General features: G+C 45.3%; 2 protein-coding genes across 4 annotated transcripts in view; both read left to right on the forward strand.

Moving 5' to 3' along the window:
- LOC128343884 (vomeronasal type-2 receptor 26-like) overlaps positions 1 to 4,266 on the forward strand; it is a 6,504-nt gene extending 2,238 nt beyond the window's left edge. The window contains exons 2-3 of the mRNA XM_053293319.1: positions 373 to 499; positions 3,356 to 4,266. Coding sequence (XP_053149294.1) covers positions 373 to 499; positions 3,356 to 4,266 — 1,038 coding nt within the window. The remainder of the gene's footprint in view (positions 1 to 372; positions 500 to 3,355) is intronic.
- Positions 4,267 to 11,133: 6,867 nt separating this feature from the next.
- LOC128342573 (vomeronasal type-2 receptor 26-like) lies at positions 11,134 to 35,934 on the forward strand. Of its 3 annotated transcripts, none has more exons than XM_053289987.1 (6): positions 11,134 to 11,270; positions 17,404 to 17,643; positions 23,249 to 24,046; positions 25,133 to 25,360; positions 28,109 to 28,235; positions 34,681 to 35,934. In XM_053289987.1, exons 2-6 carry the CDS (start codon positions 17,497 to 17,499, stop codon positions 35,589 to 35,591), a joined length of 2,211 nt encoding a protein of 736 aa, XP_053145962.1. In that variant the 5' UTR covers positions 11,134 to 11,270; positions 17,404 to 17,496; the 3' UTR covers positions 35,592 to 35,934. The 3 variants fall into 3 exon arrangements, with proteins under 3 accessions (XP_053145962.1, XP_053145964.1, XP_053145963.1); XM_053289989.1 differs by lacking the exon at positions 34,681 to 35,934 and adding an exon at positions 28,744 to 28,876; XM_053289988.1 differs by lacking the exon at positions 11,134 to 11,270 and adding an exon at positions 11,922 to 11,978.
- The last annotated feature ends 35,805 nt before the right edge of the window (positions 35,935 to 71,739 follow it).

Here is a 71,739-nt window from a genome sequence, read left to right on the forward strand (position 1 = left end):
GGTTCCTTTCAAATTACTGACGTACTGCAAAAGAGTATGTCAAGCTAATAAGATTGCATATGCAGTTTTCAACAAGCTACACAAGTACAACATTTGCACAAAATGCATTATGCAAGAGTACGTCCATTATCTCCAGGGAGCTTATGCTTGTGTAACACTATTTGTGCAAATGCAATATTACTAGGCTGATGTACTCTTCCACAGTATGCCAGCCACTGTATGTACCAGCCCTTTCTCCAAATATACTGCCTGGAGTCACTTAGTAGTTAAGCCAGGCCTGGAGCTGCAAAACCCCATTTCCAACACAATGACCCACTTCTATAAATAAATGACCCCCAATATATTATACTTGATGGTCCTTCTCTTTATTAGACCCTGCCTCATTCCAGGTGCACTGAAAGCTGTCGCCCTGGAAATGCCAAGGAGATACAGGAAGGAAAACCAATTTGCTGCTATTCTTGTAAGGAATGCACAGAAGGGACAATCACCACCCAGGAAGGTAGGACACTTCTCCTGACTGTAAGAGTTGTTAATTCTGTCTGCCTTTTGAGGTGGTAGGCTCTCCATCACTAGAAGTTTCCAAACAGGGATGGAGCCCTTTCTCACGATTGGTGAGAAAGGGGTCGAGGGAGAGCAGAGAGGAAGGCTGCTTGTGTTTACCTCCCTGCAAACGATCCCTCTTCTTTCCCTGGGCGGGCGGATTGCCTGCCCACATGATTGCCAGCAGCCGCCAGCAGCATAGATGGTCAGGGGCTGGGATGCTTCATCCCAGCCCCCAGAACTAGCATTATGCACCATGCGAACTCCCATAACGCTCCCATAATCCATCACCCCATCACCATCCAGAAGCCTTGCAGTCTCCCAGCCAGTGACCCAGCCCTGGCTACAAGCAGCCGGGGATGGCAGACAACAACAAAAATGGAACTAAGAGAGCAGGAGTTCTCTTAACCCTTTTTAAGAGGGTGGCTGGCTTGGGGGGTTTTGGCGCCAAGGTACTGCTGGGATCGGGTGTGATCCCAGTGGTTCTCACACACATGCAAGACTGGGCTTGGCTTCATTAGCGCCGTTTTGCCTGCGCGTGAGAACAGCCTCATCATTTGCCAAGGATGCTGTAGCAGATTTTGAGGTCATTCACACAATTGAAAACTGTGTAGGACCAGTGTCCTACCCAGGTTTGGGAGCTGTGTATGCTCCCAATTTTTGGTTGTGTGGGAGCAAACAACTAGGTAGGAGGAGGGAGAAGTGATTGTGTGGAATGAAGGTAGGAGGGAAATCTGGGTAGGACGGGACCCAATATTTGACTGAGTGAATGACCTCTTCATCTCCTGAATCAATTTTGGAAAGTGAGAATCAGGAGAAGATTACCCAGATGAACCTAACTGATTGAAGGGAATATTTTGGATGGGCAAGGCCCAGTCTATTTGAATTATTCCTGATATGTAATTAGTTAAAAAACCTTTTTGATTACCTAATCTTGAACCCTAACTGTATGGCTTCTGATAGGGAACTGGATGACTCTTTGAACTAGAAACTGTGCTGATGGAGGAGGTTGGTCACTGGTTATTGCCTGGGGGAAATGGGAGTCTGAATTAACCACTCATTGATGGGGTTGTGCACACAACCAGACAGTGACACTTGAGGGTATGCAGGTGGGGGTGGAAGGCTCTTACCTGCCTACTTCCAAACAACCAGTGGCTGCTTATCACTCTGCCAATCACACACTCTCATGAGCAGCATAGGGGTGATTGGAAGAGCTGGGAGCTGGAGTTTTCTCTGCTTCAGGGGGCCCTAGCCAGTGGTGAGAATGACCTCAATGAGATTTCTACTGGATGACTTTTGGACAGCCTAACTCCACAGGGTTATTATGAGGCTGATGTGGGATTGCCACATGTACACCACCACGTGACTCTTGCAAGAAGCATATTAGGGGTGTGCCTGGAACTGATTCTGGAAGTTTGGTCTGAATTTGAGCCAAATTCAAACGTGACCACTGATCTGCAAGCCAGTTCAAGTCAAACTGCCCCCCAGTATTGTTCGATGATTGATTCGAAATGGACTGGTAAGGAACAGGTTCGATTCAGTTTGAGGGGTGTGCGTGTGCTTGTAAAAGGGAATCAGGGGAGGATTCCCCTTTACAGTCAAAGTGGAACACCCTGCTCATGTAAACCTCAGACAGGGTCCGGTGCTCCCAGCAGCACAGCCCAGTTACGGCCTCTGTGCATGCGCAGAGGCTAGAACCAGGCCACACTGCTGGGAGCACTGGACCTGGCCTGGAATTTAGAGGAGTCTCCGCCGCCGCCGCCACCACTGCTGCTGCCAGCAGTGGTAAGATGCCCTCGCCACCCCCCCGGCTGACATTAGAAATATTTTAAAGGCAGGGTTTCCCCCTTTGCTTGTAAAGGGGAATCCTCACTGGATTCCCCTTTACAAGCATCCCCCTCGAACTGCTGAACCGATTCAGAGCAAGTTCCATTTGAATAAGGGTCAGTTCAGTCTGAACTTGGACTGGCATCCCTTTTTTGGGGGGTGGGCGGTCCGGTGCGAGTTTGAACCAGTCAAACCGGATTCAAATTGAATCGGTTTCGCACATCCCTTATTCAAATGTATACAAATAGGGGCTAACATCCAGACTGCATCAGATAGATGGCCTTCCTGCCCTTGATAATGAAGTCTCTTTGCATGCCCTCTTGCCAAAAAGGGTTTGCCTGTCCCCACCGCATATTGTGGGTTTATAATCCATCTGCTATGATGACCTTCAAGTTTTTGTTATAAGCATTCTTGCATGTATTTTATTGAAATTAATAGAACACAAATACATTAGTGCTTTGCAGGTTGGACAATTGGATTTCTGATACTGGATACCCCTGCCCCCATCACAAGAAGGTGGCAGAAAATGGGGCCGTTGCCTTTGGTAGTGTGGTGGTGGTGGTGTGGTCTTTTAGTTTCCACCCCAGCAGTAATCAGTACATCTCCAAAGAGAGAAGCACAGAGTGGAACTACAATCCCCAGGCGCCCGTGCTTCCTCCCAGCCACCACATGCCTTCCCAGGCTGCCCTGCATTTCTCTCTGCCCACCGCAAAGCTCCTGAGAATCATTGCAGCTACCCAGACGCCCCTGTACCAGTGCTAGGGCAGCAATTTAAGGGCCCCATCACCACCGCACTACTTCCTGACATTCTGCTACCACCTCATGGCATTCTGCCGCCATCGGGCCACGCTGCTGCCACTTCCTGACATTCTGCTGCCACCTCATGGTGGAGGCCAGGATTTTTAATATCAGAAATCTAATTGTCTGACCTGTGCAACCCTAAAATACATACAGAGATGTGTCTTGAACTAGCTCTTGTTCTTTTCAGATGCAGACCGTTGCAAGAAGTGTCCAGATGACCAGCATCCAAACAGGAACCACAATCAGTGTATCCGCAAGGATGTAACCTTCCTGTCCTATAATGAATCTTTGGGGATCACACTAGCTTCATTGGCCTTGTTTCTGACACTAAACACAGCTTTTGTGTTAGGAATCTTCATTAAATACCATGAAACTCCAATAGTCAAAGCCAACAACCAGGACCTCACCTACATTCTCCTCATCTCCCTCCTCTTTTCCTTTTTGTCTTCTTTTCTGTTCATTGGTTGGCCAGGAAAAGTGACCTGCCTTCTACGACAAACTGCCTTCAGCATCATCTTCTCAGTTGCTGTCTCTTCTGTGTTGGCAAAAACCATCACTGTGGTGGTGGCATTCATGGCCACCAAGCCAGGGAACAGGATGAGGAGGTGGCTGGGGAAGGGTTTGGCCAACTCCATCATCATTTTTTGTACTGGTGTTCAAGTTGGAATCTGCACTCTCTGGTTGGGAATCTCTCCACCCTTCCCAGATTCCGAGATGTACTCCCAGCCTGGACAGATCATCCTGAAGTGCAACGAAGGGTCTGTCACCATGTTTTGTAGTGCCCTTGGCTACTTGGGCTTTCTGGCTGCTGTCTGTTTCACAGTGGCTTTCCTAGCCAGGAAGCTTCCTGGGGCCTTCAATGAAGCCAAGCTAATCACCTTCAGCATGATGGTCTTTTGCAGTGTTTGGGTGTCCTTTGTGCCTGCCTATATGAGCACGAAGGGGAAACACATGGTAGCTGTGCAGGTCTTCTCTATCTTAGCCTCCAGTGCTGGCTTACTGGGTTGCATCTTTATTCCCAAATGTTACATTATTGTACTGAGACCAGATTTGAATACAAAGGATCATCTCATGGCAAAAACAAAAGATGGCATCTGATTCTCAGTGTATAATTTTTGGTTTTGGAACTCAAGCATAGTAGTAACATACCTGTCTTAACAGGAGTGTAGACCTGTAGATGTTTGTTAGCAATAGCAATAGCACTTACATTTATATACCGCTCTATAGCTGGAAGCTCTCTAAGCGGTTTACAATGATTTAGCATATTGCCCCCCAACATTCTGGGTACTCATTTTACCGACCTCAGAAGAATGGAAGGCTGAGTCAACCTTGAGCCCCTGGTCAGGATCGAACTTGTAACCTTCTGGTTACAGGGCGGCAGTTTTACCACTGCGCCACCAGGGGCTCTCCACCTCTCTTTCACCCAGTGTTAGAAGTTGGGAGGAATCAACAATGTCAGTGGTTGATATGCAGTGCAGTGCATTGGCTATGGAGGAGGGACATGCATAAGCAGGCTCCATGCAAGTTGAGATTCCATCCTTGCTGTGAACAGTGGCAGAAGTTGTTGCAATCACTGCTATGCGGCTTCTGCCTTTATTCCCAATGGCAGTAGTGGCACAGCAGTGATTACACACACCTTGGTGTGCATACAACAGCTCACACCACTGGTCACAGGGTTTTTGCAGCTCCACCTGCTGGCCAGTTTGAGGAGAAGCCACTCCCCACCCTGCATTCCACAGAGAAGTGGTAATGAGAACGGATGGGCAGAGAGAGCTGGGCAGCAGGTGGCACTGCAAAAGTTGAGCAAAGGCACTGCTTGGTGAGTGTACAGAGGGTAAGACTGTGCTAGGATCCCTGCTATCAGTTTAAAGTAAAATGGAATCCCTAAAATATAGGATAATTACAGGTGAAACTCGGAAAATTAGAATATCGTGCAAAAGTCCATTAATTTCAGTAATGCAAATTAAAAGGTGAAACTGATATATGAGACAGACGCATTACATGCAAAGCGAGATAAGTCAAGCCTTAGTTTGTTATAATTGTGATGATCATGGCGTACAGCTCATGAAAACCCCAAATCCACAATCCCCAAAAATTAGAATATTACATGGAACCAAGAAGACAAGGATTGTAGAATAGAACAATATCGGACCTCTGAAAAGTATAAGCATGCATATGTATTCAGTACTTGGTTTGGGCCCCTTTTGCAGCAATTACTGCCTCAATGCGGCGTGGCATGGATGCTATCAGCCTGTGGCACTGATGAGGTGTTATGGAAGACCAGGATGCTTCATTAGCGGCCTTCAGCTCTTCTGCATTGTTTGGTCTCATGTCTCTCATCCTTCTCTTGGCAATGCCCCATAGATTCTCTATGGGGTCAGGTCAGGCGAGTTTGCTGGCCAATCAAGCACAGTACACTGTATACTTTTCAGAGTCCGATATTGTTCTATTCTACAATCTTTGTCTTCTTGGTTCCATGTAATATTCTAATTTTCTGGGATTGTGGATTTGGGGTTTTCATGAGCTGTACACCATGATCATCACAATTATAACAAATTAAGGCTTGACTTATCTCGCTTTGCATGTAATGCGTCTGTCTCATATATCAGTTTCACCTTTTAATTTGCATTACTGAAATTAATGGACTTTTGCACGATATTCTAAATTTCTGAGTTTCACCTGTATATCTGCATATGCAGGAATGCTCAGTTATGCAGATATGCAGATGATAACAACAACAACGACAATCCTGTAGTCGAGAAGAAAGAAAAACAAGTCAGAATAATCGATATAGCAATACCAGGGGATAGCAGAAATAGAAATAGAAAAAGAAATAGAAAAAATCACAAAATACAAAGATCTACAAATTGAAATTGAAAGGCTGTGGCAGAAGAAGACCAAAATAATCCCAGTAGTAACTGGCGCCCTAGGTGCAATTCCAAAACACCTTGAAGAGCACCTCCACACCATAGGGGCCATAGAAATCACCATCAGCCAATTACAAAAAGTAACTTTACTGGGAACAGTCTGTATTCTGCGATGATATCTATAATAACAGCAACAACATTGACAATAAAATTCAGCCATCCCAGGTCCTTGGGAAGGACTCTATGTCTGGATAAAACAAACCAGTCAATAACACCTGTCTGACTGTGTCAACAACAACAATAATAACTGAGGAATACTTATGTGTTGAGGGTGTCTGTTGAGAAAAGGAAGGAGACAATGGTAGGGGTGTGCACGGAACTGGCTGGTCCAGTCCGGTTCGAGTCCAGACTGGACCCAAACTGAGCTGGGCCAGTTCGGCCTAGCACCCCCCTTGAACCCGGCCCCCCAGTTTGGTCGGCGGGGGGTCCATGAACATTTAATAATAATAATTTTTTTACTTACCCCCTCCGGGGGATTAGTTGGAGGCAGCATGGGAGGGGGTCCGCAGAACTTCCCCCTCCCCCACTGGTCTCCCTTGATGTCCATACTGGCCATCCAGCTGGCTTTACAGCCCATTCGGGTCTTCCTCCTCCATTGCTGCTGCCATTTTGGAGGCCATCACGCCTGCGCAATTGGCCTCTGCATGGCCTGGGTCACGCCAACTTTCCTTTCACTATGGCCCAGGTCATGCCAACAACTCGGTAAATAATTTTTTTAAAAAAATGTCCGCGAATCCCCTGAACAGTTGGGGGTGTGTAAGTGTTCGGTCTGGAGTCGGACCAAACGGAACGGTTCAGTTCGACCCCCAACGGTTGAACTGAACCCAACGTTTGACATTGAACCTGTTTGCATATCCCTAGAAAATGGTGGGAGGAGGGAGAGAAGGAATTGGCTGGCTTGAGTCCAGTCATGCTCCCGACCTTAAGAGGAAGAAGGTTGGGGCTGATAGACAATGAAAAAATATGTGTGCACTGAGGTTAATTTGTAAGCAAGAATAGTATGTAAATCTGCAGAGACTGTTTGTCCTTAAAGGATCTCAGAAGTTAAGGCATGTGTCTTCCTTTACAATTGCCATGTTTTCCAGCTCTTCTCTAACGCCAAGGTTTTAGGATTGTAGAAACAGTAACAAAATGCTCAAATATTGCTATCCAAGCACATGTGAAGGTTTCTGTGTCCACTGCCATCAGAAGATTTTACAGACATGCCTGTTACTCTGAATCTCCTCCAGAAGAGAGTGTGTGTGTCCACACACCAGCCAAACATACTCTGAAGCCCATTCGAGATCCTTGGAAGCACTCTACACACAAATCGGGCTTTGTCTTCCAAATTCTAACTTATCTTGATGTATTTCTGGGTTTTTAAAATGCTGGTTTTAAGTGAGTTTTTCTGAAAAACGCCAGAGCAAATAGGGAGAGGCACTGACATAGTCATTAACATGATACGAGGGATACACTCTTTAGGAATGCAGATATAGCTCTTTAGAAAGGCAAACTGAGCTGGTTTGCCTAGCTACAGGAAGCAAACTCTTTAAGTTCTAGTTACAAAAGTAAAACATCTGTGTTTGCTCAAGCTGACTTTTTTGAATATTAGTCTGCTTGCTTAAGGCTGCTGGTTAAAACACCATGCATGTGTTGGAAAAAAGGGAAGAAATCTGTTAGTGTATACAAATACTCCCAGTCTAGGACACAAGGTTTGTAAGGCAATATTGTGTTCCTACCCAAAGAGCGCTCTCTCACTCTCTCTCTCCCCATTGGCTAGAAGGAAAACATGGAGGCATGCAATGTGAACCTGCACCAAAAGAAAACCCGAGAGCAGAGGGGAGGAGCTGCTTCCTTCATGCCACGAGTGTAATTCAAAGTGGCTTCGCTCAACATAGAATACATCCCGACCTGTTAGATCATTTCAGATGGCCCTTTTTCGAGAGGTTCGGAGTTCTAGGACCCGCGAAAGGGCTTTTTCGGTTGCTGCCCCACTTCTTTGGAATTCTCTTCCCCTTCAGATTCCTCTAGCCCCCTCTTTACCAGTCTTTAAATCCTTATTGAAGACCTTTCTTTCCCACCAGGCATTTGCCCTGTAGTTTATTTCTTTTCCACTATATATTTTAGTTTGCAATTTTTAATGTAATTTTGATTGTAATTTTTAATGCTACCTTATTTACATGTCATTGTACACGGCCCGGAGGAGTGGGCGGTATATTAAATGTTTCAAACAAACAAACAAACAAACAAACAAACAAACAAACATTTACCCCCAGCATAAAGCCATGTGTGAATAACTCCCAGGTCTCTTCAATATTCCTCTCTTCTGATAGCTACTGCCCTTTATAGTATGTGTGTGTGTGGGGGGGGGCGTGTTTTAGGCATGGGCTGTCATTCCAATAGAGTAAATCCAAATATTTTAAAGATACAGAGGATTATTGTTTCACAAAGAAAAAACAAAACCAAATGAAACAAAAGTTGGCCCTTCCCAAGAAACACACAGTTCAAAGCCCAACCAGATGCAGAGGTCATTCTCACGACCAAACCTAGGGCCAGATTACCAGAGTCTGATCAGGGTTCTGCCACCCACATGCCCACCTAAGCAGTGTGGTGGCAATCCCAGTGGCAATCAAGAGGAGGTGAAGCCAGATATTCCTGGCAGGGACGGGGGGCGGGGCGGGAAGGCAGTTATGCCAGCGCCTCCAGGTATCCCACAATGCACAGTGCGATGCATTGGGAAAGCTCCATGCTGCCTGGCTGTCCTTTCCCCCAGTTCTATCATCAGCTGCTCGTAGTACGGTGATCCAGATGAGTAGAGTTAGGAGGTGCATGTTTGTCCATGCTTTAAGCCTGGGCCGTGGATCCTGGTGCTGTAGGTGAGACGACCAGCCCTACCTCTGCTTGTCCTGTCCTACCCAAGTAGGGCTGGTCATGAGAATGACCTCACAGTTTACTATCTTAGTCCCGATAACTCCAATAAACGGATTATTTTCCCTGGTGCGATCAGCCAATAAAATCACCAGAAACGGAGATGAGTTCAAAGCTTTATTTTACTCTGCAGAGCAAAAGCAACCCTGAGGGATAGCTTCACAACAGGCAGCAGCCTAAAGAATGGCTACCCTGGACTTTTATACAATGATTGATACATTTCAAGCATGGTCATCATTCACAACAAGCTAGCTAGGTAGTCAGGAAGTACAGGGCCATATTAGGCCAATAGGATAACAACACTGCCATTGTTAAGGTTTTTCTGTGCAGCCCCTAGTAGGCAGTTTTGTTATCAGCATCGTTCCCTCTCTGACTAGTAGACCAGAACAGGAAAAGCATAGTGATTAAACAATATGTTGCAAGTTGACAAGGCTAGCAAGGAAGAAAGGATGGGAACCAAGCAAACTAAGCAAATCCCCCCCCCCCAAATGATATACAGGGGGGAACAAAAAATGGAGGAGACTCTTGCTCTGTTCAGCTAGAATCAAAAATGGCGTAACTATGGCTAAGTCCAGAGGCATATCTAGGGAAAATAGTGCCTAGGGCAAGAACTGAAATAGCGCCCCTGTCCAAACATCCGAAACCCATCTTTCAGATATCTTTACCATAATATCAGCTCAAAAATACAAGTCCAGACACTTTCAGGAGAAACAGGTTGTAAGCAACACACACATGCATACACACACACACACGCGCGCGCACACACAACCACAACCACACATGTGGCACATATGTGCCAGTCGCCTTCCCAAGGAAACACAGCACATCCATGTGCTGGGCATGCCTCCATAGAGCTAAGCAGTGAAAGCTCTCTTTAGCAAATGCTCTGCTACCTCAGCACACCTCACTACAGGTTGCTGCCTCCAAGAAATTCAGGGATGGGTTTTTTCTGTCCAATCAGCTTTTGCCTTAAAGGGAGATGGTTGCAATGGGAAATCCTAGGGGCCCCAAACAATCTGAAATTATCCAGCAGCTTACAATAGGCTTGGATCCAGCTACCTGATCAGGAAGAAGGTGGAAGTTGCAACTAGCCACAGAACAGCAAAACAGTGTTGATGTGTTTTAGAAAACCAAAGTAACTCCATTTTACTTAGAAAACCTCAGTCTGACTTAAAGTAACCCCAGCCCAGCTCAGGGCCATCACGGCCTCTCATGATCAACGTCGTTATCTCTCTCCACTAAATTGTATCTAAGGAAACTTGGTTCTCACAGGATTCTCACTGTTCTTTGCTGACAGTTTAAGAAAACAGGATGTAACCAAATAAGGAGTAATCACCAGATGAACAATGAATCATTCGCATGCGTACTAGATACTTAGTCCACCATTTTATTGCCACGTATACTATGTCTAGGGTGTCAGCATCATTCAGATTGTCTGTATAAATGTAAGATGCACCTATAACCAATTTGTATTCAATGCAGAGCGATAGCCCATTGCATACCTTGCTAATCTGCAGTAGCAATAAAATGCCTCTAAGGAATTCCCACTGAGTCTGATTGGCTAAAAGGCGGACCCAGGGACAAACCGAATTCACATCAGTGTGATATTCAGGTTTTTTTTTTTTTTTAAGCACCACACAAGTTAAAGGCAGGCACTTTCCAAGTCTGAAATCCTGCAAACCTTATAATCAGATTGCTTGAAAAAATATGCAGATAAAGATAGAGCTCTGTATACAGAATTAAACAGTATGCAAGTGAATATTTCTATTTATTCCTTGCCTCTCCCACCCACCCTTCAGTTTTGCCAGCTTACAAGGTATTAATCCAACATTGTCTTTTAAAGGGATGTTTTGTCCACTTACTTTTGTGCCGTTTATATCTGTTTTTTAAATGCTCAGGTCACTTGCCAACAACTTTGCATTCTTCTGACTCCCTAGATCGGGGGGGGGGGGGATCTAGACTTAGGTCTTACAGAGGCCATTTGAGCATGTGCGGTGGCTATTTTTGTTTTCAGCAGCCCTTTTTTATTTTTAAAAAAATGGCCACCGCACATGGTCAAATGGTCCCTGCGAGGTCCTTTGCCTTGCCAGGCCTCACAGAGGCCTTTTGAGCAAGTGCAGCAACCTCCAAAATGGCCACCGCACTCATCTTTGTAGGCCCAAGCAGGCTTGAAAATTAGCCCGAGACAGGCTGCGGCAGTGATCTAAGGAGGGGGAACCTTTGCAGACCCCCCTGTGGCCCTTAGGAAGCCCCCCAAAGGGGCCACAGGTAAATTATTATTATTATTTTTTTAAAAATCCGTGAATTGGGGAGGGGGTGGGGGGCAGTATGGTACTGGCGCCCCCCCAGTGGCACCTAGGGCATGTGCCCTGGCTGCCCCCCCCCTAGTTTTGCCTACGGCTAAGTCACAGGTAACAGTCCCTTTCAGCCAGCCTTTTCTTGGCAGTTAACTCCCAACTGACTCTCCTTCCTAAGTTCTGAGATCTATGGAATTCTCCCCTTCAGTCCTAGCAACAGTTGCCATGCTCACCTCACTAAATCCTAGACTATGAACACACAAAAACATATGAAAACATATGAACACACAAACAATAGTCAACCAGTGAGTTCTTCCCAGGCCACACCCAAACCTAAAGTCTTTAGCACAGTGCTGCGAGGGAAGGTTTCAGAAGAGTGGAAAACACAAAAAGTGACCTTCTCTCTTCCCCTCTCTCTTGAAACCTCCCCATCTCCTACAAGTTTATAAGCTCCGAAGAGTACAACGAGATTCCTCTTCCAGGCTAACAGGAGGCAGAGCCCTGAGCAGAAGCACTCCTGTTTGGGGTTCCAGATGCACTGCAATCCTTTTTTAATGTATATTTTTATTTTATTTTATTTTTTTATTTTTATTTTTACATTTATATCCCGCTCTTCCTCCAAGGAGCCCAGAGCGGTGTTCTATATACTTGAGTTTCTCTTTCACAACAACCCTGTGAAGTAGGTTAGGCTGAGAGGTGTGTGACTGGCCCAGAGTCACCCAGCTAGTTTCATGGCTGAATGGGGATTTGAACTCGGGTCTCCCCGGTCCTAGTCCAGCACTCTAACCACTACACCACACTGGCTCTTATACCCACTTGTTCCTGTTTGTATGAAACTTGGACAGCTTTAGCCTTCCAGGGCAAGCCAAAAGTCAAGTCCTTTTGCTTCAGAGGGCTGAATTTTGCTTCAGAGGGCTGAACCATCTGCAGTAAGATGCACATTAGTGGTGTGCACGAATCGAGGTTCGAGCACATTCGAGACTGGTTCAGTGCTGAATTGGTTCGGTCAAGGAATGAACTGGTTTGGTGTTGCAGGGAGGAGAGCGGGGAGTGGGGAGCAGGGAGTTGGGAGTGAGGAGCGGGGAGTGGGGAGCGGGGAGCTGGGAGTTGGGAGAGGAGCGGGAAGTAGGGAGTGGGGACCTGGGAGTGGGAGCTTTAAGAAAGAAGAGATCAGGTCCTTACCTGCTTGCTGCCACCCCATGCAGCTTCCTGCTGGGGCAGTGCTCGGCCCAAGTACCGCCGTGAGGCACTAGCATGCACATGGCATCCACACAGAGGTACTTTGGCCAAGCGCCGCCTCATCAGGAAGCTGCATGGGGTGGTGGAGAGCAGGTAAGGAGGGTGTGAGCTTGCTGCTTCTGCATCAGCCAAGAACTCATCCATGCAGCTTCCATAGGAAGAGGCTGCTCTGTGCCTCCAAAGCTGTGCATCATCACTGCTGCATGGCTGCAACTATTATTCCCAATGGCCGTAATGGTGCAGCAGCCATGGCACACAGCTTTGGAGGCAAGGAGAAGCCTCTTCCCTCGGAAGCTGTATGGAGAGGCTCTCAGCTGGCGCAGAAGCAGTGAGTCTACACCCCTCTTTGATGTGTGTCTCACTGCAGAGTATGTAAGCCAGTAGATTCCCCAGGTGTGCAGTTGTGTGCTCAAGTGTTCTTCTGGTCAATGTTGCCACATCTAAGACGAAACCACATGTCACTTTAAACACATGGTTTGATTCTGTATCCCCCCATCTTTTGTTTGTAAATGGCACATGCAGGGTGTGCAAACCAGATTGGCGCTGTGGCGGGGAGATGTGTTGGCTTTAACCCATCCCCATCTCTGCGGATCTGATCCAGTTCACATACAACCAGGCATGTTCCCCCTTTTTTTTAAAAATGGGAAACTGCAGGGTCAAATCATGCATTGTGTGATTTGACCCTTCCCTGCCCCCTTGCTGCCCCATGTTTTTCTCTAGATCTGCACCTGTGCCTCCCACCACACAGCAAATCCTCAGTGTTGCAGAGGTGATGCTTCCCTTCATAATTATGGAAAATCATAATGAGTTATTTTTCTTCTAAGCAATACTCAAGGGGGTTCTCCAAAGATCAGACCTACAGCTTGAACACCAGAATCAATAACAACATTAGGTAACGTCTTGCAACCATGTCTGCAAGTCCATAAATATCTCCTCTACCACTGAGAGTCTGAGCTCACACTCACGGTAGGCAGGCTCTCTGCGGGTGTGACACTGTCATCCCTTTCGGTGCTGAAGCCCATACTGGACTCCATTTGTGTTAGTAAAGGTACTGGAGCCTGGGTTTTTCCAGAAGGGTTCACACCTTCCAGTTTAGCTGGATATGGAACTGCAATCAGTCCCAAGGGAGATGACTGTGGCAGGCGTCCTCCAAATCCTCCTCCTGCTGCTGCTGCCCCAGGCAACCAGCAGGAAGCTGAAGGCACAATGTCCATGGATTTTGAGGCGGGAAGATACAGAGCCATTTAGTTATTACCGGCCAGGAAACCACCTCATTGGTGGGGTGATATTGGCCACAACTGCTTTGTTAAGTCCATACTTCATCTTCTCCCAGCCTCCTTCTTCCAGGCTCCAGATGTAAGTAATTATGTGGTGATGTCTGCAGTTTTACTCCTGCTGCCAGTGGCGGCTTAAAAGCCCCGAGCCTCGTTTCTGCACATCTCCTCCCCCGTTTTACTTTTTCTGCATGAAGACATCTTGTTAGGAGGAGAGCCGGTCTTGTGGCAGCAAGTGTGACTTGTCCCCTTTGCTAAGCAGGGTCTGCCCTGACTGCATTTGAATGGGAGATGTGTGAGCACTGGAAGATATTCCCCTTAGGGGATGGGGCCGCTCTGGGAGGAGCATTTGCATGCTTACAGGGAGAAAGTTCCCAGTTCCCTCCCTGGCAGCATCTCCATGATAGGGCTGAGAGAGAGATTCCTGCCTGCAAGCTTGGAGAAGCCACTGCCAGTCTGGGTAGACAATACTGAGCTAAATGGACCAATGGTCTCGCTCAGTATAAGGCAGCTTCCTATGTCCTTATGTTCCTTGCTGCCTCACTGGCAACCCAGTAATCTGCTGCCTGAGGTCACTGCCTCCACTCGCCTCACCTCAGCTCCCTACCTGCCTCTCCTGATTTCATAAACTCAAACTATCCCTAATTAACATAAGAACATAAGAACAGCCCTGTTGGATTACCAGGGCCTTTCCTCCTTCTCTTGTAGCTGTCTCTCTTTCCCTCCTATTCGGCCTTTGGCAAGTTATTTTGAAGGTGCATCATCATCATCACTTAGGTGCCATCAAACACCGCCCCCCCCTTCACACACTGCAGCAAAGATCTCAAACTGTGCCCCCCCACAGATGTTGACACTTCACTCCCAAAATTCTTGGCTACTGGCATTTCTGATTGGGGATGATGGGAGTTGTAGTCCAAAAACAACTTAAGGACCTCCATTTCAGACCACTACACTACAAGCAGTGAGATTCATTTTGAACTGTATTAGTAAATAATGAAATATGCACTATATGGAACCATAAAGTTTTCCTATCTTGACCACATTGAACAAATATCCATTTTTCTTTTAACCAAGGCATGTGGTTCTTTCTTGGTTTGACCAGGTTTGCCATAAGCTGCTGTCTCATGATTACCCTCCCTCCATCTGAGGGAATAACAAGAACAGAGTGCACTGTATGCCTAGTAAACCTCTTCAATTATTGGGCAAAGCAGGAAGATTATAATAAAAGCAGGGTCAATATGGGAATATGATCACAATAAAACTAGACTGGGTTACGGGGGTGACACAAAGATTATGGGGACACAGCAGGAAAGCAACCTGCCTAGAGAGCAGGAGGCTGTTGGTTCAAATCCCCACCAGTGTATTTCTCAGACTATGGGAAACTCCTATATCGGGCAGCTGTGATATAAGAAGGTGCTGAAAGGCATTATCTCAAACTGCACGGGAGAAGGCAATGGTAAACCATCCCTGTATTCTACCAAGAAAACCACATGACTCTGTGGTTGCCAGGAGTCGACATCAACTTGATGGCACAACCAACCAACCAACCAAATGCCTTAAGCCAGTATAAATGTTAAATATTATTACAGTAAAATTAAGCTTTGCCCCTCTGCTCCAGTAGTGGCCAGTGTGGGCACTGCTGGGTGGGGGGTGGGGATGGAGAGAGGCACCTTTAAGCACAAATTAGAAGGGGCTTATCTCTGTTCCGGCACGTAATTGTGTAGGCAAGCAAGTATATTTTTGTCTTATCAGAATGATGATGTCTGTGTGATTGGGATGGGTGGGTGGGTTGTGTTTGGTGTGCGAGTTAATATTTCTTTGTTGTTTAAACCTTTGGTTATTTCCTTGGTTCCATAGCCACCAACTATGGTTCAAAGCATGGAGTAGCTCTTCCATTATCTTCTGGACTAGTAATGTAGTTGTATAGGTGTTGGGAGGCTAACAGAGCTACTCAGAGTGACTGCCCAGAAATCCCTGTGGCAGGATTGGCTCCGCTACTCATAGGAACATAGGAAGCATAGGAAACTGCCATATACTGAGTCAGACCATTGGTCTATCTAGCTCAGTATTGTCTTCAGAGACCGGCAGCAGCTTCTCCAAGGTTGCAGGCAGGAATCTCTCTCAGCCCTATCCTGGAGAAGCCAGGGAGGGAACTTGAAACCTTCTGCTCTTCCCAGAGCGGCTTCATCCCGAGGGGAATATCTTGCAGTGCTCACACATCAAGTCTCCCATTCAGATGCAACCAGGGCAGACCCTGCTTAGCTATGGAGACAAGTCATGCTTGCTACCACAAGACCAGCTCTCCTCTCACCCAGCTTCAATGGAGCCTATTCCCTGCTGGCGGCCAGGTGAGCGGTGGAGCTGATCCCCTGCTGCAGGGAGTGTTGGGCAGGGCACTGCTGCTTGCAGGTGCTGCCAGAGTGGAGGTAAGCATCTTCTAATTCATGCTTAAAGATGCCTCTCACTACCCCCACCCCCGGCGGTGCCCACACCGGCCGCTACTGCTCTGCTGCCTCATAAGAGGATGTTTCTGTTTATCTCTGCTGCATGATAAGAGGGCTCATGAGACAGAAAGGTCATTCTTATGACTGGTAGTCAGACGGGGAGGGTGGGGGCAGGCAGGGTTGAAAATACCTCCCCCCTCCAGATGATCAGTTGTCTCCTCTTTGGCATGCCAGTGTGTGCCCACACGATCCACACTGTTCCTGGCAGTGTGGATTTCTGGAGACCAGGAAAATGAGCCTCCAGAATGTACAGAACTCTTTCTCCTAATCAAAGGGTGCAGTAGACATCTGAGTTGGTTACATGGATGGTTTCCAGATAGCGAGCCTTACAACGCAAAAAGTGGTGTAAACTGCAACGTTTTTGTGTGCCGAATTCAAACCGCAGTTGAAATCTGTTGTAAGCTACAACGGGGAAATACAGCTGTTTTTCTGTGAGGCATATGTGACGTTATAGGGCTACAATGCAGCAACAAAATCAGGAAGAAAGCATCGGAAATGTAAACAGCATCTTGCTTACAGTACAAGGACAGTGCAGGCAGTGCGGAAGCACACTTAAAGGACATGTTTTGACACTGAGCTAGTGTTCAATATGGAATGCACACCCAGGTCTGGTGTTATGTGGTATTAAGACAGGTTTGTTGTTGGTTAGCAGAAGCTTCAGATTAGGTGGTTGTCTCTGTTGTAACGGCATGCCTCCTATAGATTTTTTGAGACATGAGTTAGTTTGTTGGTCTCCAAATGGAACCTATCTTCTACAAGTACTTTGTAAGATTTGACTAATGTGGCAAATCAAATATAAGAGCAACAAATAGAAAATAGTTACCATCTTTGCAGCCTGGTTAACTTTCCCAACATTCCCAAACCATTCTGAGGGCATCAGCTGTACTGCTTTTAGCATGAGTACAATCTAGCATGAGTAGAGTTCTAAAAAAAATAAATCCAAATAGATTCATATTCGCTGGCAAGAGCCATAGAGTTAAAAGAAGTTGGAAGCATTGAATGGAGGATAACATGGACACATGGATGTTGTTGCAGGGCACTTGCCACAAAGTATTGGTACATCCTGTCTTTCATGATTGCCATTCAGGAGATCAATCAGAATCCCAGGCTCTTACTCAACGTCACCCTGGGCTACAACATCTATGACAACTATTATGACATAAGAAGGACTTCTGATGCCATGGCAGACCTGCTGTCTTCTGGGCAGGTGAATGTTCCAAACTACAGCTGTGGAAGACTGAACAACCTGCTGGCTCTTCTTGAAGGGTCTGACTCTGACACCTCCATCCGGATTTCAAGGATGTTGAACACCTACAAAATCCCACAGGTATGAAGGAGTGGGTGGGTACAGGCTCTGTCTAAGCCCACTTGTAATCATTCCAAAGAAGAGGGCAGTACTGGAAAATTAAATGTGAGAGCTGAGAAACTCATGATTTTAACAGGGTGCTTTCCAGATTGTTTTTATTTATTTATGTATTTAACATATTTTTATACCACCCAAAACTTAGGTCTCTGGGCGGTTTGCAACAAAATAAAAACAGAAAAAGTAAAACATTAGTTAAAACAAAAGCACAAAGTTTGAAACATTACAACAGTTTTACATTCTTTTAAACAATATATTAAAACAGCATTAAAACCATTAAAACAATATTAATTAAAAGCCTGGGTGAACAGATGTGTCTTTAAAGACCTTTTAAAAGCTGTCATAGATGGGGAGGCTCTTATTTCACTACAGAGCACATTCCAAAGCCTCGGGGCAGCAGCGGAGAAGGCCTGTCCCTGAGTGGCCACCAGACGAGCCGGTGGCAACTGCAGACGGACCTCTCCTGATGATCTCAATGGGTGGTGGGGTTCATGACGAAGAAGATGTTCTCTTAAATATCAAGGGCCCAAGCTGTTTAGGGCCTTATAGGTTATAACCAACACCTTGTATTTTGCCTGGAAACATATCGGCGGCCAGTGTAACTCCTTCAATATGGGAGTAATATGGTCTCTCCGAGATGACCCAGAGACCAGCCTGGCTGCCACATTCTGGACCAACTGTAGTTTCTTGACTACATACAAGGGCAGACCCACATAGAGCGCATTGCAGTAATCCAGTCTGGAGGTCACCAGCAGATGTACCACTGTTTTGAGGCCACTCATCTCAAGAAACGGACGCAGCTAGCATATCAGCCGAAGCTGATAGAAGGCACTTCTGGCCACTGCCTCAACCTGGGATACCAGGGAAAGGCTTGGATCCAGAAGCACTCCTCTAGACTGCGTACCTGTTCCTTCTGGGGAAATGTGACCCCATCCAGTACAGGCAGATCAAAATCGTCTCTCGAGTTTCGACCCCGCAAAATGAGTACCTCCGTCTTATCTGGATTCAGTCTTAGTTTGTTATCCCTAATCCAGCCCATCACTGACTCCAAGCAGGCATTTAGGGAGGTTATACACTCTCCCGATGATGCTGACATGGAGAAATAGATTTGGGTGTCATCATACTGAAAGCACCCTGCACCAAATCTCCTGATGATCTCTCCCAGTGGTTTCATGTAGATGTTAAACAACATCGGAGACAATATGGAGCCTTGAGGGACACCACTGCAAAGCAGTGCCTCCCACTCCCAACCCCCTCAGACGCTCCAGGATACTACAGTTTTGAACGGCACCCTGCTGTCAGCATAGGGTATGTGGTGTCACAAGACAGGAAGTGTGGAAGCACACTTCCGAGATCCGCTGTGACCCCATTGCAGGGTGTAATCTGGAAAGCGCCCAGGTTTTTTTAAAAAGAGGTTTGTGAGTCTCACTGCATCAACACAGCTTTATTGTTTTAAGAGAAATTATTGTTTTCAGATAACTGAACCTATTTGAAACTGATTTCCTTTCCCTTCATGTGTAGACAAATGTGTCTTTTCTCTACTCTGCCCCCCACACATCCCCACAGTTTTAAAAATAATTAAAGAAAATTGGTTGAAGGGAGGGAGAGGGAGATGAGTGGTATAGAACAGGGAATCTCAATGTTGGGTGCCCAGATGTTATTGGACTTCAACTCCCATAATCCCCAACCAGAGGCTACTGGGTCTGGGGATTATGGGAGTTGGAGTCCAATAACATCTGGGGACCCAACGTTGAGAATCCCTGGTATAGAATGACATCTTCAATCAGATTTCAGCCATATTGGGCACCTAGTTTACATGAGTTGGAAGCTTTTCTTCTTCCAGTGAGTCTGGGAACATTTTCATGTCTCTGTTGGGAATGTGAGAAAGTATAGTAATCCTTGGTTGTATAAAGAAAATAATAGTTTATGATGATATTACATTTAATCCATAAAATGTACTACTAGGTTGTTTTGTTAAGTGGATTAAATCCAAAAAGAAACAATTAGTGGGGAAAAGGTTTCTGAGTGACTAGGCTTCTTTCTTTTTATATTAGAACAATGTAATGCCAGAGAGAATATGATGGAGGTAATAACATGCCCCCTTTAAAGGGAATGAATGAATGAATCAATGAATCAATGAATCAATCAATCAATCAATCAACCAATCAACCAATCAATCACATCAACCCTTTGTGATCTGTTTAAGTGCCTGCACGTGTTGGCACCAGGCCAACACAGATGCAGTGAAAGCTCCATGAATTCAACTTGTGTTTTGGAGCATAATGCTGCTAAAGCACATTCAAGTCTTTGGCCATCTGGGTCATGAAGTCCAAACTGGTCATGTGGGACAGAGGGTGTTCACTAAGGTAGATCAGAAGGAGATCTGGTGGGTTCCTCCAAGAAAGAGGAGTCTCTATGGTCAGGAGGAGACCACTCCAACACATTTCCCCCAGTAAGCCCCGATGATGTTTCTCTTTGGGCCAAAAACCACACAGCACATCAAAGTGCCCTGTGGAATCTTGTGGCCAACGATCCAAATCGCAGTGGAATCCTGTTTTATATGAGCATCTAGAAAAAAAGAGAGACGGGGAAATTAGTATAATTCAAGCCTGCGACAAAACCACTGACACGGTGTGGCGCACTGATTGCAGTGTGTGTACTGCATCTCAGGATCAAAACCTTCAGAACTGGGAAAACCAGGAATTGTCGCCCGAGGACCTTAATAAATGACAAACAGGGAAAAAAAAGAAAAAAAAGGAAAAGTAGGAGGGGGGCAATCCAGAAGTTCTGCACCTGATAACGACCAAAACTAAAGCTGAAACAAGGCTGAACCATGGCAAGGGTGTTCTCCATTGAAACAATGTGCTTTGACCTCCCCATCAAATTGGCCATCTGTAAAAGAACAAGCATTGAGGCTCACATTGACCCCTGTGAAGAAAGATCTGAAGGAGGGGGGAAATGACTCCTTTGGAGCCATGTTCTGAAGAACTTTGAAACCTGGCCTGCTGGATAAACACACAACACTAAATGGGACTGAGTAGCTAAGGCCAGCTGTGGATTTCAGCAAGCATCCCAGCAATCATCAAGACAGGCCACCAAATCAAAACCAGCCACATCTTCATCACTATAAAAAGGGGAGAAGCATACGCCGACCTGGGAAAGCCGCAGGCCAGGTGCAATGGAGCACAGGCAGCAAGTGCCTGGAAAAAAAAGGTCACCTGCAAGAAGCTTGGGGGTACTACTGGACCCGGCTCTGCTTTTGGAAGCTCAGGTGGAGGCGGTGGCCAGGGGTCCCTTTGCACGGCTTCGGCTGGTGCGCCAGCTGCGTCCCTTTCTCGAGAAGGCAGATCTGGCCACGGTTACCCACGCCTTAGTCACGTCGCGGCTGGATTACTGTAACGCGCTCTACGTGGGGCTGCCCTTGAAGAATATCCGGAAACTGCAGCTAGTGCAAAACGCGGCAGCTAGGGTTTTATCCGGAGCTGCCCGTTGGGAACATATCACCCCCATTTTGAAAGAGCTGCACTGGCTGCCGGTTCGTTTCCGGGTCCAATTCAAGGTGCTGGTTTTGACCTTTAAAGCCCTAAACGGTTTGGGCCCGGGGTATCTGAGGGACCGCCTGCTCCCACGGGTTGCTGCCCGCTTGACAAGGACATCTGAGGGGGCCCTGCTCCAGGTGCCGACAATGAGGGAGGCCCGGCTGTCGTGCACTCGGGACAGGGCCTTCTCTGTTGCTGCCCCCAGACTCTGGAATGCTCTCCCAGTGGCCATTCGTTCCTCGGACTCCATCACGGCTTTTAGAAAGCTTTTAAAGACTTGGCTTTTTACCCAGGCTTTTACATGATCGTTTTCTACTGCAGCTTCTTTGTGTTTTTATTTGTTGTATTGTTTTTATGCCTGTTTTTATGTTTTTATATTTTTAACATGATATTTTTATTGTCTTTTTATTGTATGTTTTTAACTTTTGTAAACCGCCTTGGGGTTATCTTTTTAACGAAAGGCGGTATATAAATGCAAAAATAAAATAAATAAAAATAAAAATAAAGCAATCCATGGCAGCATGTGTGGTGTTTTTGGTTAACCCATTCCTTGATCTAGGCCAGCTCTTGAATGGGGCTTTAGATACTTGTATTCCAGTCCTGGACTAGAGGTGGGGCTAACAAACAGCCAGCAGCAAGAGCAAGGACAAGCAGTTGGCACTTGCCTCTCTGTACATTATTTATATTTCATTAAACTATTAATATTCCTGATTCCACTCCATTGCCTTGTCCTTGCATAGCCCAATTCTTTCTCTTGGATTCTACAGCATGCCTAAAGCCACGACTCAACAACAGCATCCAAGGAAGTTGCTTCAACTTCCACAAGATGCAGAAGTTGCGCAAGACAGACCTTAACTGGGACAACAAGCCGGAGACCATGCTCTCCCAGTCCAAATGGCTACAGGGAAAGCACACTGGAGAAACAAGCTTAGGGTAGGGCAGAGGGGAAGGAAGCTCCTGCCCCACTACCAACTCCCACAAGCACCACCCAATGGGCAGCAGCTGTAGATTCTAGCGGGGGACCAGCCTGAATGTTATCTCGAAACAACCCCTAGAACTGCCCAAATTCATCCCCACCCCCAGACCTACCTGTCTAGAGGAACCCAGGCCAAAATGGATGGGAAGGGATAGCTGGCAGAGAATTACCTAAGCGCAGGGGCTCTCCATCATTTCAAATGGCAGCCCCCAATGCTACACTCGCTCACAAGGGTGAGCCAAGATCCCAGATAGTTCCTTCAAACTAGACGCCACTGCTGGACTTGGCTGCTCAGCTGTGCATTCAACAGAATCAGGCAGGGAGCTGGGAAGGGGCTTGCCACATTCCAGCAGCCTTCTATTACCATGCTGAATTACAGGACCAAGGTGGACTCGGGCAAGGTGCCCAGAGAGGGTGTGCCATATGGGCACAGTTGCTTGGATGCTAAACTTTGGCTGACTACGTTCTTCCATAGAAAGCAGTTGGTTGGTTCAGGGGTGTTTGGGTGTGCAGAAAACCAAACATGTCCAGTCCTGTTTGAGTCCAGTTCGGACTCGAACCTCACCGGGGATACTGGTTTTGTGCACACCCCTAGAGAGAGAAGCAAAACAATCACATCTCCATCTGCTCACACTAGGCTATGAAAGAAAGATATGCTGCAGGTTTCCAACCCCGCAGGGCTAATTCTGTTATTGGAGCACTGCAGGGAATATCAGCTGGAGGTTTTTCACACCCAGCTTTTAGTTTGCATTTCCTCCAGAATGAAGGGTGTGCATTCACATATAGGCCAAATTTCCCTCCAAGTCCCTGCGAGCTATCAGGGAATACTTCACACACAATTTAGGTTTTCCATTTGGGTGGGGGGGAAATCCACTTTTCCCATCGTTTTTTTTTGCGGGGGGGGGCAACTTTGAACTCGCAGTATAACCTCGTAGTAAACCCATGGTAAAGCCTGCTGTCTGGAAAGCTCCAGGTATCATTATAGTTATTATTAAGGTTAGCCAATAGCTTTGTCCTGGGGAAAAAATCACCCATCTCTTTCTTTCCTCTCTAGGTCAGTTATGCTTTTGTTTCTCATGTTCTCAATGATGAAACTCACTTCCCATTTTTCTACCGGATGCTCCCCAAAGAAGAAATCCAATATCTGGGGATTGTCAAACTGCTCCTTCACTTCAGATGGACATGGATTGGTTTGATTGCTACAGAGAACGAAAATGGAGAAAGGTTCATCAGGACCTTTACACATCTGCTCACCGAAAGCGGCATTTGTATTGCCTTCTCAGAAAGCATCCCTGAAATAGGATCAGACATTGCTTCGTTGCACATTCAAAGACAAGCCGAGGTATATGTTTACTATGCAGAGATCCGTTCCTTCTCCGACAGAGTATTGATTATACAAAAATTTGAAAAATCTGTTAATCATATTGTGGGAAAAGTTTGGATCACAACCGCCCTGTGGGACATCACTTTGGAGCTGATGTCCAACCCGTCACTTTTCCAAGACATCCATGGCTTTTTTTCCTTCTCGATCCAGACTGCCAAAAGGACAACATATGATAATTTTCTACCATTGTTTTTTGCTATGCGTCAGACTGTGGACAAAGGATTTCAGTGTTTTTACTCAAAGCACATGTTTTCTGTGAAAGGCTGGACAAGATGCAAACAGACGGACAACTTGGAGACCCTGCCTCAAGATATGCTTGAAGAAACCCTGTCTCTAGATAGCTACAGTATTTACAACAGTGTCCAGGCTGTAGCACATGCCTTGAATGCTGCCTATTCATCCAGATCCAAGTGGATCATAAAGATGGGTGGAGATAGGTTGGGACATCAAAAGCTACAATCATGGCAGGTACAGTATGTCTTTCCGCTCAGTTATGAACATTACATACTGAAACTTACAGCCAGTTGTAGCGTTCCAGAAGAATCACTGGCTTACAGTGTAATGTGCGTGGTGCCAGATCCACCTGTACCACTGCTGAGCACTAAAAAAGACAGCAGTGCTGTTGTGCAAGAGGATAGTACCAGGCCTACTGACTCTTGCAGGCACATCATGCACAATTTCCATACTTCCCAATGGGAGTTATGCACAATGTGCCATCACACAAGTGTCAGCAGACCTGGTGCTGTCTTCTTGTGCAGCCATGTTGCGGCATGTTTAAGAGTCCTGCAGTGGCATGAGTGTTGCACTGTGGGATGCTTAAACCATTGTTTTTGAATCGGACAGTGCTGACATTTCAAAGGTAGTTATGAAGGGAAACAGTGCGAGGGGTGTGCATGGAACTGGTTTCCACAGTTCGGTTCGAATTAAGATAGAACTCAAACCAGGCCTCAGTTCCGCAGACTGGTTCAATTGAACTGACCAGGCAGGCCAGTCCATTTGGCTGAACCGGGTTGAACTGATTTGGCGGGCTGGTAAAGAGGAATCCAGTGAGGAGGAAAAGGCTTTCTGAAGGCCTCCCCTTTACTTGTAAAGGGGAATCCTCACCGGATTCTCCATTACAAGCCCGCCAAACCACTGAACCAGTTTGCCAAGAACTGGGCTCGGTTCAGTCCGATCATGAACCGGTTGGCCTTCTTGAAGGCTGGTTCAGTTCTTGATCAGACTGGTCAAACCGACCCGATTCGTGGCAAACCAGTTTGGCCCAAACTAGTTCGTGTACAACCCTAAATGGTGCACCTTTCTGAGACAACCCATTTGTGAATCTTTGTCATGCAGGACTCTCTTTGTGCCCTTTGTACTGGCCCCTGTGCTAATAGCCCTCCGATGCAACTCTTCTGTGCCAACTGCCCATTCCCCATGCTCTACCACACCATGACTTTGAGTTTGGAAGACAACTGTCCTGAGTTATCGGAGATTCAGTTTCCATATGCACATACTGAAATGTCCAACATGATTTCCTGCTGCCTAAACAATACTGCTTCTCTCTTGCTCTAGATCCACTCTTCCCTGAGAAACTTGCAGTTTTACAATACTTCCATGGTTGGAGTGTATTTTGATGAGAATGGGGAACTGGTAGCAAACTTTGACATTGGGAACTGGGTATTGTTTCCTAACAAATCTGTTCTTAGAGTGAAATTTGGAAGTCTAGAGAAACCGGCATCTCCAGACCTCAAGTTCACCATTGATCAAGAAGCCATTGTGTGGCCTAAATGGCTCAACCAGGTAGGGGAAAATATTGGTTTCATCTTTTTCTGATGGGCTGCTGTTCATGGTGTACTGATAGAACCAATTATATTCATTCTATGCTTTAAAATGTTGGTTTCTTTTAATTTAACCTTTTTGATTGAAATTTTATTTGTTTGGGGTTTTGTAATCTGTTTTCACCACTGTGAAGTATGTTATGATCCCATTCTGTGAATAAAAGGCAAGTTAAAAAGAATTGGCCTTGTGGTAGCAAGCATGAATTGTGCCTGTGCCTAAGCAGGATCCACCCTGGTTTGCATTTGAATGGGAGACTTTGAGGTGAGTTTCACGATCAATGAGACTCACCAGATGGGGTTAGGTGGAGATAGCGGGCTTAGCCTGAGCTGCACCATGGCAATTCACGACTGGAAAACCCGGGTTAACAGAGCACTCACTACGCTAACCTGGGCTAAGGGGAGAGGTATTTAAATGGGTCACCTGCTTTGGGGAAACCGGGCTCGCCTGCGAGCCCAGTGGTTCCCACGGTCCATGGAAAGCAGGCTATACTCCCTTAGCCCAATTTCCACTGATTGTAAGAATTGCTTCAATATTGAGCTAGCTAGACCAATGGTCTGACTCAGTATATGGCAGCTTCCTATGTTCCTAGCCAAGGTTAAGGGCGCAAATGTGCCCTTAAACCAGCTCTCGGGATCGTGAGTTACCATGGGCTAGAGCGCCCATCCCCTGGTGGGAATTCCCCAGTGCACTGCACTAAATGTACAGGGTACTGTGGGATACCTGGAGGTTTGGACGAGTCCCGGCTTCAGAGCGATCCATCCTGCTCTGCAATGTACAGGGCAATGGGGGTCATGTGGGAGCACACTCCACACTCTTACCAAGCAAGGAATTATTGTCTGGGTGGAAGACAAGGTTTGTGAAGCTTTCCCCCTGCCCGCTCGCTCACCCGCCCGCCCAGTAGGTTGTCTGAATGGCCCTGCTGTCTCACATCCTGCATCCATACAGTCAATACAGACTCATTCAACTCTCCCTCCCTGCTTTGAGTACATAACTGTCCATTTATTAAGACGGTATAAGGGCAATGAAATACACATTTCCACACTGCAAAGCTTTTTCAATGACCTTCTTTAAGAAGGTCATTGAAAAAGCTATCCCTTTATTTCCAACCTGCAGTATTAAGGTTTCTCATCCTACCTGAGCTCCTTGCCCCACCATTGTGAAGCAGCAAAACCCTATACAACAAAAAGGTGTGCCTTGTATGTGGGTGTGCATAGAAGTAATAGCACACATGATGTGCAGCATTATGGAACCATCGCACTGTGTTCTGGGACTGCTGTGGACTTCAAAGGCAATCCCAACACTGATTTGAAGCAGCAATTGTGGAAGCAGCATTTCTGGAGGTTTCCCCATTCTTGGAAACACGTACAAAGACTGCTTCTACAAACACTGCTTAAAACAGCATCTGGGTTCTTTAAAGTCAAATACATAAGAACATAAGAACAGCCCTGCTGGATCAGGCCCAAGGCCCATCTAGTCCAGCATCCCGTTTCACACAGTGGCCCACCAGATGCCTCTGGGGAGCCCACAGGCAAGAGGTATGTGCATGCCCTCTCTCCTGCTGTTGCTCCCCTGCGACTGGTATTGAGAGGCATCGTGCTTCTGAAGCTGGAGATGGCCCACAGCAACCAGACTAGTATCCATTGATAGACCTGCCCACCATGAATCTGTCTAAGCCCCCTTTAAATCCATCCAAGCTGGTGGCCATCGGCACATCCCATGGCAAAGAATTCCATAGATTAATTATGTGCTGTGTGAAAAAGTACTTCCTCTTGTCAGTCCTAAATTGCAGCTCTGGGGAGCGGCATAACAGTTCCATAAAACTGCACACCATGACAGCCAATGCCTTTGAAAATACCAGTTGAAATACTATGCAAAGTTGCATCACCCTAGAAACATTGCATGTGAGCAGTTACATGTTTGCAATTTGCAAAAATGGGGAAATTACACAATGGGAGCAGGGCAAGAGTAAGGCAATTATTTCCTATTGGATTACTCTTGTGCAACTTCTGCTGTGCAATTTTTGCAAATTGGAATCATGCAATGTAATTAGGCTGATGTAATACTGCTAAACCAGCCCTGTGAACAGAGGTACCACTGGGCCCTTATCAACTCAGCATCATTTGCACTGGTAGATTACCACTGACACATTTTTGTTAGCCTACATTCCTTAAGGAAAGTAAGCTAATGAGATCACCCAGTTAGCTAGCCAGCTAGCATCTCCGCGCCTTACTCTCTCTATCAACTCTGCAATGCCTAGATCAATTTGAGCCAAATATCTTACTGTTGTAAGGACATTTCAACAGTGTAGTTTGTGATAATGTCATCCACTCAATTCAAGATGGTGGATGTGTGACCATTTGAGGCGCAAGTGGAACAGATTTGAACTCAATTTGGTACAGTTGTGGGCACATGTAGGAACATGTGACATCATTTGTGATGATGTCATCCACCCCAATTCAAGATGACAGATGTGGACATTTGAGGTGCAAGTGGGAACCTTTTTGGACCAAATGTAGTACAGCTGTAGGGACACATAGGGACACCTCAACAGCGTAGTTTGTGATGATGTCATCCACCCCAATTCAAGATGGTGGATGTGTGAATGTTTGAGGTGGGAGTTGATCATTATCATTTAAGATTATGGTGAAAGAAAGTAGGCAGATTAATTCTTACCAGAACTTCTTGTTTATTGTGCCTTTTATCTGTTAGACGCTGCCTCATGCCAGGTGCACTGAAAGCTGTCACCCTGGGTACGCCAAAGTGATTCGGGAAGGAATGCCAAGTTGCTGCTATGATTGTGCTCCATGCAAGGAAGGTACAGTCTCCACTCAAGAAGGTAGGTGACTCCAGAGGAGAGGGGAGCCATTGGAGAATATGCCAAAGATTCACTCAGAGCCTTTCTAAATGGCAATTTGAATCAGCTTCATTGGTGATTTCAATGGAGGATGTTGCTGCCCCTATAAATGACATATGTGGCACTCTATTTTTCTGCCACAAATGGCCCCCAAATCTCTGCTTAAACAGGAGAGGAAAAGCACCACTTTTTGTCAGTGTTGAATGCACAAGGATGCTTTGTGCACACTACATTGTACTGTGTAAACAGTTTTGATGGCGTGTGTAAATGGTTTTGACAGGGTTTCTGCAGGAAGCGTGGGCGGGATGATACCCCTTCTGAGAAGGGTGGGGGAGGGAAGAGGAGGAGCTATTCCCACCTCCCACCATTGTACACACTTTTCTATCCTCTTGGTTGCCAACTCCTCCAGTCACCAGCAACATGTTCCATCCATCCTTTGGATATCCCCCTGCCTTTTCTTTGAGGGGTGCTTCAACGCTTCTCTTTCCAGGCTTTGCAAAACACCTCAGCGTTCAACCACGGTCCAGCTGCAGGTCTTCTCCACAACAATTGACCAATCATTTCTCTATTACGTCTGTTGAATGTTGAAGCACATTCAGCTACCAACACAGCAGTCATTGGAGGTGCTCCAGTCTAGTGGGGAGAAACTTGCATGTTTACACAGCCCACAGTCACTTTGGATAAAATTAAGTGAAATGATAAAGTGGTGATGATATAGGCATTCTCCTACTCCAGACAAGATTTTAAAGCCTCTTGTAATGCGTAAATAAGACAAATAAAAACAAAGATCTTAAAAACTTGAGCAAGTGTGTTTCAATGTTAAAACATCATTGTCAATGCTCTGTTTGAGATAGAGCATTGACAATGATCTTTTAACACTGAAAAGAATTTGCTCAAGTTTGTAAGATCTTTGGTTTTATTTGTTTTATCTATGCATTAAAAGAGGTCTTAAAATCTTGTCTAAAGTTGTGTGCAAACCCACTGATCCTATAGCAACAAACCCTCTCATTTAGAAAAGCTCTCAGACAATTTCTGTGAGTGTTCTTTTTTTAATACATTTCTCAACTTGTATTCTTTCTTATTCCACCTCTTTGTAAGATCCATAAATGATTTCACAAAGTACTTCAAAAGCAATTATCATGGGGGATAGGAAGTTGAGGAGAAGAGACTCTGGATGGAATCAGGATTCAGCACCACCAGCTGACGTGCATCTGTTTGTTTGTTTATTTATTTAACGTATTTTTATACCGCCCAAAACTTATGTCTCTGGGCAGTTTACAACAAAATAAAAACAGAAAGTAAAACATTAGTTAAAACAAAAAGAAAAAGTTTGAAACATTACAATTTAAAAATTTTAAAATAATATTTTAAAATAGCATTAAAACCATTAAAACAATATTAATTAATTTGTGCTTTAGATTAGTTATACATCCTCTGTTGGCCTTACATATAGGTGGGCAAGACCTTCCTTAAGAAAGGATACCATGAAGCATGGCTTGGCTCTTATTTCAGAGTGGAGAATGGGGAGATTGAACAGGCCTAACTAGAACCCTGCACAAAGCAAGCAGGCCCTCTAAAAAGATGTGAGAGAATCCTCTGCGTTGTTCTGGGATTCTGCAGCATACATGCAGGGATTCCTTGGCAGAGCAAAATACATGAAGAGGACTAGTTCAAAATTGAAACTTGGGAAGCCCAGGCTGGCCGCCAAATGATCTCTGCCTTACTATGAATCAGAAGATCTCCCTGACCTACTGGGAATCTCTGATTCCTTTATTGTCATTCAGCAAAGAATCTCCTGAACCAGGCAGTACAATAAGGTTGGTAGGATTCATGCAGAAATTAGTGCTTCTGAAAAGGAAATGGAATGTCATGGCCCATTTAGGGTGGCCACTTATATGCTGACCAAAAAAGAGAGAGAGAGTGAGCACATACATCACCCTCAGCCAAAAGAGGATACAAATTTACATACAATTTGCATGTGCCGATTTTTATACAGTATATGGATCCAGATTTAGAAATAATTAGTATTAGTTGACCTGGCACAGAGCATCTGCACCTCCCACCTCGGAGCCACTCGAGGAGGTGGGATTGCAAAAGGAAACTCACGCAATGCAAGCCAGGAGAGCGCCACAACTGAGGGAAAGTCTTTGCAGCAGCTTAATCCAGTGTGCATAATCCTCTGATGAGTTTTAGCTACAAGAAGCCAGACAATGTTTTTTCAGGAGATGAAGCTTTTTGGCTCTTAAAAATCAATAAAAGTGGTTACATAATTCTTGCTTCTACTGTACAGAATACTGCCTCTATTTGGACTTGTGTTGCTAGCACAATGCATTCCACAAGTGTCCTTTTTAGCAGCCTGCGCCCCCATTTGGTTTGTTGCAAAAGCAAGTTCCAAATTTCTTTTTAAATTAAATAAAATTAAAGTAGAGATTTTGCCCATTGACAGTCTCCCTAAAATGTTATACACCCACTAGGTTATACTTGAATATACTTTTAAAGAACTCATTGCCATGGCAACCATTTCCTAGTGCACATGTTGTTGTGAGACAATATGGACAACTCTTTTGAAGAATATGGTATTTGGCAAACAGCACAGTTACAATATGCCTGTGCTCACCTTAAGAGATAACTGTGCATTTATAACTGTTAAGTATTTGAATTCTTTCCCTTAGCCCACAGATAGATCCATTCTTCTTCTTAGAATGGTTGTAATATTTTTTGGAACCAAATAATTAATATCTTTGTACCAGTAATATAAAATAGACAACCATATAGGAATCTTTTTGAAAACTGAAATATTCCATATTATTAAAATACTAGTATCTTTCAGCCTGTTGAAATAACGGGCGCTAGTAGCCTTCTCCGCCCTCCTCCGCCACCTCCTCCCGCCCGGGTCTTCCGCCTCCCGTGGTGGTTTTGGGTGGGTGGGGGCCCGCACTTCTTCTCGGATGGAGAGATTGGGGACGGCAGGCAGGCAGGCAGAATGGGAGGCAGCGCTTGTCAAGTAAGCGGATGGCCGCTGGCGTCAAGGAAGCGGCGCGGCGGTGGCGGGGCAATGGAAAGAGAGAGAGAAGCGAAGCAGCTCAGAGATGGGGAAGGAAGAGGAGGAGAAGCCGGCCAGGGCTTTGAGGGAAGGGAAAAGGCAATGGCAATCAGAACGTCAAGCCCCGCGGCTGCTTCCACGCCCACCAGCCAACGGCTCTAATGGCTGTCAGCCTCCCCGGGAGAACCTGGCTGGAGCATGTGGAGCTCACTTGGGTCCGGCACAGCGCGGAGAGAGGCTGCTGCTGTCAGGCGCAGAGAGTGAACTCCAGCAAAGGGAGCCAAGTCCGCTGCTCAGACGCAGCTTCCTTCCTTCCTCCTCCCGCTCCCTCCGTCTCTGGCGGGGGCGAGTGCGGCCGCGGCCGCCAGCGGGGCCGGGCCCACTGTGGCCGCCAGCGGGCCGGGCCCAGTCCTCTCGCCGCCGCCGCCATCGGCCCCAGTCGCCCCGCCACGGCCACCGCCGCCAGCGGGCCCAGTCTCCCCGCCGCGGCCACTCGGCCATACTGTGTCCTCTGGCCGAGGCCGCGGCTCCGCCGCCGCCGCCTCAGCCAGCTTCCCCCTCCTCCTCCTCCTCCTCCTCCTCCTCCTCCTCCTCCTCCTCCTCCTCCTCCCGCCTGGCTTCGGCGGCAGCCGCTTCTCCTCCAACCGCCCAACATGGCCGCCTGGTGCCTGCGGTCGTGTCTCCCTCGGCTGTTCTGGGCATGCGTGACACCAGAGACACAGGCGCACATTCAAGGGCTTTATTATATAGGATATCTAACCTGAGATGTGTGTCAGTCAGATGTATGTTGGGGGGGCGGGGGGGGGGGCGGCGCAATTTCAGTGCTTGCCCTAGGCGCCATTTTCCCTAGATATGCCTCTGGGCTTCATAGCAGGAGGTAGGCCACGGGTTGCACAAACGATCTGTTGGACCGGTGCAACACTAGTCTAAAACAGAAGCTCTCACTTTAGCAGAACTAGATAGTACAACCAGAGGCGTATCTAGGGAAAATAGCGCCTATGGCAAGCACTGAAATTGCGCCCCCTGTCCAAGCATCTGACACCCATCTTTCAGATAACTTTACCATAATATCAGCTGAAAGATACAAGTCAAGCTCGTTAATCGTTTAATATTTCAAAAACTATTTAGCAGTGGACTTAGACAGACCAAAAATGCTGGAAAACTACAAATTTCAGTATGTGGGGGCTCATGAAATACCCAAATACTATGTGGAGATGTACTTGGAAAACTAAACAGAAGTGCCTGTCTAATTCTCTACAATGCATTGTAGCATCACCATTACATAAGTTTCAAAAATCAATGGAGAATTTGACTTTTCCCAGATACTCTGTAAATAATTAAAGGATATGCAGAGTAAACTGTGTCACTGCTTGGAATATATTCTAGTCTTTCAGAAAGACAGTTAAAATGAGAGAAAGAGAGCAAGAAACTCCCAGTGGGCCTTAATATTAAGGGTTTCACACTGATTCAAAGACAAACTCACCATTAATAGCCATATTAGCAAGACATCACATTTAACTCACTTATCACAAGAAGCAAAGTAAGAGCAAATGAATACAATCCTAGCTCTTAAGCGTCAGCTCAGTATTCATAAGCCCTGATTCTCTGTACATAGTGCCAATCTGAATATGTGTACAGTGTCTTATATTATATTTTTATTATTATTATTTTTACCCGTAGCCCCTTTGGGTTGTTTTTTTTTGCAAAGATTCCCCCTCACCCCGCTGGCCTCTAGGGCCTCGCAGGGACCATTTGAGCATGTGCAGTGGCCGTTTTTAAAAATAATCTTTTCTTTTTTAAAAAAGGCCACTGAAAACAAAATGGCCACCGTGCATGCTCAAATGGCCTCTGCAAAGCCTGGCATGACCTAGAGCCTCACAGAGTCCATTTGAGCTTGCACAGTGGCCATTTTGGTTTTGGCAGCCATTTTTTTAAAAAAATTAATTTTACAAAATGGCGCCCCCCTTCAAGTGGTGCCCGGGGCACGTGCCCTGCCTGCCCTACCCCTAGATACGCCCCTGAGTACAACATCTTGGCAGCACTAGTGTAACATGTTTGCACAAATGCAGTGTTAGTTTGGATGTCAGCCCTAGCCTAATCTCACCTGCCCTAATAGACAATCTGGGAATCAATTTAATGACATCATTCACAGAATCAGAAACTGTGTTGTGCCCGGGTTTGGGACCTGTGTGTGCTCCCAATTTTTGGTTGTGTGGATTGAAGGTAGGAGGAAAACCTGGGTAGCTTTTCCTCTTGCCTTGCTTCCACACAATCATTTCTACCCAGGTTCCCCTCCTACCTTGCTTCCACACAACCAGAAATTTGGAGCACACACAGCTCCCAAACCTAGGTACAACACAGTACCCAGATTTTTGATTTTGTGAAAGATCTCACTGGCTATTCTGCTACTTAGTCAACTGATAAACATACTGTAAATATACTTATACTCATAAGAACATAAGAATAGCCCTGCTGGAACAGGCCCATGGCCAATCCAGGCCCATGGCCTATCCATGATGCCTATCCAGTCTAGCATCCTGGTTCACACAGTGGCCCACCAGATGCCTCTGAGAAGCCCACTGGCAAGAGGTGCAGGCATGCCCTCTCAGACAGATGGCAGGCTTGCTAATCAAACCTGTCCATCCTGACTGGCAGTGATTCTTCATCACCTAAAGCAGAGTCTTTCCACTCTTGCTATTTAAGAGCCTTTTCTGTGAAGATACCAAGGACTGAATCGGAGGTTTCCTATTAACCCATCATATTCTCCACTAACAGTAGCCATAATTGCTTTTAAGCATCCCTCCTGACCTGCTTCAAAAATGACCTCTGAGGAGGTCCGTCTCCAGTTACCACCAGTACGTCTGGTGGTGACTCATAGGCGGGCCTTCTCAGTGGTTGCTCCTGGGCTGTGGAATGCATTCCCTGCAGAAATCTGTAATTTGATTACGTTATTGGCCTTTAAGAGACCCCTCAAAACCTATCTGTTTGGCCTGGCCTTCCAGGGTTTTAAATTTGTTGTAAATGTTTTTAACTTGCTTTAAGCTGATTTTCCAGGGTTTTGAACCTATTTTGAATTTTTTAACTGTTAATTGTTTTATGGTGTTTTATAGTCTCTGTTTTTATTTGTTAATTGATTTTAATTGTTTTGTTTTATTATAAACCACCCTGAGCCATTTTTGGAAGGGCGGTATAGAAATTGAATAAATAAATAAACATAAATAGATAAATTTCCCTATCACTATTACTAGTTGTCATTGGCTTTTCTCACTTTAAAAGTATGCCTGCTCTCCCCACCTCACTCTGCCCCCAATATATCTTTCATGGAGTGTACCATGAATATAATATAAATGTGAGTGATACTGAGGCATTGATTATTCTTTTCAGATGCAGACCACTGCAATAAGTGTCCAGATGATCAGCATCCAAAGAAAGACCGAGATCAATGTATCCCCAAGATTATAACCTTCCTATCAGTTGAAGAAAGTCTGGGGATCTGCCTAATTTCATTTACCCTATTCTTGGCCCTAATCACAACCTTTGTGTTAGGAATCTTCATTAAATACCTTGACACTCCAGTAGTCAAGGCCAACAACCGGGACCTCTCCTACATCCTCCTCGTCTCCCTCCTACTTTCCTTTTTGTCCTCCTTTCTATTCATTGGCCAGCCTGGGAGGGTGACCTGCCTTCTCCGACAAACTGCCTTCAGCATCATCTTCTCAACTGCTGTCTCTTCTGTCTTGGCAAAAACCATCACTGTGGTGATCGCGTTTGTGGCCACAAAACCAGGGAGCAGGATGAAGAGATGGCTGGGGAAGGGTTTGGCCAAATACATTGTCATTTTTTGTTCAAGTGTTCAAGCTGGCATCTCTGCCATATGGCTGGGAATCTCCCCACCCTTCCCAGACTCTGACATGAACTCCCAGCCCGGCCAGATAATCTTGCAGTGCAATGAAGGGTCTGTCACCATGTTTTACAGTGTCCTTGGCTACATGGGCTTCCTGGCTGCCATCTCTTTCTTGGTGGCATTCCTAGCTAGGATGCTGCCAGGGGCCTTCAATGAAGCCAAGTTGATCACCTTCAGCATGTTGGTCTTTTGCAGTGTTTGGGTCTCCTTTGTGCCTGCCTATCTGAGCACCAAGGGGAAATACATGGTGGCTGTTCAGGTCTTCTCTATCTTGGCCTCCAGTGCTGGGTTGCTGGGCTGCATCTTTCTTCCCAAATGCTACGTTATTGTATGGAGGCCTGATCTGAACAGAAAGGAACATCTGATGACAAAAACTAAAGATTGCATCTGATTCTTATCATATTGTTTTCAGTTGTGGCAACTGATGTGCAAAAATGAAATCAGCATACTTGTCTTGGTAAGGCAGTCCTCAAAGGCAGGATGCCTCTGAGTACCAGTTGCAGGGGAGTAATAGCAGGAGAGAGACCATGCCCTCAACTCCTGCTGTAGGCTTCCAGGCTGGACTAAATGGGCCTTTGGCCTGATCCAGTAGGGCTGTTCTTATGTTCTTATGCTATTGTAACTGACCTCATTTCCCTCCATCTTGGGGGAAAAAAAGTAGCAATAAACAGTAAACATGAATTCAGTAAGGCCACAACCTTTCTTTTTTGAATAGTTTACCTTTATCACAGACTGATTGCAATATTATTCTTGTTACATATTTGTATCTGAATCTCCTTCCTTGTTTGGGACTGCATCTTGGTGTTGCATCTCTAGGTCACATACCGGTAATATTGTATTTGTGTCTGTATGAGAACCACCATTGCTTTGTTTAAGAAACAGAAACGTGTAATAAAGACCCTTGTATAAATAAATTTAAAAAGTGTCTATACTGGTTTTTATACAACTCATGCAGATCTGTTGTCACCTGGACCTGTTGATTTGATTTGATTTTTTCAGGAAATAATCTGCAGGTGAGGCATGCAGAAAGCTTCAAAATCTACTAATTTCAAAATTAGTAGCTCCCAAATGGCTGGTCAGAAGGCTTCACAATGTCAGTAGTAATACTAGCATTAAGTGTATAGGCTTTCAAAGTGATCAGTGCATTCACTGATTCTTAATCTATATTTCAATAATGTTTAAAATCGTATTAAAAGTGCCACAGCTGCTTTGTTTAATGGCAAAAACTTACAAAAAGTTCAGGAATTGAAACATCGATGCTAGCCATTGGCTGTTAGGGATGTGCACGAAACCACGGCGGGGCAGTTCAAAGGTGGCGGGGGTCTCCCTTTAAGAGTGGGGTTAGGGTGCATTTACCCCTCCTGCTGCTTTCCCCCCACTGGCATCAGTTTTTTAAAAAGCCCATCAGGGTGGCAGTGTACTTCCCTGCTGCCCCAATGCCCTCATCTTCCAGAGACCCCTGCCGCCTTCTAACTGGCGGAACTGCTGGTTCTTTGAACTGGTTCTGTGCACATCCCTCTTGGCTATGTGTTATTTGGAGAAAATACCTCCTTGTTTTCATATAAAAGGCATCGTATGTCCCTTTTGGTGCCCCATCCAAAAACCGTTGGTTTAAGATAAGAGTTAAGAAGCTTTACATCTTCATTCCTGCTCTAAAAAAAGAATGGAAATTGCAAATTAAGGTGCCCATCTTAACTTCTGCACTATACACAGTCTCATAAACCATTCTGGCTTTACAACTGAGAGTCCATCCATCCACACTTTGCCTTGGTATTTCAGATGTACATTGGGGAGTGGAGGGCTGCATCTAGGCAGATATTCAACAGGTGAAGCTTCTCCACTCACTTGCTAAGGATGCCCCTGATGAATTTCTGCCTGTTGCATATCTACATAGCACAGTTCTTTCTTCAAATGTGATATACTATAGAGAATGACTAGCTAGATATTCAAGAAATGTAACAATTTTACATATAATTCCTATAGGAGGTGTTTCTCTCTCATCTCACAAGAAGCAATTTCTGCCAAATAGGGCATAATTGATGGTCAGGCAATGGGGCTCCAATTCCTCCACTTTCTGTAACTTTCTGCCATGAAACAAAGCAGTTATGGCACTTTTTAAAAGTATAAAAAACTTTTTAAAAAAACATTAAAAATGTCTGCTTCAGCATCTACAGACTTAATAATATCATCATGTACAACCACCATGTCAGATTTCAGAGCTTTCTGCCCAGCCATTCAGGAGGCTTAACCCTCCCCCCCATTATCTCTATGGGACATCGATTTAAGATGAAAAACTTTGAATGAAATTCCAACACAGTCCAACCATCTGACTATTTAAACAGTTTTTAAAAAGGCTTTGCTTCCAAACATTTTAACATCATATTGGAATAGGTCAGATACGAGCTATGGCCATTTTGGAGGCTGCCGTGCATGCTTAACATGTCTCTGCATGACCTGAGATTACCTGGCCATGCAGGGTCCAATTGCACATGCGCAGCGGCCTCCAAAATGGCAGCCATGACAGCGGAAAGGCCTGGAATGGGCCGAAGAACTCCTGAACCGGGCATTTTTTTTTTAGCAAAACAGAGGCCAGCAGGGGGAGGGGAACCTTGAGGATCCCCCTCCGTGGCCTTAAAGAAACCCCCCGGAGGGGCTAAGTACTTAAAAAATACATATATATATATTTTTGAAAAGTGCTTGCGAACCCTCTGAACGGCTGGCGGGGGGTTGGTCCGGGGTCAAGCCAAACTGGGGTGGTTCAGCTCAACCCCAAACTGTCAGGCCAGTTCGACATCAAACCGGTTTGCACATCCCTATCAGTGAGTTCTCCCAGATGTGTTTTTTCCGGTTCTGGAATTGTACCTGGAGCCACACAAAGATGCTAAGATGTTGCAGAGGTGATGCTTTCCTTTATAATTTTCAATAAACATAGTGATTTAGGGTTGCAGGGAGAGAACGAGGCAGCCAGGCAAGTTGTTTGGGAAAAGGCCAAAGGGCAATTATTAAGAAGACAATTATCGTAAACACAGGTATCTGATTCCCCAAAGGAAGCTGGAGAGCAGAAGTTCAATAACTTAATGTAGGTGTCACTCCTACCCAGCAGTGCCACTGACTGTGTAAGGAATATAAGCAATGCTTGTTCCTAGCCCAATACCCTGAAGGCCCAGGCCATGATTAATAACTGAATTATCCCCCTCCTTTTAAATAAAGCAGTATAAACCCATACAGTGTGAAGATGGTGACCAGAATTTGGAAAACAGTTATCTTTCAAAATCCAGACCCCTTCATCTGCTCCCCAGCATCCATCGCCACAGTTAGGAGAAAGTCATATATCCCGTGGGAGACATCTAGGTCCCAAAACTGATACAAGACATTCACCAAATCGCCAGAAAACATTGGTGCTACTTGGTTGGGCCGGTTGGGCCCCCAAGCAGAACCAAGCTGAAGGGAGAGCTGAGATCCTTCTCAGAGATCCAAAGGAAACAGAGAGAATTGGCAACCTGAAAATCATCCTTACCCTCCCAGACTGGCAATATTGACATGGGGGTGGACAGCTGCTGGGAAATGCTGACCGGGCTCTGCTTGTCTATGTTGGACCATCTTATTTCTGTATTATTTATTTTTCTATGTAAACTGTTTTGAGAACTTTGGTTGAAGAGTGGTATATAAATATTTGTAGTATGGTAGTAGTAGCAGCAGCAGCAGTTCTATCTATCTATCTTTCCATCCAAACCGGATCAAGAGTGCTGTAACAATAAGGTGGGATCTGGAGCATCTTGAACAGCCATCGGAACATCATTAGCAGAAGCTTGGTGTGAGCAAAACAGGGCACAAAAGGAGGATCGAAAAGTGAGATGCTGTCCCAGGTGCAGACAAATATCCAGTTCCCACATCCCACAATGCCATGCAAGAAGCTGGGGGCATGAAGCTTCTGGCTTCTCCCTGCTTCATGCAACTATACCCCCCCAGTTGCATTCATATCGGTGGGGTGCAATTTGTCTGGCCAGTGGTCAAGGGACTTTTCCAAAGAGGAAAAATACAAACAAGAGCAACATCAGGTAACCTTACAACAATACCTGCAAGTCTATAAGTAGTTCTTGTGCAAGTCAGAGCCTGAAGTGGAATTTAGGGCACGCACGGACTCTGCTAGTCTGGGAGAGACTATCATCCCCTTCACATCTTAATTCCTGAATGGAGCATATCTGGGCCAGAAGCCAGACTGGAAAGGAACTAAATAGATGCATCTAGGGTTAGCTGGAGCTTGGATGCCACCACACACTCTAACACATTGCCCAGAAATGGGAGGTTGGAAACTGATCAAAAGTTATTTAAATCACCTGGGTCCAGTGTTGACTTTTTAAGAAGCTTAATGACAACCTCCTTTACCTGATGGGAGCATCACCCTGATTAAAGGAGGCATTTCCCACTCCTAGGAGTTACATAGGAACAGAGGAGGCTGCCATATATATTGTTTTACGTTTCTCTATATGTTTTAACTTGTTTTATGCTATTGTTACCCACCCAGAGATGAAAGTTTGGGGCAGTGTACAAATTTGATAAATAAATACATACATACACACATACAATATGCTGAGTCAGACCATTGGTCCATCTAGCTCAGTATTGTCTTCACAGACTGGCAGCGGCTTCTCCAAGGTTGCAGACAGGACTTAGGGGTGTGCACGGAACTGTCTGGCCCAGTTCGGTTCGAGGCTGGACATGCCTCAAATGGAACCAGGCCAGTTCGGTCCGGCCCCCTGTCACCCCCCACCCACCGCCGGTCCTGGACTGGTCCGCAAATTTTTTGTTTTTTGTTTTTAAATTAAATTAGATAAGTACCTTTAGCCCCTTCGGGGGGCTTGCTGAGGCCGTGGGGTGGGGGGTGTCCACACAGGTTCCCTCTCCCCCCGCTGGCCTTCCTGATCACCACCACCAGGTAACTTGAGCATTTTTGGCCCTTTTGGGCCTCCGTAAGAGCGCGTGGCCGCCATTTTGGTGGCCGCTGCGCATGCGCCAATGCCCTCTGCACATCCCTAGCAGGAATCTCTCTCAGCCCTATCTTGGAGAAGCCAGGGAGCGAACGTGGAAGCTTCAGTTCTTCCCAGAGCGTCTCCATCCCCTGAGGGGAATATCTTACAGTGCTCACACTTCTAGTCTCCCACTGATATGCAACCAGGGTGGACCCTGCTTAGCTAAGGGGACAAGTCATGCTTGCCACCACAAAACCAGCTCTCCGCTCACTCATGGCTTCATGGTGTGGGGTAAGTGTTGACCGAAGCCACTTCGAATTACACTTGTGGCATTTGCGGCAAGCAGCCCCTCCCCTCTGCTCTTAGGTTTTCTTTTGATGCAGGTTCGCATTGCATGCCTCCATGTTTTCCTTCTAGCCAACGGGGAGCGTGTGCGAGAGAGAGTGCTCCTTGGGTATGAACACAATGTTGCCTCCCTCCTACCATCTTAATGGCTCTATGTCAGTGCCTCTCCCTATTTGCTCTGCCATTTTCAGTAAAACTATCTTAAAACCAGCATTTTAAAAACCCGAGATAAGCAAGAATTCGGAAGGCAAAGCCCGATTTGTGTGTGGAGTGCTTGCAAAGATCTCAAATGGACTTCAGGGTAAGTTTCGCTGGTATGTGAATGCACACACTCTCTTCCGGGGGAGATTCGGGGTAACAGCCCTGGCTGTAAAAGCTCCCACCACCCAGTCCCTCCCTGGCCACCTTCATCCGCCACGAAGAGCAAGGGTCAAGCGCACACATGTGATAGGCCTCAGACTTCTAAGCTGCCTGTCAATTAGGCCCGTGCACTAAAAAAATATTGCATCAGATTTAACATGATAAACTTGACATTAAAAATGTTAGAATCTGAATTGGCACCCATTTTTAAACGGTGCACACTCAGATTGTGTCGGAATTCCAGCCAGATATTCCAGTTTATATCAGATCCCCCCACCCCAGGATCAATGGGAAACTAAGAAACAAAATAACTAAATTTCACACAGTGGTAGTACATCATGACAGCAGTATGCGTGTTCATAATGAAGGTGATCAGTCCATCTGTTGATTTTTTAAAAAATTTCAAAAGGTTTTTAAAACTTTGTAAAAAGTGCTGTCAGCTACTTCTTTTGTGGCAGAAAGTTACAAAAAGTGCAGGAACTGAAGGTCCCACTCTGGCCATCACTCAGGTCTGCTTTGGAGGAAACTGCCTCTTGCCTTCATATAAAAAGGAGTAATATCTCCTTTTTTGCACCCCATGTTATAACTCTGGAGAAGATGGGGAGAAAGTTCTCAAAAATCATATGATGTAGCACATGATGGTTGCATTAAATGTGTGGAATTCCAGTTCACCCACTGATGTTTACGATTAAAAAAAAAAAGGTTTTAAAACCTTTTATTAAGAAATACAATAAGAGAATCCCACTCTTTGCTTCTTGACAGAAACAGTCTGACCATCAAGGCTTGGGCTTTCTTTCTCAGCCCAGACAGGGTTACCCCTCCCCCCTTATTTTTTTAATAGTTTGCAAGGGTGTATTTGTGCACATCTGTTAGTACAAAATGAGAGTTGTTTATTCTATCTATCTCTATCTCTCTCCTTTTTTTGCAAATTCAATTTTTATTGATTTTAACAATAACAATATTATCATTCATTAAAAATACACACAAAAAGGGAGGACTTCCCGCTCACATTTCTTCGTGAATCAACAACTATAAAATTTACCCTTGCTATGATAATAAATCAAAACATAAGTTCAAACCCTTACAAACATAATTAATCTAACCAACCTGCGATTTATACTAAATTTCAAACCCTGCTGTCAAGTCTATAGTAGGAAAGTAATTCTTTAAATACAACAAAAATGGTTTCCAATCTTCTTTAAAACATTCCAAGTTTTGATCTCTCAATAGTGCTGTAAGTTTTGCCATCTCCGCATATTCCAAAATTTTTATCAGCCAGTCTTCTTTTGAAGGCAGTTCACTAGACTTCCATTTCTGTGCATATATAATTCTAGCTGCCGTGGAGGCATACATAAAAAATGTTAAATTGGTTGTAGAAATTGCACCTTGTGTTATTCCCAGGAGGAAGGATTCTGGCTTCTTAGGAAATGTCATTTTAAATATTTTCTTTAATTCATTATATATCATATCCCATTAGGCTTTAGCCTTCCCACAGGTCCACCACATATGAAAAAATGTGCCTTCAAAATGTCCACACTTCCAACATTTGTTTGAAACATTTTTATACATTAATGCCAGTTTTTTTGGTGTCAGATACCATCTATACATCATTTTATAATAATTTTCTTTGATAGCATAACATGCAGTAAATTTTAAGTCATTTTTCCATAACTTTTCCCAGGCTGCCATTTCTATATTACACCCCGCATCTTGAGCCATTTTATCATAGTTGTTTTAACCACTTCCTCTCTTGTCTCCTCCAAAAGCAACAGTTTATACATTTTAGATACTAATTTTTCATCGTTTTGACATAATTCCTTCTTGAAATTTGAAGTCTGGTCCTCAAATCCGACATTAAGGTCCTTCTTATACTATCTATCTCTATCTCTGTCCCTATCTCTATCCCTATCTCTATCCCTATCCCTCTGTCTCTATCTCTATCCCTCAATCTCTATCTCTATCCCTCGATCTCTATCTCTATCCCTCGATCTCTATCTCTATCCCTCCGTCTCCATCTCCATCTCCGTCTCCATCTCCGTCCCTATCCCTATCCCTATCCCTATCCCTATAGACAGGGCTGCAGAAATCCACTAGCCTACTAGTTTGTGACAAGTGAAAAATGTTGCCTGATGAGTGGAAAATGTCCTGTTGAGCAATGTACCAGCATAGTTTGGCGAATAAAATATGTTGTCTGGCTAATACACTGAGCCAACATTTCTTCACCCCTGGATAGAGATATAGGGTGTGTGTGTGTGTGTGTGTGTGTGTGTGTGTGTGTGTGTGTGTGTGTGTGATTTTACCCACAAAATGTAACACAAATTGGTTGCAGCAAGCTGATGGAAGTTCAGTTAGATGGCCTTTTGGGGCCTTGGCCATCGCTGAAGAGAGCCCAAACCACTCAAGAAACTCTATTGGACAACACTGAGTGGATGCAATGGTAGTGAAGTAAGATTTCTTTGCTGCCGTCACCATCACAGAGCAGACCTTACTATAGACGCTACCCTGTGCTCAGCCATCTGCATTCTGAGTTTTCCAGCAGTGACACTCAAGCCATCTACCAGCCCATGTCATTGCCCGCAGCTCTCTTGTATACAGGCAGGTCGCTTTGCCATGTGATATTAAGGTATTATGAAATAGCTTAATCTTGGCTCTGATGAATGCATCTCTTCTATAAAGTTTGATAACTGCTGCCAGAGTCTAGAGCTGCCACTGTGAGTTCTTGTAAACATGTTTCCCCAGCCAAGCACCTGCACGTGAGGCACAAGGAGAGTCTACAAACACACAGAGGCGATTCCTCTCCCTGTAATTATCAAAATCATTGTCATTTAGTCCTCTCACCAAACTTGGAGGGATTTCCCCAAATATCACCTTTTGAAATGGAAAACATCGAGAGCAACCTGAGGTAACCTCTTGCAGCTGTGCCTAAGAGGTCTGACGTCTGATCCATAAATACCTCCTGTGCCACTGAGAGCTTCGGCTGAGATATAGGGCAGGCAGGAACTCCGTGCTGGTGTGAGGTTTACTACTGTGAGATCTGAAGTCTTGCCTAGACTCCATCTGTCTTAGTACGAGCACTGCAGCCCAGGGCTGGCAAGAGATTTTTGCCCCCTTCCAGCTTAGCTGAGGATGGACTTGAGAGCAGTCACAAGGGAGGTGGTTGTCACAGGCATACCTAGAATAATCCCGTTGCTGCTGATGCTTTTCTGCCAGGCAGTCCATGGGAGCCTGAAGGCAAAATGCCCACGGACTCCAATAAACGAGCAGGCAAGTTTTTTTAATTATTACCGACCGGGAGACCATCTCATCAGTGGGGTCATACCCACGAGACATGCTTATTTTAAACACCACATCTTTGAGAAACCTCCCTCATCCAGACTTGAGTGGTAAGCAATTGTGCAGTGATCAATTTACTGCTATTCCACCTGTTTCTGATTTCATCATAACTTCAAATTGTTCCTCATTACCAGAGTCTGTCTTTATGGTCTGGTATCCCTGCTAGCAAAACTGGTACCAATATATTTTGCCTCATTTTGCCTGTATGTATGTATGTATGTATGTATGTATGTATGTACATTTCTACAACAGCCCATGATGATCAATATGATCTCTTTGGGTAGCCCCAGAGACCAACTTCGCTGCTCCATTCTGTACCAGCATTACAGCAGTCAAGTATGCACCACTGTTCAAAGTTGTTTATCTCCAGAAATTGATGTAGCTGGCATATCAGCCAAAGCTGATAGAAAGCCCTCCTGGCCACAGCATAAACCTGAGAAACCAGGGAGAGGTTTGGGTCCAGAAGTACACCCAAATATGTACCTGGGAGCTTTCCAGACAGAAGGCTTTACCATGGATTTTCTGCAAGGCTTTACTGCAAGTTCAAAGTTGCCTCCTCAAAATGACACAAAAAATGGATTTTTTTAAACCCTGGATATAAACTGGGCCACACTCTTAACGCACAATGAAAAACCCAAATTGTGTATGAAGTGCTCCCCGATAGCTCTCAGGGATTTCAGGGTAAATTTGGCTGATATAGGAATGCATACCTCCATTCCAGAGGAGATGTGAACTAAACACCAGGTGTGAAAAACTTCCTGCTTTTTCTGGGAGATGGTAACTTCATCTACAACACATAGTTCTAACCACTTCCTAAGTTCCAACCTTCCGCAATGAGTACCTCCATCTTGTTTGGATTCAGTCTCAAATTGTTCTCCATCCCTCATCCAGCTCATTACTGCCTCCAGGTAGGCATTTAGGGGGTTAGGCCATTTCCTGATGGAGTTAACATGAAGGTGTGTTTAGAGTAAGAGTTTTCCAGAAGCATCAGCACAACAACACTTTCTAACACGACCCTGGCATTGCACACGCTGCAGCCAGTGAGGATCAATTTGCTTATAAATCCTGATACTATCACTTTGGGTGTTCTTCGAACACAAGAATGTAAGAACATAAGAACAGCCCTGCTGGATCAGGCCCAAGGCCCATCTAGTCCAGCATCCTGTTTCTCACAGTGGCCCACCAGATGACACTGGGAGCCTACAGGCAGGAGTTGAGGGCATGCCCTCTCTTCTGTTGCTGCTCCCCTGCAAATGGTACTCAGAGGCATCCTGCCTCTGAGGCTGGAGGTGGCCTATAGCCCTCTGACTAGTAGTCATTGATAGACCTCTCCTCCATGAAGTTATCCAAACCCCTCTTAAAGCCATCCAAGTTGTTGGCTGTCACCGAATCTTGTGGCAGAGAATTCTACAAGTTGAATATGGGTTGTGTGAAAAAGTACTTCAGTTTCTTGGTCCTAGATTTCCTGGCAGTCAATTTCATGGGATGACCCCTGGTTCTAGTGTTATGGGAGAGGGAGAAGAATTTCTTTCTCTCCACTTTCTCCACACCATGCATGATTTTATAGAGCTCTTTCATGTCTCCTCACAGTCATCTTTTTTTCTCAACTAAATAGCCCCAGGTGTTGTAGCCCTGCCTCATAAGAAAGGTGCTCTAGGCCCTTGATCATCTTGGTTGCCCTCTCCTGCACCTTTCCCAGTTCTACAATGTCCTATTTTCAAGGTGGATTTGATTTAAATCAAATCAATTTAAATCACTAGTCAGTAAGACTAGATTTAAATCATGGTTTTATTACATAAAGACTCATTCTTGCTGGTAAAATCATAATATTTACAACCAGATGAAGGTTTCATTTTTGGTCCTCTTCTAGATAGAAAAAATGTTCAAAATAATCTTACAAAAACCTCCAGAAGAGCATGACATTGTGAATGGATTAATGGAATTTATTTACCAAAAAATTTAAACATTGCATATATACAGCCTGATGCTACATAATTAAAAACTAATCCTTATTTCATGATGAATAACCTTTGGACTATAATATATCTTAAACAGAAAACTATCTTTAGATAGTTTTCCCCCTCAAAAAGCATTTTATTTTTAAAAATCTGATTTAAATAAAAAAATCCAATTCAAATAAAAAAGTTTGATTTTTAAAATGTAAACAACAACAACAATTGATTTATATCCACCCTGCCTATTTTAGGTGTGGTGACCAGAATTGCACACAGTACTCCAGGTGTGGCTGCACCATAGTTTTGTATAAGGGCATTATAATATTAGCAGTTTTATTTTCAATCCCCTTCCTAATGATCCCTACACGGAATTGGCCTTTTTCACAGCTGCCGCACATTGAGTCAACAAGCTGTCCACCATGATCCCAAGATCCCTCTCCTAGTCACTCACCGACAGCTCAGATCCTATCAACATATACTTGAAGTTGGGGTTTTTCATCCCAGTGTGCATCACTTTACACTTGCCAACACTGGCAACAATGGCAAAATGGCATTTGCCATTTTGTCACCCACTTCCCCAGTTTGGAGAGATCCTTTGGGAGCTCCTCACAATCTGTTTTGTATTTAACTACCCGAAAGAGTTTGGTATCATCTGCAAATCTGGCCACCAAACTGCTTATTTACCCCAACTTCTAGATCATTTATGAATAAATTTAAAAGCACTGGTCCCAGTACAGATCCCCGGGAAGCCCCACCTCTTGCTTCCCTCTATTGTGAAAACTCTCTATTTATCCCTACCCTCTGTTTTGTGTCCTTCAACCACACATATACTTGTCCCCTTATCCCATGACCGCTAAGTTTCCTCAGGAGTCTTTGATGAGGAACTTTGTCAAAAGCTTTTCAGAAGTCCAGGTATACTATGTCAACTGGATCACCTTGATCCACACATTTGTTGACACTCTCAAATAAGTCCAAAAGGTTGGTGAGGCAAGATTTACCTTTGCAGAAGCCATGCTCGTTCTCTCCCAGCAGGGCCTGTTCTTCCATGTGCTTTACAATTTTATCTTTGAGGATGCTTTCCAACAATTTGCCTGGAACAGATCTTATACTAACCAGCCTGTAATTTCCCAGATCAGCCCTGGATCCCTTTTTGAAAATTGGTGTTACATTGGCTACTTTCCAGTCCTCTGGTACAGAGCCTGATTGCAGGAATGAGTTATACATTTTAGTAAGGAGGTTGGCAATTTCACAGTTGAGTTCTTTGAGGAATCTTGGATGGATGCCATCTAGTCCTGGCGATTTGCTAGTTTTCAGTTTTTCCAGACAGTTTAGAACATCATCTCTTGTCACTTCTATCTGATTCAGTTCTTTAGCCTCCATCCCTGAAAAGCCTGGTTCAAGAACAGGTATATGCTTAGTATCCTTTGCTGTGAAGACAGATGCAAAGAACTCATTTAGCTTATCTGCAACCTCCATATCCTCCTTTATAATCCTTTTCACTCCCCCATTGTCTAATGGTCCAACCACTTCCCTGGCAGATTTCCTGCTTCTGATATATTTAAAGAAGTTTTTGTTATCCCCCTTGATGCTTTTAGCTAAATGTTCCTCAAACTCTCTTTTCTCCTCCCTTATTGTCACCTTGCATTTATTTTGCCAGAATTTGTGTTCCTTTCTGTTCTCCTCATTTGGGCAGGCCTTCTAATTTTGGAAGGAAGTCTTCTTCGCTTTTATGGTTTCCTTTATTTTACCTGTTAACCATGCTGACATCCTCCTGAACTTAGTGATACCTTTCCTCCTTTTGGGTATACAGTCTAACTGGACTTTAAGTGTGGTTTTGAGTACTCCATGGATTCTGGAGTGAAGTGACTCTCCTGATTTTCCCTTTCAGCTTTCTTTTCACCATACTCCTCATTTTGGAGAAGTTACCTCTTCTGAAATGCAAAGTGTCTGTGTTAGAGTTCCTTGGTGATTCTCTCCCCGCATGTATGCTGAATTTGACTGCACTATGGTCACTGTTCCCTAAGGGGTTGATGACACTGACATCACACACCAGGTTCTGGGTGACACTCAGGATTAAGTCCAAGGTCGCCTTCTTTCTGGTTGTTTCCAAGACCAACTGTTCTAGTGCACTTCAGTGTACCTAGAAATGTGACCTCTTTGTCATTACCTGACTGTGAATTAACCCAGTCTATGTGTGGGTAATTGAAGTCACCCATTATTACTGCCCTGCCTCTCCTTGACGCCTCCCTGAATTCCTGCTGCAACTCTCAGTCACTTGCTGCATTTTGATCCGGAGGGCGATAGCATGTTTCCAGTAGCACATGGTGGGCCACTGTGTGAAACAGGATGCTGGACTAGATAGGCCTTTTGCCTAATCCAGCAGGGCTGTTCTTATGTTCTTGTGCTCTTATGTTCTAAATGAGATGGATCCCTGTCCCCAAAAGACTAACAATCTAAAAAGAAACATAAGATAGACACCAGCAACAGCCACTGGAGGGTGACACTCAACCTCCAAGGCCCCTCCATCTCCAAAAGAGGGATACATACTTGCCTTGTATTGTCACCCACAGAGTTTCTGTGGAGGACTCTGGTCCTCCTAGATTTTCTAGCTTGTTAGATTTCATCCCTTCTTTAACATACATAAGAACATAAGAACAGCCCTGCTGGAAAAGCCCCAAGGCCCATCTAGTCCAGCATCCCTTTTCGCACAGTGGCCCACCAGATGCTGCTGGAAGCCACAGGCAAGACTTGAGGGCATGCCCTCTCTCCTGCTGTTACTCCCCCGCAAATGGTACCCAGAGGCACCCCACCCCCAAGGCTGGAGGTGGCCTACAGGCCTCCGACTAGTCGCCATTGATAGACCTATCCTCCATGAAGTTATCCAAACCCCTCTTAAAGCCATCCAGGTTGTTGGCTGTCACCACATCCTGTGGCAGAGAGTTCCACAAGTTGAATATGTGTTGTGTGAAAAAGTACTTCCGTTTGCTGGTCCTAGATTTCCTGGCAATCAATTTCATGGGATGACCTCTGGTTCTAGTGTTATGGGAGAGGGAGAAGAATTTCTCTCTATCCCTTTTCTCCACACCATGCATGATTTTATAGACCTCTATCCTGTCTCCCCGCAGTCGTCTTTTTTCTCAACTAAATAGCCCCAGGTGTTGTAGCCCTGCCTCATAAGAAAGGTGCTCTAGGCCCTTGATCATCTTGGTTGCCCTCTTCTGCACCTTTTCCAGTTCTACAATGTCCTTTTTTAGATGTGGTGACCAGAACTGTACGCAGTACTCCAAGTATGGCCGCACCATAGTTTTCTATAAGAGCATTATAATATTAGCAGTTTTATTTTCAATCCTAATGATCCCTATAATGAAATTGGCCTTTTTTACAGCTGCCGCACATTGAGTCGACACTTTAAACGAGCTGTCCACCACGACCCCAAGATCCCTCTCCTGGTCAGTCACCGACAGCTCAGATCCCATCAGCAAATACTTGAAATTCGGGTTCTTCATCCCAATGTGCATCACTTTATTCTTGCCAACATTGAACCACATTTGCCACTTTGTCGCCCACTTACCCAGTTTGGAGAGATCCTTTTGGAGCTCTTCACAATCAGTGGAATACAGTGGTATTCCACCTCCACCTCCAACAACAACAACAACAACAACAACAAATATTTATATACCACTTTTAACAAAAGTGCCCAAAGTGGTTTACATATAAAAATAAGAAATAAATGGCTGTGGGACACCTCCAGCCTCAGAGGCACGATGCCTCTCAATACCAGTTGCAGGGGAGCAGCAGCAGGAGAGAGGGCACGCACATACCTCTTGCCTGTGGGCTCCCCAGAGGCATCTGGTGGGCCACTGTGTGAAACAGGATGCTCGACTAGATGGGCCTTTTGCCTAACCCAGCAGGGCTGTTCTTATGTTCCAAATGAGATGGATCCCTGTCTCCAAAAGACTAACAATCTAAAAAGAAACATAAGATAGACACCAGCAACATCCACTGGAGGGTGACCCTCCACCTCCAAGGCCCCTCCATCTCCAAAAGAGGGATACATAAAAATAAAGAATTAGCTTTTTCTACCATGACTTTGGTGGATGGAATAAACATCCTCTTCTTTTATAGAGACACAGGATACAACTAACATATTTCTTTCTTTCTTGTTTAAGTAATGCATTCCAGGGCACAGCTTGCCCCTGCTCTCTCTCCTCTTTCTCTCTCTCACACACAACTCTCTTGCTCTCCCCCCCCCCCACCTCTTAATGTAGCACATTGCTGAATGAGTTTGAGTTTCATATTAGACTGAACCAAAAAGAAATTTGATGTCCCTTCAGGAAAGCAGACCCCCACCCCCTCAGCCTTTTGCTCTGAAGAACAGGGTCTCTTTGCTGCTCCCAAATTATTTATTTATTTATTTATTATTTATTTATTTAATATACTGCCCCATCCAAATGGCTCTTGGTGGTGCACAACAGAGAAACCCACCCACAAAAATAGAGAAACCCAGCAACAAAAACACTTTTATTCCACACATTAAGCACCTTTTTTCTACTCTAGCATTCCTAAGAAGTGAAGAGATGCCAATCTATATATATAATTCTCTAAGGTGTACCTGTGGCTAATTCCATGCATGGCAGCTCTTGTGAGAGTTCGTGAGCAGTAGCACCATGGTGATTGGGCAGCAGGGATTCCATATGCAGGTGTGGGGAGGAGCCTGTTGCATCTTGGTGATTGGGCATTTGGGATTCTATATGCAGATAGGGAGGAGGAGCCTGTGATGGTTAAGGTCAGTTGGAATGCAACTCTTGCTGGTCCAGAGATGTGCTTGATTGTAGAGGGAAGAATCTCTATATGTAAAAGGATAGTGGGCAGGGGTCTGAGAAGAGGGTTTGTGAGGGAGGAAAGAGCCCCTTCAGGAGAAAGAGGCTGTTGTGTGAATTAGATGAGGAAACAAGATGAACAATATCTGTTAACTCAGGAAAGGAGAGAGAGGAAGGAAAGAAGGAAGGAAGGAAGGAAGGAAGGAAAAGGAAGGAAGGAAGGAGGGGAAGAAAGACAGAGGGGAAGAGTGAGTGTAGGAGAGAGAAAGAGAGAAAAAGAAGGGAGGGGAAGAGAGAAACAAGGAAGGGTGAGGGATGGGCCTGAGTCTGTCAGCGGCCTGACGGGAACAAGTGGCCATGGCAATGCCCAATGGCAGCAAGGAAGGGCCCAGTCAACCACTGCTACTGTTTGGGGCTACCGAGGCCATTGGCAGACGGAGGCAGGCAGGCAGGCAAGGGACAGGCCCGGGCCTGTCAGTGGCCTGAGGGAAATGAGTGGCCATGGCAGTGGTGGCAGTGAGGAAGGGACTGGTCAACCACTGCTGCTCCTGTGGGGAGGAGAAGGAGCAGGGCTCGGGTGAGGGTGGGGAGGTATCTGGGGATAGGGGGCTGCAGCTTGGTCAATAGGTGCCAGCAATGCTGCAGCCGTGACCAAGAGGGGTGAGGGGGATGGAAGCAACAGGGTGTAGGAGAAGGAGCAGGAGTGCAGCTCAGGTGAGGGTGGAGAGATCTCTGAGGTGAGGGAGGCTGTGGCAGGGGGAAGGGGAGCAATCAAGTATTAGCACGCAGATGCTCTGTGCAGGTTCTCCATGCCATCCCTCAGATCAAGAGCAACAGCTGTTATCCTTATGGGTTGGGAAATGCTGTTAGGTTGCTTTCTTGCTATTCTGCCTCATTTCCTCCCCTTCAGGGGGAAAGGGGCATTAACCCTATAGCCTAGTGGTGTTTTCTCCTCTCCATTCCCACAGAGGGCAGCTACCCCTGCTAACTAAGCAAAGAGGCACCTTTTAAAAGTGGTGATTCTCTTTATTGAGCAAGGCATGATCAATTGGCCCTATCCATCCCCAGCACAGCATCCATCCAGTGGCTGTTACTGGTGTCTATCTTATGTTTTGTTCCTTGTATTTTTTAAAGATTGTGAGCCCTTTGGGGAGAGGTAGCCACTTTATTTATTTACTAGTGTTTTCAGGCCCGTTGCGATAACGGGCGCTAGTAGGGGAGAGTTCCCCCCCCGCCCCACTTCCTCTGGCCTTCCCCCCCCCCTCGCCCTCCCAGCTGGCCGAGACTTCCTTACCCGAAGCAGCCCGCGACAGTCGGGCGATCTAAAATCCATTTTTTGCGAAGAAGAGAGGAGCTCCCGAACAGAGCTCCTCTCTGTGCTAAGCCAATGCCCAAACTGCTGCTATGGACGCAAAGGACGCCTATTGCGTCCTTTGCGTCCTGGCCTATTGCGGCCAGGCCTCGGCCATGGCTCCGCCGCGCCGCATCCTCTGGCCGAGGCGTCGGCTTCGCCGCCGCCTCGGCCAGTGTCCCCCACTGCTGCTTACCCGGCTTCTTCAGCTGCTTCAACATGGCCACCAGGTGCCAGCATTCGCGGCTGCCTTGCTCTGTTCTGGGCATGCGCGAAGCGCATGCCCAGAACAGGCCAGGCACGAACGCACGCTTGGTGTCCGTCCACGGACGGACACCAAGCGTTTTATTAGAGAGGATTGCCCAGACATATAGTTTTGGGTGGTATATAAATTTGTTTAAGTAAGTAAGCAGGTAAGGAAGTAAGTAAATGGCAATGGCTTATATATTGTTCTATTGTTTTTTAAAATACTATAAAGGATTGCCAGATAACTTTGTGTAAATTACGTTTTAGCTAATTGGAATGATATGAAATCTCTAAATGTCGCTAAGTTCTGCTTAACATCGAGAAAAATCTGACAAAAGATGTGTGTTTTACCAGAACAGATATAGAATGAAATGGGAGTGGGTTTTAATCTGTTGCAAATGTTATTTTGATCACAATGTTGTTTGTTGGTTTGTAATTATTGATTTAACATTTGCCTTGTTATGATTCTGATCGGTGATTGAAATAAAGAATCTTTCATCTAATGCCCTTTCATTTAATCAACCATCTAAATTTTGACTTTTATTTAACTTGTTGCAGGTTGTCACACCGCAAGTATTGGTACATCCTGTCCTTCATGCTTGCCATTCAAGAGATCAGCAAGAGTTCCTGGCTCTTACCCAACATCACCCTGGGCTACAACTTTTATGACAACTACTCAGATATGAGAATGACTTCTGATGTTATGCTAGATCTGTTGTCTACTGGGCAGGTGAATGTTCCAAACTTCACCTGTGGAAAACGGAACAAACTGGTGGCTGTTCTTGAAGAGACTGACTCTGACATCTCCATCCATATTTCAGCTATGTTGGGCATCTACAAAATTCCACAGGTATGGAACTGTGCATGAAGTTTGGGTCTAATTCCACTTGCAGTGAACCCAGGGCGTTTTCCACACAGGGCTTTTAGCTCACATCTCCTCTGGAATGGAGAGTGTGCGTTCACATATTGGCCAGATTCACCTCGAAGTACCTGTGAGCTGTTGGGGAGCACTTCACACACGATTCAGGTTGTAAAAAACAACAACACTTTTTGCATTGCTTTTTTTGAGCAATTTCAAACTCGCAGTAAAACCTTGCAGTAAACATGTAATAAAGCCTGCTGTGTGAAAAACGCCCAGGGAAGCCAGGACCAAAACATTCATCAGTAAAGGTGAGATCATTTGTTGCTGCCAGAATGTATGGGTGTGGGAGCAGGAGCAGGGGAGAGGATCTTTTTAGGAGTGATTGTGGAATTAAGTTAGGTAGAATCTATATATTTCTCTTAGGTGTAACTTTCGTTAATCTCATGCGTGGCAGCTCTCACGAGAGTTCGCAAGCAGCTCTCAGATAGTGACAGGGGCAGGCGGGAGGGAAGAAAATGGTGGTGGCGGCAGCAAGCCTGCCAGCCAGCCGGCCAGACATTGGGTGAAAAAAATGGTGGTGAAAGGCAGTGGCTGCGGGTGGGCAGGTGGCGGGGCAGAAGAAGGTGGATGGGCAGGCTGAAAACGACAGCGTCAGTGAGCAGGTGGGGGGGGGAACGGCGTTGAGTGGCAGTGGGTGGGCGGGGGAGACAGTGGCATCAACATTGACCACAGAATGTGGAATGTGCTTCCTGTAGACATTCATCATAGTTTAACATCTTTATCCGCCTTTTAAAGAGACCTGAAAACAATTTTTTTTAGCCAGGCTTTTAGTAATCTTTGAATGTGTTAAATTATTTTAACATTTTGTTTTGTTTTGTTTTGTTTTTGTTGTGTTTCTTTTTGTGAACCACCTAGAGCCTTTGGAGACGAGTGGTATCTCTCTCTCTATTTTTCTTAAATGTAAAGGTAAAGTAAAGTATCCCGTTGAGTGGGTGTCGACTCCTGGGGTCCAAGGAGCCCTGTGGTTGTCTTTTGTAGAATGCAGGAGGGGGGTTTACCATTGCATCCTCCTGTGCAGAATGAGATGATGCCTTTCAGCATCTTCCTATATTGCTGCTGCCCGATATAGGTGTTTCCCATAGTCTGGGAAACATACCAGTGAGGATTCGAACCGGCAACATCTGGCTTGCTAATCAAGTCATTTCCTAGCTGTGCCATTAGGTGGCCTGTTGCTAATCCCATGCATGGCAGCTCTCGCAAGGGTTTGTGAGTGAGCTGCCAGGGGAAAAGTGGGCACGAATGGATTGACAGGCAAGAGAGCGGCATCAGTGAAGTGGCGGTGGGAGGAAGGCGGTGGGAGGGGGGGAGGAAAGTGGTGGTAGCAGTGGCAATGGGAGAGGGAAAGCAGTGATGGGAGGAAAGCAGTTGGGAGGAAGCGGCAGACAGGCAGGTGGGTAGGGGGCAGAGTAAGTGGCGGCCCGAAATGGGCTGAGGATGGGGGAGGAGAGCCTAGGGGGAGGGGAGAGCCTGGGGGGGGAGAGGAGGGGGGAAGGGCTGAGGCTAACTAGATGCACAGATGCTCTGCACCCAGCCCAGGTAGTATAAATTGAATGCTGACTGACTAACTGACTGACTGAATGAATAAAATACTGTGGTTTCCTATTTCTCAAAGTAGGTTCACTCCATTATAAGGCACCATAATATTAAGCAGAAGGATCCAAATAATTCATAGGAAATTGATGTTTCTGGTAGTTGCATGCTGGATGCATGAACACTGAGATATCCAGTAAGGAGGACCTTTAAGAAAGGGGAAGCAGGATTCAGCCAATCAATCAAATGGAACATAAACAGGTGCTACCAAATTAGAATGCGGCTCCAACCATCAGAGGGTTTAAAATACTATAGCCCTGAGCTGGTTCACACGTACAGTTTAACAGTAAAATCCCTAACTCCAATTCACACGGCTGATGTATAACCAACCACTGTTAGCCTAACTGGAGTGGAGGGAGCCCTTCCCTGCTGCTCAGCCTCCCAGTCCAATCCCAGGAAGCTCTACAGCCAGACTGTGGAGAAAGTGTCACTGCATCAGCCGCTCAGCTGTGATTGGACACGATCTCCAGAGGGGTGTGCCGAGCACGATCGTGCATTCTGTTGGGAATTCTCTCTTGCAAGAGATACCCTTCTATTACAGCAGAATGCACTGAGGCACAACACAGCGGAGTCTGCCCAGGCATGCGTGTATGCTGAGAGTAAAAGAAACTTGGAGCCAGTTCATTGTTTCAAATCAATATAAGGAGCCTTTATTGGAGAACTCCATTCTAGATAGTAAAGTGGAGAGATAGGATCTCTAATCAGTCTAGCTAGCAGGATGCAGAGGGATGGTTTTTGCATCTCTGCACACATGGTACAGGGAGAGAGGAGCGTGTGTGTTGCAAGGGAGAAGAAAGGGAAGAGGAAGAGGCAGGCAGGAAGGAAGTCCCTGAGAGTAGCAATGTACATATCAAAGGGATAGTGTCAGAGCAGTAGAGAAGACATTCTTGGAGTGCCTAGCCCACCCTTGGCAGGGGAAGCACAGTGAGAGCCATTTAAATGCCCTGCAATGCCAGCACTGCTTCTGCCGGCCATGCTTCTGCCAGCCACCCGTATAAGTGGCCCCACATGCCAAAAACAAACTCCCATCCTCAGGAGGAGCAGGGGCCTGGGGCGGGGGAATGGAATCCTACTTTCTTTGTGAGATGGGAGGGGAGAGCCCACATTCACAAGAATGGGATATACAGATGGAGCAGACCAAAGGATGCTGCGGGGTGTGTGTGGGGGAGGGTCATAGAAGATGTTGCAAGGGGAGACCCCGCCAGAGAACTCCAGCCATAGCTATCGAAAAGCCACTCCAAAAAGCTTGCTGCCTAGTAGGCTCACACTCTCATGAGAGGGCCAGTCTATTGGAAATATGCCTGTGTCCCCTGAGGCACTATTCCCACCCTTGGACCGCAAGCTCACAAGTTGAGCTGGCCACTTAACTACCAGGGAACCCAAAGGGGCCTCGCTCTAGTGGGGCTGCCAGCTATTCTTGTTGGAAAATAGAAAAAGAAAAATTTTCCTCTCCCCTCATCCTTTGGCTGCCTTGTGCTCACCCCAGAGTACATCACCAGACCCCATCATCAATAGACTGGTCATGCGCCCAGCTGGGGGAAGGTCCAGTGGGACAGCACATCCACCAGCGTTTCCAAGTTCCCAGGCCCAGTCCGTCTATGCACCTTATGTAGGTGAGCGGGCGTGGGGAATCTAGGGAGAGGGCACTTACCTCGGCTTCCTTGGGCCCAGGACAGTTTGTCCGATCGCAGGGGCTGCCAGTGATGGCGAACCTGTGCACTGGTCCAGACAGTTGGGTAGGGGTTTGGCTTCCCTGGCACCTTGGCTTCCATCACCAGGAGCAGGAAAACAGCCACCAGGACACCCCTGTCCACCAGAACTTGACACAGCTCAGCTTTAAGCACCCATACACTGCCTCTCTTGTGAGCAGGAGTAGTCCATGTGGGCAATGCCACAATCATCACCATACTTTGCCTTGTCTCTGAGTAGACTTGGCCATGAGTGATGGGGGGGCCATGAGCCCCCTTGGGAAGTTGCTGGGCCCCACTTCCTGTCCCTTTCTTTGTCAAAAAATAGAGCGGATTCCCCCCCCTCCAAAGCTCCACAGATGCTCCCTATGTGCATGCCTGGGAACTCGAAGACGGCATCCAGACGCCCCCTTGCTCCTTGCCCTGGCACGTGTATGGTGTTGCTTGAGGGCTGAGCATGGTCATGCACCTGTCCGTCCATCCATTCAGGTCTCCTGCTTACTGGTCTGCTCACCTGCTGTATGTAGATCCATGGGCACAGGGATGGACAGGAGAGGGGAGCACACCTTCTCTTCAGACACCACTGGAGTGTGGGGTTGCCACTCCATGCCACTGGAAAGGCACACCTGTGTACACATGGCCATGCGGACAGGCTGGGGGTATGGGTTGGCAGCAGCTTGGCCATTGACACCAAGACCAGGAATGTGATTCCCGTCACAATACTCCCCGACTCATCCTTGTTCTATTTAGAGCACCCATGGCCTGACGCTCCTGTGAGGGAGGTGTTAGGTGGGGAAGGGGATGTTTTGCCATCTGGCAACATGGCAGATTTGTCAGGACATCTCATTTTCTTCTCTCTGCTTTGACAATCCTTCTCATGAGCTGTCCAGGGGTGTCCCCCCTGGACTGCCAATCTCATGCCCGGCCACTGAGTCCTGGGTCAGAGATCCTTGAAGAAGGATCTCTGCTGACCCACAACTCTCCTGCTCATGAGGAGGTGCCCAGCCCCCAAAGGCAAAGGGGCTAGGCTCCCTTTCCCCACCCTAATTTGTTGAAAAGAAGAGCTTGCCTGCTCTGGAATTCCTTTGCAGGCCTGACTTTCAGACACCTGCAATAACACCTGAATGCAAACTATCTGCATGGATGGTCTGGGCAGTCGGATGCAGAATGGACCCTTCAAGACATTCAAAACTCAAGTTTGCACTAGTTCCCCACAGATTATTATTATTATTTATTTACACAGTCAGACAGGTGTTATTGACTGGTTTGTTTTATCCAGACATCGAGTCCTTCCCAAGGACCTGGGATGGCTGAATTTTATTGTCAATGTTGTTGCTGTTGTTATAGATATCGTCGCAGAATATAGGCTGTTCCCAGTAAAGCTGCTTTTTGTAATTGGCTGATGGTGATTTCTGTGGCCCCTATGGTGTTGAGGTGCTCTTCAAGGTCTTTTGGAACTGCACCCAGGGCGCCAATGACCACTGGGATTACTTTGGTCTTTTTCTGCCACAGCCTTTCAATTTCAATTTGTAGATCTTTGTATTTGGTGATTTTTTTCTATTTCTTTTTCTTCTATTCTGCTATCCCCTGGTATTGCTATGTCAATTATTTTAACTTGTTTTTCTTTCTTCTCAACTACAGTTATATCTGGTGTATTGTGTGGCAGATGTTTGTCTGTTTGTAGTCAGAAGTCCCATAATATTTTTACATCTTCATTTTCTTCAACTTTTTCAATTTTATGGTCCCACCAATTCTTGGCTACAGGTAGCTTGTATTTTTTGCAGATGTTCCAGTGTATCATCCCTGCTACCTTGTCATGCCTTTGTTTGTAGTCAGTCTGTGCGATCTTTTTACAACAGCTGATCAGGTGGTCCACTGTTTCATCTGCTTCTTTACAAAGGCGGCACTTGCTGTTTGTTGTGGATTTTTCGACTTTTGCTCTTATTGCATTTGTTCTTAGTGCTTGTTCTTGTGCAGCCAGTATTAAACCCTCTGTTTCTTTCTTCAAGTTGCCATTCTTAAGCCATTGCCAGGTCTTGGTGATGTCTGATTTTCCACTTATATTGTGCAAATATTGACCATGAGGGGCTTATTTCTCCATTTTTCTGCTCGGTTCTTGACTTGTTCTTTCTTGTAGGCCTGCTTTGTTTCATTGGTGTTGAATAGTTTCTCGTTCTTGACCATTTTAAGTGCATCTTCTTAAGTGTATATATTCTTCAAGGCCTCTTTTCTCCTCCTCTACTGTTTGATGGACTTGCAGCATTCCTCTTCCACCTGAGCTGTGAGGGAGGTATAGCCTATCTACATCACTGCGGGGGTGCAGAGCATGATTGATGGTCATGGTTTTCCTGGTCTTACGATCTAGCGTCTCTAGCTCTGCCTGGGTCCAGTCTATTATTCCTGCAGTGTATCTGATAACTGGTATAGCCCAGGTGTTTATGGCTTGTATGGTGTTCCCGCCATTGAGTTTGTACTTGAGGATTTTTCTAACTCTCCTGATGTATTCACTTCCAATTTTTATTTTAACTTCAGTGTGTGCAATGTTATCAGCCTGGAGAATGCCCAAGTATTTGTAATGTTCTTTCTCTTCCAGGTTCTTGATCTTGCTTCCATTGGGCAGTTCTATTCCTTCTGTTTTTCTTATTTTCCCTCTGTTCATTATTAATGCAGCACACTTGTCTAGTCCAAACTCCATTGCTATATCGCTACTGAATATACGGATAGTGTTTAGCAGTGATTCAGTTTCTGACTGGGACTTTCCATACAACTTCAGATCATCCATGTACAGCAGATGGTTGATTTTACTTGATGTTTTAGATGTTTGGTATCCGAGGCCTGTTCTGCTGAGTATTTGTGAAAGTGGGGTCATGGCGATTACAAACAACAGAGGGGATAGTGAGTCCCCTTGGAAAATGCCTCTTCTAATGCTAACCTGTCCAAGTGTCTCGCCATTGATTGTTAACTGTGTACTCCACATGCTCATTGCTTTTAAAAAAATAAATATCTGAATGTTTTTGCTGACACCAGTTGTTTCTAAACATTTTCGTATCCATGTGTGAGGCAATGAATCGAAGGCTTTCTTGTAGTCAATCCATGCAACACTTAGATTGGTTTTTCTTCTCTTGCAATTTTCTATAATCATTTTGTCAATCAGCAGCTGGTCTTTTGTGCCTCTGGTGTTTGGACAATTTCCTTTCTGTTCAACTTGAAGCTGTTTGTTAGTTAATAAGTGTTGCATCACTTCATCTGCTATTATTCCAGTTAATAATTTGAACATGGTTGGCAGACAGGTTATCGGTCTATAATTACTTGGAACTGCACCTTTTGCTGGGTCTTTCATGATGAGATGAGTTTTCCCAGTTGTTAGCCATTGTTCAATATCACCTCCTTGCAAAATGTGATTTAACTGTTTTGATAGTTGTTTATGAAGGCTTGTTAGGTGTTTAAGCCAAAAGCCATGCAGTTCATCGTCGCCTGGAGCAGTCCAATTTTTAATTTTCTTTGCTCTTTCACTTATTAATTCTGGTGTTATTATTAAATCTTGCATTTGTTGGTTACATTTTTCGACCTCTTTCACCCAGCCTGCTTTTTTTTATTAAAATCTATTGGATTGTCCCATAATTTCCCCCAGAATTGCACTATTTCTTCTTTATTTGGTGTTTCTAGGTTTCTTGCAGTTTCTCTTTCTATGCTTTGGTAAAAACGTCTCTGATTCGACTGGAATTGGAGATTCTGCCTGTGTTGTGTGATTCTGGCTTCGTATCTGCTAATCTTCTTTGACACTGCTGTTATTTGCTGCTTTATTATTTCCAGGACTTCTCTCATTTTCCTTGAATCTAGGTGGTATTTTTGGATCAGATACTGTTTGGTATTTTCATTCTTCAGCTTCTTGTCTTTCATATCTTTCAATTTACTAGCATCTGATCTAAGCCTGGAGATTTTATTTTCTAATCTAATCTTCCATTTAGGTGATGTACTACTTTCTTTCTTTACAGGTCCATTGATCTTATATCCGAGCTCTTGTGGTGTTGTTATTGTTGCTGCACTGTACATTAGTTGGTTTGTTTCTTGCAAATTATTGGTTGTTATTTCTGCAAGTGCAGCATTGAAATCTTTTAATACCTGAGCAAGTTGTTTTTTGGCAACTGTTTTTAGAGCTGGAAGTCGAACCCTGGTGGTTGTTTGGCTCATGTGCTCAGTTATTTTTTGTTTTAGTTCTTGTTGCTTTTCTGTTAAACGGCATTCGGGTTTTTGAGGTGAAGGCAAAGGGGAGGTTGCCTGGTTTTGATTTTGAAACAGTTCAGCAACAGTGGCATCCTCTATTTCCAACACCTCCTCCACCTGCGCCTGAGCAACTTCTTCAGTTGGTGGTAATTCTTCTTGCATATCTTGAGCCTGTGTTGCTCTTTGCAGTTCTTCCAGCTCAACTCCTGTGAATACTTTATTTCTTATTATGAATCTTCTCTTGTCTGCTAGCCTTTGTTCTGTTATTTCTGTATCTGGATGCTTCGCTTTCCAAATTTGGTACATTCTTTTAAAATAACCTCTTCTAGTTGGACTAGACTTGTAATAGCAGATCATTATTTCCTTGGTGGCATTTTCCATATATTTTTTTCGGTTAAGCGACGTTTCTTCCAGTAACTTTGCTGTCTCCAGCCCTGGTTGCTCAACTGAAGATCCTGAGTCCTGTTGCCCACTTGCTACCAGATGTCCAGGGCCTCCAGCACCTGGCGCGGTCCTTGTTGACCCGGGTGACGACCGATCCGGTATAGATTTATTAAAGTTACGTCTCACCATATTACTATTATTATTATTTTACACTGTCAGACAGGTGTTATTGACTGGTTTGTTTTATCCAGACATCGAGTCCTTCCCAACGACCTGGGATGCCAGAATTTTATTGACAATGTTGTTGCTGTTGTTATAGATATCGTCGCAGAATATAGGCTGTTCCCAGTAAAGCTGCTTTGTGTAATTGGCTGATGGTGATTTCTTTTTACATTTTATATTCCGCTCTGGTTCTTCTCATGAGTAAGACTTAAGGAGCAAACATCCCTCCCCTAGGGAAGGGGCTGGGCCCCCCTTCTCCACCTTTACTTGGTGAAAACTAGAACTGTGCTGCTCTGGAATCCCTCAGGGAGTCCGCCTTTCAGACCCCATTGGTGTGGACGGTGTCGGTAGAGAGCAGCAAAATGGCCCTTCCAGACATTCAAGATTCCTGGGCCAGGGCTGGCATTGTGGGGTGTGTAGATGAGCCATTGCAGGGCACTCCAGGTGAAGGGAGATGGCAATTCAAGTGAACCCTGCCAAGCTGCCTGGGTGTGGTGGGCAGAGAAACCCATGCATATGTGCTGCAGGATGTCCCTCATGTGGAATAGTCTCATAAAATACTGGTCTTCCCCCAAAATTTACTTTGATATCTATCTATCTATTATTTATTTATTATTATTTATTTACACAGTCAGACAGGTGTTATTAACAGGTTTGTTTTATCCAGACATCGAGTCCTTCCCAAGGACCTGGGATGGCTGAATTTTATTGTCAATGTTGTTGCTCTTGTTATACAGTAGATATCGTCGCAGAATATAGGCTGTTCCCAGTAAAGCTGCTTTTTGTAATTGGCTGATGGTGATTTCTGTGGCCACTATGGTGTTATGGTATATTTATTTATTTATTTGATTTCTATACTGCCCTTCCAAAAATGGCTCAGGGCGGTATCTCTCTCTCTCTCTCTCTCTCTCTCTCTCTCTCTCTCTCTCTGTCTTCCTCTAAGAAACCCAGAGCATGCTACATGGTTATGCTTATCCTGACAACAACCCTGTGAGGTAGGTTAGGAGAGGTGAGGTTAGGAGAGGTTAGGTCGGTTGAGAGATAAGTGATTGGCCCAGACTCACTCAGTGAGTTTTATGGCTTGCTAACTTGGCTAACTTGGCAAAGAGGCACCTTTTAACGTGGTGATTCTCTTTATTTAGCAGGGGGAGAGTAACTGGCCCTATCCACCCCCAGCACAGTACCTTCAGTGACTGTTGCTGGTGTCTATCATGATTCTTTTTAGATTGTGAGCCTTTTGGGGACAGGAATCCATCTTATTTATTTCTCTATGTAAACCGCCCTGAACCATTTTTGGAAGGGCGGTATAGAAATCGAATAAATAATAAGTAATAAATAAATAAAAAATAAATAAATGGAGATTTGAACTCAGGTCTCCTCAGTCCTAGTCCAGCACTCTAATCACTGTACCATAATGGCCTTCATTGCACCCTGCATCCACCATAATGACTGCCATTTTCTAGTTACTAAAAAATGTTGGTTAACAGATATCTGAATTTTGTTCTGAATACAAAACAAAAGGCAGATTGTTTTCTTTTCTTCCTAGGTCAGTTTTGGCTTCGTTTCCCAAGCTGTCAGTGATAACACTCAGTCCCCCTTTTCCTACCAGTTGGTCCCAAAGGAAGAAGCTCCGTACTATGGGATTGTGAAATTGCTGCAGCATTTCCAGTGGATGTGGATTGGTTTGATTGCTACATACAGTGACAATGGAGAAAGGTTCATTAGGACCTTCACACCTCTGCTCACCAAGAGCGGGATTTGCATTGCCTACACACAAAGGATCCCAGAAACACAGGCAGATAACATTTCATTTCATCTCCCCTCATTACAGATTTGGAGACAATTCAAAGTTTTAGTTTATTATGCAGGGATTCTCTCCTTCATAAATGGAGTATTTTTAATACAACATTTGGAAAATTATCTTGCACGCATTGGAAACATTGTGGGGAAAGTCTGGATTACAACAGCCCTGTGGGACATCTCTGTGGATTTGAAGTCCAACCCTTCGTATTTCCAGCATACCCATGGCTTTTTTTCCTTCTTCATTCAGACAAAGAAACAGACATATATGGCTAATTTTCAACCATTTATTTCTGCTGCAAGAGAGTTTTGGAAGAAAGCATTTCAGTGTTTTGATTCAAAACATGTGTTTGTGAAAGCCTGGCCCAGATGCCAAGAGAAAGAGAACCTGGAGATCTTGATCCAAGAAATGGTCAAACCTGAACGTGACCTGCCTCGAGACAGCTACAGGGTCTACAACTCTATCCAGGCTGTGGCTCAGGCCTTAAATGCTGCGTATTCTTCTAGATCCAAGCAGATGATGAGCAGAGGCAGGTTAGAAATTCAGAGACTACAGCCATGGCAGGTATGCTTTCCCCTCTCCAGTCATTGCACTAAAAATGACAGTCCTGCTACCCACGTCTTCACATATCCACAGTTGGGTCATAAAGACTCAGTGAGGCTCTTCTCACGATTAGTGAGAAGAGCCTCTAGGGGGTTTGCAGGGAGAGTGGGCTAAGCCTGCTCTCCCCGCACATGAGCAGCATTCTGCTCTGGGTGGCTGCAGCGGCTGCCCACACAATAGCTGGCTCCGTCACGGAGCCAGCTGGGGCTGGGGAGTTTGGGGGCCGCGCAGGACATGCTGGAGAGACCCCTAAGCCAGGAGGCTGCTTCTACGTCTCCCGGCCAGGGGTCTACTCATGAGTTGCTGTGGCAACACGAGAAATTTTAAAAAGGGGGTTTGCGGAGCACTTGGTTTAAGGGAAGGGGCACTGTAACGGGTTACCCGCTTAGGAACCACCGGGCTTGCATCCGAGCCCGGTGGTTCACACAATGGGTTCACATGATGGGAGAAAATCGGGCTAGCCTCCGCTAGCCCGATTTTCTCCCATCATGTGAATAGCCTCCTAGTCTTTATCTGGGGATGAAAACAGGGTCATTTCCAACTATCTACGGTCCTTGAGTGTCTGCAAATAATGTCTGGTGTTGTTTCCTGCTGCCATTTTGTAGTGCTGAGCCTTGTCAAATTGGCCAGTGATCAGGGGCGTAGCATTAATAAGACAAAGGGAGACAAATGTCTCCTGGCCCACAGCCTCTGAGGTGCCCCCAAGGGGGGCCCCCAAAGCCAGTCCTTGCCTTCTCTCCAGGGCTTCAGGCATTGCTTCCTCCGATGTATTGTCTCAGAGTAAGGAAAGGGTTAACTCTCCTTTGTGGCAGGTGTGTGTGTGTGGGGGGGAGTGTCAATTTCCTTTTCGGCTGGCAGACTTGCCCTCCCAGAAGGAGAAGGAGCCTCATTGGTCTGCTGCATTCTTGAGTTGCTGGTCACTCTGTATTTGAATATGCCGTTCGGAATCGGAAAGCCTGGAGAGGAGGTGAATGGGAAATGTCTACGGTAAACTAGCTGTGTTTGTCTCCCTCATCTTCAAGGAAAGTAAAAAACAAACAAACCTAACTCTTATGTTTTGTTTGCCTGTGTAGTTGTGTGTATGTGTTTCTTCCCTCCCAGTTTGAAAACTTGTGTGTGCCCAGCCTGTGTGATTTGAAAGCCAGCCAGTTTGCTTCTGTGATTTCCCCTTAAATTCCCACTTCCCTCCTGTCCCTGGCTTGGAACGTGTGTACGTGTGTGTGTGTGTGTGAGAGAGAGAGAGAGAGAGAGAGAGAGAGAGAGAGAGAGAGAGAGATCTTCACCACACAGAGGGCTATTCTCACGATCTGACAATATCGGGCGAGGAGAGACTAGCCCGATTTTTGCAGATCGTAAGAACCGCAGGGCTCGGCTGTGAGCCCGGTGGTTCTCGAGCGGGTAACCCACTTCTGTAGCCCTCCCCCATAGCCCAAGCTTGCGGAGCAAGCGCTCCGCAAACCCGGGCTATCTGATCATGAGTATGCCCTTTTTATTTATGATATTAATAACACTGAATTGTGTGTGTGTATATATATATAATAGAATTTTAATTTTCAAATTAAAAAGCTGATAAAGAAGAGATACAACAAAAGTATTCGGAAATATCAAGCAATACAGATTGTGAAAAAGAAAAAGAAACAGCAACTTCTTCCCTCACTTTCACCACCCATAGTTTGGTAACGGAATAAAGAAGCAACCTAACATTTCATAATTACAGATAAGAATGATAGAGAACCAATTCTGTTAAGTAAAAAAGAATCATTTCTGTAAAAATGCTAAGTGAACACCAAACCCCCTTTTCTGCAATGTTTACCTTATGCAGTGTTTACCTTTATACACAAAAGATCATAAATCAAATCCCAGCATTGGGAACAAGTGGAGACCTTGTTGAATGTTGTAATTTATCAAAGGCTCCCAAACAGACATAAATGCCTCAGAAGACAAACCCTTCTTGTAAGCTGAGACTTTCGAAATTGATGCATAATACCATAATTTCAAAAACCAATCATTTAAAGAGGGAATCACAGGTACCCGCCAGTTTGTGGCAAATATAAACCTTGCTGCGGTAATCATATATAGAGACAGCTCATTAGGTTTAGAAAAAATGTAAGGTTTTGTCATACTGAGAAGAAATATTTCTGGAAGAAAAGGAAGCTTAACCTCTAAGATTTGTTCAATTTTCTTATGAATTTGCTTCCAGAACAGTTTGTATATTTTTAATGTGATGCATTGTTCATATTACTGTTCATTTTAAATGAACAAATGAAAAATTGTATTCTTTTTGTTTAATTCTGCCGTGCAACAGCCCTGACAAAAATGGTTAAGCTTGGAACAGTAGCTTCCTTTGGAAGCCACAGAAGGGAAGGAGAGGTGGTCTTGTGGTAGCAAGCATGAATTTCCCCCTTGTATTCCACAAAGTTGATAGTGTTGTATTATTTGGTCCTGCTGTTGTTTACACCTTGTAAGTGTAGTTTCCTGTCCTCTGTTAATCTGCGACACTATATCACACAATTCCTTAATGTTCTTCTGCAGCAGAGACATGGGGCCAGGAGTAGGAGAGGAAGGAAGTGAGGGGCCCATTTTGAAATCTCATCTCCGGGCCCACTCCAACCTTGGTATGCCCCTGCCAGTGATGGGGTGTTTTTTGTGTGTGTCTTTTTGGCCTCCCTCATACTCTCTTCCATAGTTAGCTAGGCTTGTTGGTCACAATGGCTGGTGCTGTGCTGGAGGGTGGTTGGGCATAGCATATTGGTGAGCCCCCTAAGACAACTATTTTTGTGTGGAAGAGATTTCCAGCCATTTCAGCTTTGCAGCTCAGGGTAATTGACCCGGGGCTCCTCTCGGCACAGGGGCATCGTCAGCCTTAAAGGCTGTGCAGCTTTAGGGGGTGATGTTTCTTGTTGACACCTTGACCTTAAATGGATTGGCTTAGAAGAACAGTGCTCAGCCTTAGGGCCATGAAGCTGCTTTGAGCTGTGGTGGAATCGCCTGGCAAGAGTTAGGTATAGAGATGGCATCTTGGCTCAGAACCACCCTGCAACCTTGGAGAACAGAAGCTGCTTCCAGTCTGGGTAGACCATAATAATCTAGATGGGCCAAAGGTCTGACTCAGTATAAGGCAGCTTCCTATGTTCCTAAAGTTGTGGTCCTTACCTCCAAGAAATTTCGCCTTATGCCTTTATTGATGTGGGGGCAATGAGAAGATGGTTCCCTCAGAGGCGTAACTAGGGAAAACGGCGCCCAGGGCAAGCACTGAAATTGCGCCCCCCCCGCCACGGCCCCCCCAACATACATCTGACTGTCACGTAATCTACTCTTCCACCAGTGCCTGCCTATGCTCACATTCTGCCTGGTACAGAAAGTGATCCTCTATACACACAAACTCAGCTATCTGGCCTCAAGCCACACCCCTGTGATTAGGGCTATTACAAAATATCTGTGTATTCAGGAGGCCATGCAATTTTGAAGGTACACCATAAATTCAAATATTAATTTATCTGAAAGTTATGCTTGTTAATCTGTTAATCTGTTTGAGCAACAATTAGAAGCCACTGTTGCTAAAAGAGATTTGAATGTGTTTTTATTTTAACTTTTTATATTATTCATTAGATAGCACTCTACGTGTAGGTATTTCTCCATAGTAGTCACTTAGTGCTTCCTCCATTTGTATGCCTTTCACTAAGTGACAGTGTAATGAGAAAAGCTACAGTAAGTGAAAGTAGGAGGCAGGTGTAGGAGTAGTATTGGGAGTCATTGTAAATTCTTCTTGGAGAAGGCGCTGCCAGTCTGTGAAGACAATAGTGAGCTAGATAGACCAATGGTCTGACTCAGTATATGGCAGCTTCCTATGTTCCTATGTTCTTTTTAAGTAGCCAGATATCTGGATGACAGCAGTATTCCATTAAATTTCATGGCAATTACTGTCTTTAATAAACACAGTGTTGGTAGCACTAAATCCCCACTCACTGCCATACAATCACTGCAAAGTGTAACCCTGTACTCTTTATGAATACTTCAGCCTGTGTTTAAAGCAACAAAATCACTTTCTGGGAAAATGCATCTAGCAGCAATCAGTACACATCATATTAAAACCAAGATATACTGAGCAGCACCTTCATAATTTTTAGTGACACATTTTGGGTTATAGTGGATAGACTGCAAGTTTGTATGTGCATTAACTTGTGCCAGTTATGGCTAAAAAACAATCTTAAAGCCCCACAATAACTAAACCACAAAGAGACATTTGTTAATACAGGTCACATACCACTTTGTTTCCATATGTAGTTGCTTGAATATATCAATGACAAGGACACTGATATAGTAAAATAATATGAAGCCTTATAGTAAAATGATATATTTAGCTCTTATTAACTATAGTTAATGGTGGGCTATGAACTGAAGCCCTCATAAACACTGCCACCACCACCCCCCCTTACTCCACAGTCTTACCACACTCAGCTAAGCCAGTGGAATAAACATCTATCTTCTGCCCACAGAAAGCAAGACAAGTGTTATTTTTTAATGCTTTCCAAGCATTTAAGTTCCAGAACATGCAAGCCAGTAAAGTTTGGAGTGCTCCCTCTAGATTTATTCGAGTTTCTAAGTGCTTTTACAAATCACTGGCTGAGCTTATTTTAACCATTGCTCATGAGGTCTTAGCCCCGGTGCCTGTTTTTCATGGCAAAGCTCAGCCAAGAACAAATGAAATTAAACAGAATGCCTTGGAGCATACACAGAGTGCATTTGATCTGGAACTCAAAAATGTGTAATGCTCCCTTCCTTCTGTCCTTTATGAAGCTTCTGAAAACGTATCTATTTTGCCAGGCTTTTTATTTTTAGTGTGGGGGTGGGTGGGTTGTGTTGGGTTTTTTTGTTTGTTTATGGCTGCTCCAACAAATGCAAACACGGTTCTGCAGCAGGCAGGCTCCCTGCTTCTGCCCCCTTTCCCGCCTTTTCACAGAAGATTTGGGAATCTAAACAGCGGGGAGTGGGTAGGTTGCTCCCTCCGCCAGCCCCTGTGCGGAATACATAGGGGCGCCGCCAGGGCTCCCTTACTTACTGCTCCTGGACTGGGCTTTGCCTCCGAGCGAGCAGCTTCTCTCTCCTGCCTCCAGCTGGAGGGCTCTCAGCGTTCCCGCCGCCTTGTCTTGTCTCCCGACGCGCCCAGGCAACCCTCACTTCCGGCTTCCATGCGACTTCCCCCCACATACAGAGTGGCTGCATTCTGCCACTCTGTATGCGGGGGGGGGAAGTCGCATGGAAGCCGGAAGTGATGCAACCCTCACTTCCGGCTTCCATGCAACTTTCCCCCACATACAGAGTGGCTGTATTCTGCCACTCTGTATGCAGGGGGAAGTCGCATGGAAGCCTGAAGTGAGGGTTGCCTGGGCGCCGCGGCGCGTTTCTTGCATTAAATGTTTTTTTTTTTTAAATTGGGATCGGCAGGGGTCATGGCAGCGCCCCCCACGTGACCAGCAAAGATGGCGCCGGGGCACGTGCCCCCCCTGCCCCCCCTATAGTTACGCCTTTGCCCCCACCCACACACACACTGTGGTGGTGGTGGATAGGTGCGGCTCAGCATGTTTATTTTCATAGATGGTTGCTTTTGCAGCAATTTTGATTTGTTTCCTATACTTTTACAGTGGCTGCTTGTGTTCACAGTCTTAATGTTTACTAGCCATCAAATTGTTTGGAAACTGTGGGAGGATATTCAGCAAACTAGCTAATAGTTAGTGAATGTCAGATTCCTTTGGGTTAGATCTGGATAATGCTGGAGAAAGAATATATCAAATTCTCTTGCACCACAATTCTCTTGCACCACAATCCAGTTGCAGACGATATCTTGGAGAGAGAGAAACGTTTTTGAAGTATCACAGCTTCTCTCCCTGCCACCCACCACCACTGAAGCTGTTGCATTTTCTGCAGATTAGCAAGACATAAGTACATCTCTGCCTGACTGCATAACTTGGAAAGTTGGTGCACTCGATGGACTCTGTATATTAGATTCAGCCTTTGCTCCTATGTGGTGTAGTCTGAATTAATCTTCCTCTAGAACATGAGGATTAATAAAGATGAAGCTCTAGCATTGTCAGTTTATGAATGAGCCTTGACTGAAGCCTGCCAAGGGAAAGGTTAAAAAGAGGGAAACATTTAATGGCCAGCAATTTCAAAGCTTTGATTTCCTGAAGTGTAGTAGCCACGTTAGTTTGTGTAGACCATGGATTTGGATGTTTATAGACCATGGATGTGTTTTGTAGAGAGCTGTGGTGGGGCCTCTGTGCCCTCTCTGAGTTATAATCTATTTTCAGAGACAGCTCTCTTAAACCTTGTAATTGCTGAGTAATCCCCTTTGCTCAGCAGTGTCTGTCCTGCTTTGCACTTGGATGGGTGACTACATGTGAACGCTGTCTCCTCTAAGATATTTCCCTTAGGGGATGCAACAGTGGCAGTTTGTTTTCAGAAATTCCCAGGTTTGATTCCTGGCATCTCTAGGTAGGGCTAAGAAAAACTCCTCCCTTAAACCTTGGAGAAGCTGCTGCCCATCAGTGTAGTAGACAATACTGAGCTAAATGAACCAAAGATCTGACTCGCTATAAAGCAGCTTCCTATGTTCCCATGTTGTTGGGCTACACAAGTTTCTTAGTGCTCAAGTGGGACAGCAGAGCAATAGCATCTGACTGAGAATGTCACAGACAATACTTTTCAGCACGCACCTGCAGCACTCAAGCCACATTGCACACAGCAATCAAAATCTCCATGGATCTAGTTATCAGGGGAGTCACCCTGCCCCACGAGTGACACAGTAGTTCTACAACACAAGGATAGCCTTCAGGAAAGATATCCAGATCCTTCACAATAGATCACATTTTTGTATGTGTGCTATTATCTGAGAATCTGGAATTCCCCTTGAGGGATGTATGTAAAAAAACACCATATCACAAATGGTTATCCATGTGTATTTTTCTAGGACAATCTAATGAACTACAGCCAACACAAGTCTAGTCTCCTGCTTATGAACTTTTGCATCATCATCATCATCACCATCACCATCTTCATTAATTGTATCATATTAATTGGGGTTGCTAACCAGTTCTGACATAATGTTTTGTATGTCTATTATACCTCTGTAAGAATCATTCCAAAGGCACTCCCATAACCAGACATTACATGGAAATGGCTCTTACTTCCATGGATGTGTACTTAGGTCCTAGCCCTGATATATGAGAAGGTCTCAGGGCTTGCAAGCAGCACAATGCATTTTCCAGCAAGGTGTTTAGGACTGGAATATTCTGACAATGGCTAACATCCTGACTAAATGGACTCAAAGAAGTTCCATTGAAATTCTTGTTCAGCTTCTTCTTTGAATTTCAGTGGGGCTTCTTTGAGTCCATCTAGTCAGGAAGCCAGCCAGTGTTGCTCATCAGCATGCCTGGCATGTCCTTTGAATTTCAATGGGACTTCCTCGAGGAGATTTACTCAGGATGCCAGCCAATGTTGCTCATTGTCCATTTTAACATAGGACAGACATCTGTATGGGACACAAGCCACCAGAAGTTCCCTCGCACAAGCTCCTTTGAAATGAATGGGGCTCTTGCACAAGCGTCGTTCAAATCACGGGGGGATGGCACAGAACTTCCTGCTGGATTCTGCTTATCCTACTTCACCCTCTTAGAACAAGGGAATGGTGAGGATGAAAAGGAGAGATGTGATTTGAGGAAAGGAGAG

This window comes from Hemicordylus capensis, chromosome 2, assembly GCF_027244095.1.
Source record: "Hemicordylus capensis ecotype Gifberg chromosome 2, rHemCap1.1.pri, whole genome shotgun sequence".
Lineage (NCBI taxonomy): Eukaryota > Metazoa > Chordata > Lepidosauria > Squamata > Cordylidae > Hemicordylus > Hemicordylus capensis.

Bases quoted from the DNA above. Each gene is read 5' to 3' on its own strand.
- LOC128342573 (XM_053289987.1), top strand. From the start codon at position 17,497: ATGGCAGACCTGCTGTCTTCTGGGCAGGTGAATGTTCCAAACTACAGC. The intron at 17,644-23,248 runs GTATGAAGGAGT...TTTCCTCTCTAG, and splicing joins ACACCTACAAAATCCCACAG to GTCAGTTATGCTTTTGTTTC. The intron at 28,236-34,680 runs GTAGGTGACTCC...TATTCTTTTCAG, and splicing joins TACAGTCTCCACTCAAGAAG to ATGCAGACCACTGCAATAAG.